General features: G+C 39.7%; 3 protein-coding genes across 6 annotated transcripts in view; all 3 read left to right on the top strand.

Annotated features, from left to right (window-relative positions):
- The first annotated feature begins 867 nt into the window (after positions 1-867).
- LOC118809633 (probable phosphatase phospho1) lies at positions 868-10,001 on the top strand. 4 transcript variants are annotated; one of them, XM_036573107.1, is made up of 3 exons: positions 868-978; positions 3,280-4,122; positions 9,871-10,001. In XM_036573107.1, exons 1-2 carry the CDS (start codon positions 913-915, stop codon positions 4,084-4,086), a joined length of 873 nt encoding a protein of 290 aa, XP_036429000.1. In that variant the 5' UTR covers positions 868-912; the 3' UTR covers positions 4,087-4,122; positions 9,871-10,001. The 4 variants fall into 4 exon arrangements, with proteins under 4 accessions (XP_036429000.1, XP_036428999.1, XP_036428998.1 ...); XM_036573106.1 differs by lacking the exon at positions 9,871-10,001 and adding an exon at positions 4,350-6,143; XM_036573105.1 differs by lacking the exon at positions 9,871-10,001 and having other exon boundaries at positions 3,280-6,143.
- Positions 10,002-26,554: 16,553 nt separating this feature from the next.
- LOC118809632 (gap junction gamma-1 protein-like) lies at positions 26,555-62,041 on the top strand. The gene is given in 5 exon segments (XM_036573104.1): positions 26,555-26,983; positions 29,176-29,274; positions 59,753-59,854; positions 59,856-59,978; positions 59,980-62,041. Coding segments are annotated over 3 exon segments (1,359 nt in total). The 5' UTR covers positions 26,555-26,983; positions 29,176-29,274; positions 59,753-59,794; the 3' UTR covers positions 61,156-62,041.
- Positions 62,042-66,311: 4,270 nt separating this feature from the next.
- dbf4b (DBF4 zinc finger B) overlaps positions 66,312-72,089 on the top strand; it is a 16,707-nt gene continuing 10,929 nt past the window's right edge. The window contains exons 1-3 of the mRNA XM_036571771.1: positions 66,312-66,449; positions 69,994-70,145; positions 71,096-71,284. Coding sequence (XP_036427664.1) covers positions 70,002-70,145; positions 71,096-71,284 — 333 coding nt within the window. The 5' untranslated portion in view covers positions 66,312-66,449; positions 69,994-70,001. The remainder of the gene's footprint in view (positions 66,450-69,993; positions 70,146-71,095; positions 71,285-72,089) is intronic.

Genomic DNA, 72,089 nt, shown 5'->3' with positions numbered 1-72,089 from the left:
ACCTGCTGTGTAAACATAGCCTTAGATATTCTTTATATTAGTCTTGTCTATTGACTCTCGCTCTCATTTTAACCACTAGACCACATCCCCTGTGACGTCACTGTGTCGTCACACTCAGCGATTTGTGACAGGGGGTTAGTTTCATCCCCGTAATGAATGTCCAAAAATGTCCAGCATCCTATCATGAGATTGGCTAATTTCTTGTGTCCTGTGATATGATTGATCAGTGTTTGCAATTACGCCTTGGGATTGGACCAGCCTCCAGGGCTCCATAGGCTAATACCATTCGGCATTCAACGTTAGGAGTGGCCAGTATCCTCCAGCCTCCGGTGCAACTGGCTAGTAGGTCATCCCCACAAGCAGAACTACTGCCCGGCTTCAGTGCAGGAGCAGTTCTGAGTCAGAGGCCTGATCTTTTTCTTTTTTTAATAACATAATAACGTAATTACAAACATAGACATTGTAATTACAGTGTTCATATAAAGGATTAAAACAGCAGATTTAGCACATAATCACAGTTTAAACATGGAAAGCACACGCTAACTGGTCTGACTACATGTAGTAGAGATAATCCAACAGTGGACTGATCTCACATCAGAGTCCTCTGTGGGTGTGACGTCAGAACAGCTGACTCCAGATCAGCTCTGCTGCTCCTGAGAGGGTCTGTGAACACAGAGCCCGGATGACAGATGACAGCCAAGCTGCGTCCAAAAGCACGTACTACTATACTACGCACACTACACCAGTGACCGGACGCGTATTGGTGGTGTCCTATTTTCTGCATACTATTTAGTACGGTAGTATGCGGCTTTGGCCAGTGGTAGCGCAGTGGGCGGGGCTTTCCCGAATACGGGTGTGAAATAAACACATCTCTTTCCGAAGTGACGTTAAACCCGCCCGTCCTTGCAGTAAATGTCCCATTACCGGCGAGCGGGACGGAGGGACGGCGACCGACACCAAGCAAAACCGAGACGAACGGTGACCGGTATTTTTCACTCATATTTTCTTTTATTTATCCGTCCGGTTCGTTTTTTTGTAGTCTCTTCCCGTCGCAAGTGTTTCGTCCGTGTCTCTTCTCGCTTATCGTAAACATATCAGCCCAGCCGCCGCGCTAACCCAGCACCAGTGAGCCGTAATTAGCAGCCGGCTAGCCGGTTTGTGTCACGGTGTGTGTAACGGAGCCGAAATCCGCCGTTCAGGACGGCTAATGTGGCCGTGCGTGTTCGTGTGTGGAAAAACAGCGGTCATTTCAGTCAGAGAGCCCAGAGGAACAGCTGAAGGAGCGGCGGAGTGATAGTGGAAATTTCTTCATGTGGAAGAATCCGATGGCTTTTTGAATTGGAGCCGAGTCAAGCTTAAAGGGGAGCTCCACCGATTTTTCAAAATTTCAAATGGTTAACGCCAACAGTCCTTCAGCGTGGTTTGGTGTGAAATGCTCCGTTCTAGCGAAACTGGCAGAGTCCGAATCGGTCACAGTGGTGGTGATAGGAACCAGACGTCCACCTCTGAAAGCTCCCTCACTGAAAGTTTTCAGCCTGATGTCTGAGACGTTGTTTTATGATAGTTTTGTGGTTGACGTTTGGCTTAAAATGTGTTTGAATCCATTTATTTTCGTCCATTCATGGTGAAGGGGTACATTCAGGGTGTTGTGAGGCAATTTTTTTTTCAGATTTAAAAAGAGAAAACGTGGGAATTCCGTTATTTTTTAAACCTGTATAATTCAATCACTGGTCATTCAGTGTGGTTTGATGTGAAATGGTGCATTGTAAAGAAACTTGACCCATTTTATTTACAATGGTGGTGAATGGAACCAGGGGTCACAATGCCTTCACCCCAAATATAGCCATTTTATTTACTATCCAAAATCACCAGTGAACCTACGCGTGTCTTCTGAGTTTATTATATAATATTTATGTAATGTTGATGATGGTCAAATAGTGACAGATCTGAAAAATAAGGGACTGTTTTGCATTTCAGATGTCAGGCACCATATTCATAACTGTTTCATGAAATATTTTTTTGTGAAGTAGATTTTGAAGACACTAAGTTTTTCAGATGTCTGGTTCCCATCATCAACACTGTGAACAATTCTGAACCAGAATATTTTTCTAGAATGGCATGTTTCACATCAAACCACTCCTAAATGAAACCTTCAGTGAGGTTTATAGGGGTGAGTTTGGAGTAGGAGACAGTGAAGCTTGCAGGACTTGAGGATCAGGGTCAGGAAATACTGATGCAGAAGGGATTTTTGGTTAATCAACAAAACTCTCACGAATCAACAAAACTGTCTCACAGTCATATCACTATATGCAAATCTTGTGGTTTTAGAGGCATGCATAGTTTTGTTTTTTTTTTCAAAATTCCATCCTTGCTTAACTGGAATAGTCAGCTGGCAGCTTCATTGTTTTCACAATGGAACCATCTTAGTGCTTTTGTGTTCAATATTTCATTGGATTGTGTTAATCGACTAGAATACAGGTAGGCATTTAGTAGAAAATCCCATTCAACCTAATAAGAAATGGCAGAATGCTACCATATGTACTTTTTACATTTTGGAATTATATGTATTTTGTATGTGACAGGATATAAGGGTGGGTCAGCTAAATGTAATCTTTTTTACAGGCTAAGCAGAACATTCACTGCAGCTGTTTTAATGTTGCTCACTATTCAACATTGTAGCCTACGCCAATAACTGCTGTAGCTTGGCTGAATTTATTCGTATGGATTTGCCAACATTTTCCTCATTGTACCTACCATGGGCTATGTATAGACATAAAGCAGAAAGTTGCATCAGCAAAACATTTGCATCTTTCACGCATAACATCAGCTCTCTGAGTGGCAAAGACATATAAAGAGAACTAAAGCACTATTTTACCATATTGTATAGGCTGTGCATAGTTCAACTATATGAAAAAAATAATCCTAGTCTATCCTAACCCTGACTTTTAATGTGCATACAAAATATATATCATTTGAAATGAATAATGCTCTCAGAATTTGGGTACTTTGGCAAATACCGAGCTGTCTGGTACAGTTTTTCATTAGGCTGAATGGGATTTTTACCAGCATTCTGGAAAGCTTGTACAACTTTGCAACAGTAGCTGTGGAAGTATACACTGCGGGACAGAGCATGGCTCGGTCAACTGGGGAGTCATCCCCAAGAAGGATCTTTTTGTCTTTTATTCGTAAAGCGAGTATACTTCAGATTTTACTGTGTTAAAGAATTTCAAGGTGCATGTCCATCCAGCATCATTCTTGCACTGCATTCCTTTTTGGCAGGTAGAGGAAAACCCACTAGAACCTTTGCCAGTCAGCTCCTCAAGCATGGCTTCCCCCTCTGTTCCTGCGACCAGTCGCTTCCTGATTTTCTTTGACTTTGACGAGACCATGATCGCAGAAAGCAGTGATGATGCCATGGTCCGTGTTGCCCCTGGCCAGACTGTCCCCGACTGGCTGAAGGACAGCTTCCGTCCTGGCCGGTACAACGAACACATGCAGCGTGTCCTGGCCTACTTGGCCCAACAGGGAGTGAGCGAGGAGGTCATCCGGGATGCCATCGAGGACATCCCACCCACTCCAGGCCTGCCGGTGCTCCTTGGCTTCTTGCGCTCCCACCGTCAGGATTTTGAGTGTGTTGTGCTCTCGGACGCTAACACCTACTTCATCGAGACTTGGCTGCGCAAGGCCGGATCAAGGCAACTCTTCTCCGAGATCTTCACCAATCCTGCCAGCTTCAACAAGGATGGACATCTGGTGCTTCTGCCCTACCATGCCCATGGGTGCACACGGTGCCCAGAGAACATGTGCAAGCAGGTGATCCTCAGGGACTACCTGGCAAGAAGGGCCAGAGAAAGAGGGAAGCCCTTCCAGAAGGTTTTCTACATTGGGGATGGGGCTAATGACATTTGCCCCACTCTAGCTCTGGGACAGAAGGACACAGCTTTTCCTAGGAGAGATTTCCCCATGCACCGGATCATCCAGGACATGCAGAGAGGTCAGCCTGGGATTTACAAACCCACGGTGGTGCCTTGGGCGCGGGGAGAAGATGTGGTAGACTGCCTCAAGAAAGCAGTGGAGGAGAGATGAGCGATGGAGTGGAGCACCAGGGAAGGACCAAGCAAGGTCCAAAACTTCAGAGCTGTTCACCTACACACAAGATTTACTAATAATGGACAGAACAAACTTATCTGAAGCATGGTTACATTATTTTTGGCATAATAATAAACAGGACCCAATAAGAGAACCAGTAAGATCTCATAAGAAGTATTAATAATAGTAGGGTTGATAAAATCCTTATGATATCTGTCCCTAGGTATGTGTACCACATGTCATTCGTCCCTTTTTGGCAGGTAGAGGGAAACTCTCTGGAGCCCTTGCTTCTTGTCACACACTTCCTCAGACATGCCTTCCCTGCAAGCCTTCCAGGGGGTTTTCTACATCTACCAACATTTGCCCCACTCAGACTCTAAAACAAACGGATATTACTTTTCCTAGTTCCCCCCTGCATGGCAATACTCCGATTATGCAGAGAGGGGAGCCTGGGATTTACAAGACCACTGTGGTGCCCTGGACACAGAGACGACTGCCTGAAGAAATCTGTGGAGGAGAGATGAGCAAAGAAGGAAAAGGGCAACAAGTTGGGAGTCTGACTTTGGGGCTCATGACAAAGACAGGAACGGGGCCCTCCGCAAGCACCCCATCAACTAATACACAAAATGCACTTATAACACATAAGCTAATTCGTTTTTTAGCCAGGGCAGAGTGGCAGAGAGTATTACTAGCATCTGGTGTCAGGTTGCATTGACAGTCCTGAATTTATTACTAACAGTAATTTTGGTATGCCATATTTTTTGGTCATCTGTACACGTCTAACTTGAGGGGACCTTTGATGGTGGCATCCTTTGCCTAGTTGTCCCCTAAAGAGCAGGGTGTGAAAGACTGAAAAAAGGAAAGAGCTTTGAAAGCTCAGATTACAGACACGCACGGACACCCAATACACAAGCCGGCCGGCAACTGAGACGAGGTTTGACTTACACGAGGACTGACAGACGGCAGACACGAGAACACCTCACTGGAATAAAGGGTGCTGGCATCAATTCAATGAAACAGCAAGTGTGTGGAGTGCCACTCCTGGGAGTCCATGCATGAGACCTACAGGAATAGTTTGTCGAAAGATCAACCCTTACCCCAAATGTAGTCGACCAGCCAAGATATGTTTGGCGTCTGAAGTTTGCTTCTTAGTTTTGGAGCTACAGGCTAATTAAGGCTTCCTTTACTTGTTAGCTAGACTTGCTTGTGTGATGTCTAACACTATATGACATGCTGTTATTTATACAAACGGACAAACGCACAGACAAAATTCAGGCCTTAACACTTAACATGTGTTGGCTGATGTTTGGGGTAAGGGGGAAATTTGAAACTGTTGCTTCAAACGAGAAGAAAGTCATGTTGCGTTATAAGTGTGTTATCTGTGGGGTAAAGCTGGAGCAACAATACATTGCAACCTTGCAACTGTGCTGTACTTGACACCCTCATATCAGAGAAGAACACTGGCACTTCACCAATGCTGCGTTTACACACTTCAAAAAGAAAGCTGGTCTGTAATGCTAATACTCAGGCTAGTCTTTCTTGAATGTCCTTTAAAATATAGGCTTATCCAGTAACTAGTATACATTAGTCAGTAACTACTATGTATTATTCAGTAATTACTATGAAACTAATCTGTAAGTTGTATAGTTATTAGTAGGAAGAACAGTGTGGACCCACATATAGACCCTTCGAGTTTAAGGGGTTGATACACCCATGGATACTCATCTCTAACACATGCAGTACTGGGTTAAAGTCAGAGACACTATTTATTTAATTTCCAGTCAAAATGGCCACTAACTCTCCTGAGTGGCATAACCGTCTTAAGTGTTAGCCTGTCATGAGGAGATCGCGAGTTCAGTCCCTGGTAATGCTACAGCCATACATGGCTGGGAGTCCAAGAGAGCACAATTAGCCTCGCTCTCTGGGTGGGTAGGATGCCCACCACCATCACTAAGTGTGAGGCTAGTCAGCGCAGGTGTCTGTTAGCTGACGTAACAGATCTGGTGGTTGGCGCTTTCCTCCGAGCGCGTTCGGCTGTCCGATGACGTTGTGCGAGCGGCAGTTCGAAAAGATGTAGTGGCGCTTTACAGGTCTCGGAGGAAGCCTGTGTTAGCCTTCACCCTCCTAGCGCTGGTGGTATCGTGTGATTGGGGGAGTCCTAACTAGCGGGTGGAATTGGAAACGACTAAATTGGAGAGAAAACTGGGGGGGGGTAATTACAAGCTAATTTTTCAGTGTCAGAAAAGGAAGCAGAAAATATTTAACAGAAAATTACTCAGAAGCATCAAGAAGTAATCATAAAAACATTTAAACATTTATTTTGTCCACGCTTTACCTTTCTTACAGTGTCTATTCTTTTCAGTAGACTTGCTTTCCGTTTTTCAGAGAAATCTGCAGGGATGAAAGCTTTAAGTGCTGTTTATCTGATGGGGGCAGTTTGGGTGATCTAGGTCTTCCAGGTGGTTGTTAGTAGTCCCATTTTCTCTGTAGCTTTTAATTATTTTTTGAAGTCCACTTTTGGAAACTCCTGTTTATTTTCACTCTCTGACATTTGCACAGTACTGTAAGCCTATATATAGAGGCCAGATTCTATTACTAACACTTGCTCACACACACACACACGCACACACACACACACAGCCACACACACACGCACACACACACACACAGCCACACACACAGCCTCTACTCCTGCCTTAAAAGACACAGTGACATTCTGACAGTCTGACTGCTGCTCAGACACTGATAACATGTACACTCACAGTGGCTAATCTTTCTACCTCGTACACACACACACACAGACACACACACACACACACAGACACACACACACACACACACACTCTGTAGTGGAGGAAATACTCAAGGAGAAATAATGAGATGCAATATTACCGTTGAAAGGTCTGGCTTTCGGGAAGAGATAAAGTACCAAAGCACAGTATAGGCCTGTCATCATTATTAGATGTTAGCTGACGAATAATTACCATATAAATTATTGTGATAAACTATTTAAATGTCTTTTTTTGTTCATTGTTTAAACTATTAAAGCACATCTCTAAAGTGACTAAATGAGCTGATTAGCTATTTTGCTACCTAGTTGGTGAAACTTGGTCGCACCAAACCAACAACAGAAACAACTCAAGTTTCTCATCGCTGTCCTCTAAAGGTGTTATTAACAAACATCAAATAAACGTTACTCACCGCCGCCCTCTAAAGGTGTTATTAACAAACATCAAATAAATGTTACTCACCGCCGCCCTCTAAAGGTGTTATTAACAAACATCAAATAAACGTTACTCACCGCTGCCCTCTAAAGGTGTTATTAACAAACATCAAATAAACAAATGTTACTCACTGCCGCCCTCTAAAGGTGTTATTAACAAACATCAAATAAACGTTACTCACCGCTGCCCTCTAAAGGTGTTATTAACAAACATCAAATAAATGTTACTCACCGCCGCCCTCTAAAGGTGTTATTAACAAACATCAAATAAACGTTACTCACCGCCGCCCTCTAAAGGTGTTATTAACAAACATCAAATAAATGTTACTCACCGCCGCCCTCTAAAGGTGTTATTAACAAACATCAAATAAACGTTACTCACCGCTGCCCTCTAAAGGTGTTATTAACAAACATCAAATAAACAAATGTTACTCACCGCCGCCCTCTAAAGGTGTTATTAACAAACATCAAATAAACGTTACTCACCGCTGCCCTCTAAAGGTGTTATTAACAAACATCAAATAAACAAACATTACTCACCGCTGCCCTCTAAAGGTGTTATTAACAAACATCAAATAAACAAACATTACTCACCGCCGCCCTCTAAAGGTGTTATTAACAAACATCAAATAAACAAACATTACTCACCGCCGCCCTCTAAAGGTGTTATTAACAAACATCAAATAAACAAACATTACTCACCGCCGCCCTCTAAAGGTGTTATTAACAAACATCAAATAAACAAACATTACTCACCGCCGCCCTCTAAAGGTGTTATTAACAAACATCAATTAAACAAATGTTACTCACTGCCGCCCTCTAAAGGTGTTATTAACAAACTATATACATTACCTCCAACTTACCCTACTGTATTTGATCAGCCAAGACATGTGGAGTCTAAAAAGGTTGGCTGTTTTAGTTTTGCAGTGTTGCTAAGAGACTAATGTAGTGAACAAATAAAAAAAAGAAAGTCCATTATAGTCCATTAATTAGCATGCTGTAAATCACCACCCCGATGTGCTATGATGTACTGTCATGTAAAAATAGACAAAAGTACAGACAAAATTCAGGCTTGGGGATGAATGCTATGACTGTTTATATACAACATACATTTATCCAGACTTGTCTTGGCTGATTGACTGCAGACACACACACACACAGACAGACACGCACACACACACTGTATCTGTGCTGTAGCACTGGCACTTTCTGCTGATAATGACTCGCAGTACTTGCAGTTCCTTTATCTGCAAGCCTTAGTGCTCTATCCACCTCCATCTGCTGGACCAGCTCCACCCAGCACCAAGCACACAAGCCAGCACACAACCCAGCCAAACACAGCCGAACTATACATATTCATATACATATTGTCTCTGCTGGGACAAATCTTTGTATCTACAAAATGATAACTTTACAGAGGAAGGAAAAACATTCTTAACTTTGAATGCAGGTTAATGGAACAAGACCTTCACCCATGTAATTTTGGACTGTCTGTTTGTTGTGCCATTTGAACACATTGTAAAGGGCAGCTGGCATTTTTAAATTTGTTAAAATGCAGACGTCCTGCCATCCACAGTATACATATACATACATACAAGCCTTGACTGGGTTACTCTCATTAATGCTCCTCACAAGCATATACCCTCAAGTAGGGGGGGGTGCAATTTGACGTTAATTTATCATTATCATGATAAATTATGACGCAGTACGTTTTTTTCTGAGAATATCGTGGCTACCATCAGTACTTAAAGTACACCAACTGCATGTTTCATTACAAAGTGAGCAGAATTAGGCCTGTTTAACTGGACTCAGTGCAGTGCAGCTTGTAAAACACTGAAGTCATTGTAAGTGTAAGTTTATTATTATCATTATAGTGTTTTTATGTGTGGTACAACAGGTTCTGTTTTGTCTGTTTTAACTTATTAACCCTCCTGTTATCTTCAGATTTACTAACATCTTCTCCTTGAAGTCAGTTTGACCCAAAGTGTGAACTATCAGTGGTTCTCGCACTACAAGTGTGGTTATGCTAGGTTAGGGATCTAAAGCAGTGGGAAGTGTTTTGACGACTGTAAAACTGCATGTTATAGTGACCTCAATATCACCCAAAACACCCAAAACAAGTGTGAGTAAATGTTGATTTTTCTCACGTTTTATACATTTTAAACAGTCTGGGGTCAAACTGACCCCAAAGAACACAGATGCATACAAAATGCATACAGGACAATGTAAATATATCATGTTATTTTAATTTATGTTTACCCAGTTTTCCCCATAGAATTAAGAAAAATCATTGAATATTAAGCAAGTAAATGATGTCAATCCTTTATCTGGAGATGGGTCTTTCCACAGAAACATCCACTTCTTTATCTGTCCATAGGAGTCACTGGTGTTACTGATCGTCATTGGTGTTACACGTAAGGAAGGAAACACCAGAGACATTTTTAATGAAAAATGCATTTTACAAAATGTCTGCTACAGAGCATCAAACCCATGTTTTCAGTTATGGAATATCCACTAAAATATGTAATTTAATCCATTTGTGTTCTGTTTTTTCACAGTTACCTAAGAACAAAGTAGGTCACATCAGTGACCCCAACTAAAAGCTTCATATGAAATCATGAGCTAAATGAGAAAATCTCTGATAACTGAAAGACACAGTGGACTCACCATGAGCTTTTCTTCATTGATCTTCAGAAACCAGGTAAAAGGAAGTCAAGTGATGTCATCAATGTGATTTTATTTCAAAATAAGAGTTTTTTGTCACACAGTAACACCAGTGACTCGACTCCTGGGGAACTTTCATTATATATTTTATAATATTTATTTGTTTTCTTTATGTTATTCAAATCATATATTTCATAGTCATTTATAGATTATTGCAGTTAAAATTGCAGAAAAAACATGTTTTTGACCTCAAAATATGGCCTCAGCCTTCACACACGACTGTGAGGACGAGCTCCTCTGTGGTGCTTGGAATTCTAGATAACTGATTTAAAAACCAATATTGCTAAATTGATGATTCTAGAAGGTGTAATTGTTAAAGTAACTTATTGTTTTATTTTAAAATATTAAAAAAATTGTGACCCTAACATGTTTTTCAAGTTTAATATATATGTAAAAGCTAGAGACACAAAAAAGGTTGTTTCCATAAAAAAATCTAACTCAGAAGTTAAACACCGATTGGGGTCAAATTGACCCCAAAGACAATAGAAAGGTTAAATCTCAGAAAAATGATATACAGTGATGCATATTGTGTATTGTAAAAATGCAGGGAAGTATCGTGATATAATTTTTTTTGCTGTATCGCCAACACCTACCGTGTAGCCAAAATCCACCTATTTTCCACTGTTTTTCAGCATAATTCACTCACTGAGAAGAAAACTAAGTAATGCTTAGTATTTTAAAGAACCGGGTTTATTCTAGGGACATTTACAGCCTTGGATATTTGATGTTCATGATACTTTCCTGGGGGAAATTGGGGGCATTGTAAGGAAAAAAAAATATTCAAAGAATATTTAGATAGAAACTAAAACAACCATATTGGTGGTCAGTACAAAACCTCATATCTCCAACATTAAAAAAAAAAAAAAAAACTTAATATACATTATTGCAAAAAAAAAAATTATTTATTTATTTTTATCATATCTGTTCATTCATCATGAAATGTTCACAGAAAATAAATCACATCTGGTATTTTCAAATTATGTCAAAATGTATTTATACACCTAATGTTTTCAAACATTAGGTTATAAAACTCATATATACAAGCTCAAGCAACTTGTAGCTTCATTAGTTGAGTGGATAACAAACAGAAAGGCTTTGACGTCATTGCTCCTATTACCAAAGTGTAAACAAATCCAAACCTCTACAATGAACCGTTTTTCCTCTAAACACTCTGCATCACGTTGCATCTTCTAAAGGGGTAAATTATGCTGAAATATTTAAAAAATGACCCTTTAAGACTCAAATAAATCAGCATCGTGTAATCAGTCATTACCTTCCGTGACTATAGTATTATACACATAGCGAATGAATGAATTATTATAAGTATTCCAAATGTGTTATTTGTTTCTGGGCTTTGCTTTTTAATCCGGGACACATGGCACATTATGTAACACCGTTTATAAGTTGAAGCAACACAAAGCCAGTGCATGTTTGCATTAGTCATGCGTCTAACCTTGAGCTCAGCGCTCAGTGTTCTCGTATTTCTCTCGGCTTGTTGGCCTTCGCAAACTGAGAGGACTTTTAAGACATGAGAGCAGAGCCAAACTACTGAGCCACACTGAGTATGCGGTCAGTGCAAGGTCACTGTATACTGTTTGTTAAAGTGAGCCGTGCTGCGTTTAGCTGGTTTTGCTAAACTGCTAAATTCAGACTTAATAATAATATGCACTATACATATTGTACACTGTCAGAAATAAAGGTATGACATTTTCACTGGGGTAGTACCCCTCTTGTCACTGGGGTGGGACCCTCAAGGGGTCATCTCAGTACCTTTAGTCAGGGAACATAACTGTACCATAATCCATTGAAATGATATGTTCTAAGCTGTACTGACTCCACACACCCCGTCTCGTCTCCAGGACTTTATTTTATTGTTCTGTTTTAAAACATTCGGTTATGAAAAGATACAAATACGAACTTTTCACCTGGAAAAACTTATTTAAGGTTCACAATCAGACCTTAAAACCACTGCTGAACCTTTGAGGGAACATTTACATTGTTTGTACCTTGATGAATGGAAAATGTACTTCACAGAACCTTTATTTCTACCAGTGTACAATTTATGGACTATAGGCCAAAAAAATGGGAAGCAGCACCAACCTTGTACAAACTAAACATGAACACTTCACTTTTAAGTGGTGATAAACAGTAAAATGCTACCACAAAATAAAAGAGTTTGACTAAATGTTGTATAGAAAGGAACATACAAAGCCAAATTTTCCCCACATTTTTGAAATAACAGACTTTGCTGTAGCATGTAGACATCGTGAACGTTTTCCCCAGTCCATACAGTCCATATATGAAAAGAAAACTGCAAAAAAGGCTGAACTTTGAACTTGTTTTTAAAATATTAAGTAAATTTTTCAGTCTAGCACAGTTTATACTATAAAGAGTGTTTCGGCTTGTTCTGCTTTTTAAATGAAGGCTAGCCAATCAGAACAGAGATCATATATTTACATATCTCAGTCTTAAAAGCCTGTTAGATAGATAGATAGATAGATAGACAGACAGACAGATATATAGATAGATAGATAGACTGACAGATAGACAGACAGACAGATAGATAGATAGATAGATAGATAGACAGACAGATAGATAGATAGACAGACAGACAGATATATAGATAGATAGATAGACTGACAGATAGACAGATAGATAGATAGATAGATAGATAGATAGATAGATAGACAGACAGATAGATAGATAGAGAGATAGATAGACAGACAGATAGAAAGATAGACAGACAGACAGATAGATAGATAGACAGACAGACTGACAGATAGATAGACAGACAGACAGATAGATAGATAGACAGACAGATAGACAGACAGATAGACAGATAGTTCAGCTCTTGAAGTTTTATTGCAGTTCTAATGAGATCCACCTGAGCTCCCCATTCAGACGCTCCTGAAGACTCGATCAACTCAATCAGGCCTGCTACATCGGGAATTAAAAACTGCTCACACACTGCTCAGTGTCAACAAACAGGCTTTTTCTATAGATTATGCTAAGAGTTCAGCGCCACAGACTAATAGAATTTACTGCAATACGCTTCTTTGGTTAAACTGCCAATAAACGTGTTGTGTCAGTAAGTTGACTTAATTTCTTAAAAACACTGACTGCTTCCATAATTGTGGTCTGTAGTGTGGGTTTGATTTTGTGTAGGAATATTTAAGGCTGTTTGGAAGCATTAAACTTATCTTTACATTAATGATGAAAATCACCTGTACCTGAGATTATGAATGAACAGAAGCACCATTGACCCAAGAGGGTGTTATAGTGCCATCTTGTGGTGGCATATATTATCTTGAGTTTAATATTGAATTATTATATTTCTTGATTCTGTGATACATTCATACATATATATATATATATATATATATATATATATATATATATATATATATATATATATATATATATATATATATATGGCTGTTGAACAAAACCTTGTATCTCCAAAATGGTAACTTTACAGGAGATTGAAAAAAAAAAACTTCAGTTTCAATGCAAGTCAATTGAATGACATCTTTCCAAGTCATTTTGGACTGTTTCTTTTGATCTATTCATCATGATTTACACACAGTGCAGTACTGCAAGAAAGCATGTACATTGACTTTATTAGGCCTGGTAGCAAATGCAACAGTTCAGTCTCACTTTCTAAAGCTTACACTCTTACTCTTGTGCATCGTAACCATTGTTACTGGAAACTACTGATTAATACTCAAGCATAAAGCTGGTGTTATTTGTTCTAATTTGACCCATTTGTGGTTGTCGATGCCTCAGAGTTTAAGAATCGCCAGGTTTGAACCTTCTGTACATGAAAAATGTGAAACTTCTTGGGAAGTTCTTCTTTCTTCCACAATTGTTGAAGAAATCATGCAAAGTTCCAGTATTTTTTCCAAAATTCTGCATGATTAAATGGTTCTGATGTGAACAAAGTCATTCAGATTGGTTTGGTGTGAAATGCTCAGTTCCAGAGAATCTTACAATAACAATTGTTCACAGTGGCGGTGATAGGAACCAGACGTCTGAAGAATTTAAGCTCATTCAGAGAAAGCTATTACATGAAATGGTTATGAATATGCTACCTAAGACATTGTTCTATGATAGTTGAAGGTTTTGGCCTAAAACGTGTTTTTGAAAAAATTTTAATGGTGGAGAGATACAGGCAAAGTGTTGTAAGGCAAAATAGTTCCCAGAGAAAACCTCCTTTTTTTGATTTAGCATTTTACAGACATCAGCATTACATAGTATAAGTTCTCTGATGGTTTTTAACAGTAAGAGTCAGTAAATTTCACTGTAAACAAGCCACTCTGACTTTACTCCTCTAAATGAACTATGCAGAATATGTGAAAAACAGTGGAATGCTATGCATGTCAGTAACGAAGGGAAAAGAGCCATCAGTCTAGGAGAAGCTAAGAGGATATGTTATGTTTGTAATAAAATAGTTTGGCGAAACCAAAAATCTAATTTTGCTTATGCACACCAATTAGCAATATGTGAACTGCTTACCTAAATCAAAGACTTTAAGGGTGCTTTCACACCTACCTTGGTCCGGGCCTTTGGAACTTTCAGTTTGGTCGGAGCCAAAATAGCAGGTGTGAAAGGTGCATCGGATCATGGTCTGGACCAGATTTGGTCAGTTCGTTTGCAGTGTGAAAACAGTTTTTGGACAGTTCGGACTTTCAGACCAAATACAGGAAGTTGAGGCAGGCTATCGTCAGCCATTAAACAATAAAAGAAAGAAATGAACCAGAAAGGAAGTAAAATTAGCCGCAGCAGCACACGGGGAGAGAAGGAGGCGAAATATTGAACTGTAACTTGGTCCGACAAAAAAGTCAAAAGTCAACATTTTTCTCCGTTCAAACAGAAAAGGCTGCCGAACTGACAACACGTCAAGATGCGCGCTCCTCTACAAACTATTCAATATTAAGTGTAGGGAGACGCAGCCCACGTGGGTGATGACGACAGATGACCACTTTAGCACGCTCACTAAATTGCAATGTGAAACCAAAACCAGCGGATCAAATGTATTAAGTGTAACAAAACCATAAACCCTGGTTCGGGCCTTGGTCTGGACTCTCAGGAATGAAAACACCCTTAAACCGCGTCATGTTGCTAAGTAATCCAAGGCATGTCTGGTATCTGAAGTTTCTTTAGTTGTGCACTGGAGCTACAAGGCTAATGCGGCTAGCAAGTAACATAGCTAACTAATTAGCATTGTGTAAACTGCATGTTTAAATCATCACAACACGCTACAAACTGTTTGAGTTGTTCAGTAATCTCAAACACACTTGCATATGTGGGTTTTAACCCTGTTAGATAAAAGTATGTAGCATAGCTAAAAACAGTAGCTAGCTTTCTCCATGTTTATAGATAACAGTATCTCATACAGTGTCAGAAACCACATAAGCAAGTCTATTTGAGATTATTTAACAATTCAACACAGTTTGAGGCAACTATGTGATGATTTGAGGCAACTATGTGATGATTTAGATGCGTTTTCCACGATGCTAATTAGTTTGCTACATGACTTGTTAGCTACATTAGCCCTGTAGCTCCAGTGCACAACTATAGAAACAACTTCAGACACCAACATGTCTTGGCTGTTTGCTCTCATTTGACGTAAAGGGAAGATGGGGATGATGTACATTGGATTTTTTTTTCATGAATGACGGTTTTATTTCCTAAATCCTGTTTATGTCATGTTTCTGTATTTCCACAAGGTGGAGACAAAGCATAATAAAGACTCTGAAGTGCATTTACATACTATTAGAAATGGTAAGAGTTTTTTGTATGTCGTCGTCTCCCTCCTTTCTTTTCCATCCACACACAAACACTGTCTCTACTTGGCGCTATGGGCGATATCGTGTCTGCGCTGGTTGCTAGTGTCCATTCCTCGCTGTCAGAGTGTCAGCTGCGGTGATACTGAGTGGGAGCTGAGTGGACACAATGCTATGTTGGAGCACACACACACCACACACATTGACTTTGCCCCTGGTCCACTTCTTCTCAATCCTATGGCAAGTTTAACTTGGGTCAGCAGTAGCTTCTGAATGCTCTGGGCAAGACGTGAAGAAGGGCAGCTCACACACACACACTTGTTTTCATACCTTGGGAAGACATGGGGTTATATGTGTCCACCAAGTATATATATCTGGTAAAAGCATGTCCCATATGTACTGTACATTTACAAATTGACCCATGTGTATGTATATATATATATATATATATATATATATATATTATATATATATATAAATAAATTTATACATGTGTGTGTATGTATACATATATCGCTGTTGTCGGAAGAAAACCTCATATCTCCAAAATTATATCTTTACAGGAGAAGGAAAAAAACCTACTTTATTTTGAATGTAAGGCAGTGGAACCAGACATTTTTCTAAGTCATTTTGGGTCAGTTTTTTAGTCCATTCTTCATGAAATTTACATACAATGTAAAGGGTAACAGGTATTTTCAATTTACGTCAAAAACTGAAAACGTCAAAAATTATGATACAAGGTTTTCTTCCCACAACAGCGATATGTAGGTACTGTACCTCTATGCAACAACATGCCCCATATATATTACGTACACACTTACATAGCAAGGCCCACATGTATTATATATAAGTACCTAAATGTAACGTGTCCCATATGCATTATATATACATGTAATTGTTTATATGTAGTTAGAAATTTCAAAGCCTAGCCACAAACCGAACCTCACACACAAACACACACACACATATAGAGTAGACCTGCACTATTGATTTTCACTGCTCTTGTTTTCATTCGTTACAAATTGCTTGGAAAATGACTTCCAAGCACACACAATAGTTTTGGCACACTGCACAAATCAATCGTGCATGACCCAAGAGTCATCGATGGCAACTGATTAGTGGCAAGCGCTCATCCAAAAAAAACTGAAACGTCCACTAATCGCCTCTTGAGGTCAATTAAAGACTGGACACAGCTGTAAAGCAATCTGGACTCAAAGACTCAAATTGGTCCACCCCCAAACCTGGTTATGGTAACAGATAGCTTGCGGTTAGTAATTAAGGACTCTACCAGGTATAAAGTTGTTGTGCAGTCTCTTACATCTGCATGTCATAATGCATTCTCTTAGGCCCAATCCCTTTTCAACCCTCGCCCCTACCTCTGAGCCCTTAGCCCTCCGTTTAGCACAATCACGTTTAGGGGTAGGGTGTCCCAATTTTTGTTGAGATAGAGGGGTAGGGTGAAGTGTTAGGGCTACATGACCCTCCAAACGGAGGATTTTCAGAGGCACACTCCAAACAGAGTGTTATGAGAAAAAAAGAAAAAACGGCAAGATGGCTGAACAAGAGACCAAAGAAACCCACAAATGTGAGAATTTTCTTCATTAAAATTTACAATAATCATTGTATTATTTTTTAATGATGTTCCAATATATTATTGTGCTTTTCTTCATAACAATCATAAAAATTGCTATTAGTATGCTGATGTCTCGGTAGCTAGCTAGCTAAATTTCCTGTTCCACATTAAATAGTCCAGCAGTTCGGATGCTTGAAGCGCCAGAATGTAACTGCTGCTCCATTTAAGGTGGAACAGAAAAAAATGAACAAGAAGCTGGCGAATAGCTGACTTCATCTTCGTATCACTGAAGAATTAGGGGTGGGCAATAATAAATAATTATGAAGGCATATGATGCCCTAAATGTAACTAAAGCCCAGCAGTGAGGAGCTAAACTTTACCCTCTGCTATCACTGCAGACTGGCAGGGTCGCCTACAGAGCAGCGCTAGTAAGTAGTAGTAAGTAATGTTCCTTTTTATTTTAGGGTCCCATTTCATAGGGATGATTTCAATGACTACCCTCTTGTAATTCAGTTCCAAGGGGCAAAGTGACTCTCATAAACAAAGGGTAGGGATAAAAATAAGAAATGGGATTGGTCCCTTGTCTTTATTTATTTAATTCAGATGACATCGTCCTCCACTTTAAAATCCACCACTATCACACTTTGGGGCTTTGTTTTAAAGTTGAGGCTTTAACTTCAAGCAAGAGTTGAAACCTAAGAATTAAACCCGGTTCAAAATGACCAGGCTGATTTCAGAAAACATTCACAGTTCTTTTTGGTATATCAGTGGTTCTTTAGGCCTCGAGGTAAATTCAAACCTGCTTTCTTCCATGTAAATATTCTGCTTTTGGTGGGTGCTTGGCCCCCTAACTAGAGCACCTTATCATTTCACATACCAACATAACAGAGATGTATGAAGCAATTGTTTATAACAAAATTTGCATATAGGTGAATTAGAAACAAAAAATGATCTTTGGCAATGTCAGCCTGGCCAATTAGTGCATAGTTTCAGTCTTCTCAATGGTGCTCAATTATTAGCCCAAGTGTTGCAAAAAGCCCTGAAGTGTAATACGGGTGGATTTCGGAGTGGAGTGCGATATCATCAGATTGAAACAAATCAGAAATACGTAAATCTGCTATTACTTGCAGGTGTGACTTATTGCATCATGGATATTTATAGCTCTCAGCATCCTGAATCGCTAACCGCAAGCCAACTTTATCACGGTCCAAAACCCCCACTTGTCTAAGGCCATATGGCGATTGGGGCTACACATAACCTCATTGATTTGCCTCAATTCAATTAGAGGAGCGGAGGGATAGAGGGGAGTTGAAGATAAGTGCAGTAGGGGACGTGGAGCCGGGAGGAGGTCACTTTGAATTAGCGAGCCCTGGATACTACTGCCAGAACACTATCAAACTGATTAGCCTGTAAGTGTTCCCTACTGCAGCTGTTGATCGCTCCGACTTCACATTCACATACTTACACACCCATACAAGCGTAAGGTCACTGACGCTAATGAAGTGGAGGAGGTTTCCCAGAGGAAGAAGATGAGCTGGAGATATTGGTGCTTGATAGATTTGATAGATGCAGATAAACAAAACAAACCGAGCTGTCACGTCCATTTGAGCGTGAGGTTGGTAACAAAGTCACTGAGGATACCCTCGTGTGTGCCGTTCTGGCACAACTCTACTTTTGAAGGAACATTTCCACAGTTTCCCTTTTGCTCAAAATGCAGTTGATCAGGCCAGACATTGGTGTCTGAAGTGGTCTTTAGTTTCACACTGGAGCTGTGAGGCTAATGTAGCGAACAAGTAATGGAAGCTTATGCTGCGTTTGAATTTCTGACCTCTGAGAAAAATCAAGGAAATTCTTCCACAATTACTTGGAAAATTGAAATGGTGTTTTCAGCTCTAAGGGTGTGATGTGATATAGCTGCTCACACCATGGTAAGAAAGAATTCCCTTCTAAAAATAATAGAAACCATTATAAAGTTCTAGGGAATGGTGGTCTTGAAATAGTCAGTAATGGTATTTTATGTTTAAAGATAAAGGTTTCTGAAGGTTTAACAGGTGTTCTGGGACTGATGCCAGATGCATGTGATGGTTTCCTAATGGGATGTAATGATGTCCTACAGGAAACTAGTGGTCTCAATTCCCAATTCCCAAAGCAAAACCAACAGGTTTTAATCCTAATGGTCTTTTTTTGAGCAGAAAGATTAAACAGAACTGTTCAGCGTTCGCATTTGTCATCAAAATGTGTGTAAAGAGTAATACACATGATATTCTGAGTATTGTTTCATTAAAATGTACTAAAAGAACTCAGAAACGACTAGCTTTTCAATGTCTAACATAGCTCTGACTAACTCCAGCACTAGCTTTAGCATTAGGTCAGCTAAACGAGTAGCTTCCATAAAAGATTTCCCTGGTCTGATTGATGTAAACATGGTTTCCAGAATCCTGTTTTTGTTTGCTTTAAATCGGCCTAATGAAAAAAAAAAACATAAAAAAAAACAAGTTATCACTCATATCACTAAGGTTAGCTTGTGGCTAACTATACTCATTTTCATGGAGGCGTCCAACAGTATTGATTCACAGCTCAACCAGTGTTGGCTGCCTCATAGCTAGCAAGTAAGGTGGCTAATCTGCGTACGTAGGCACTTTAGGCTTGTATTTTAGTAGGGGCAAACAATGAACAAGAATAGATTATTAAATTTTACATGTTAAACACGTATAAATTTCATTTATATGACAATTATTTGTCAGCTAACACTTCATGATCCTGAGTAGCCTATAACAATGGACAAAGGTGTGTCACAAATAGCTAAAAAAGTAGCCACTATTTTAAACCATAATTTTGCCTGTTTTATAAAATAAAAGTCTCTGTGCATTTAAAATCTGTTTAAGGGGATTAAAAACTAGTTAGAGCTTGTATGCAGGACAATAATCTGGGTGGTCCGAGGGGGACCAGCAGTGGCAAACAGTCAGTGGGGTGCTGACCTTTTCAAACCAGCGGACTGATATTTGCTTGCTGTCTGGGGCTAATTGGTAGGGAATTAGCTTCCATTAACTGTTAGCTACATTAGCCTTGTAGCTCCAGTGCAACAACAACTTCAGACACCAAACGTGTCTTGACTGACTAAATATGAGGTAAAATTTGGTTTTGTTTTTTCACCAAACTCTTCCCATGGGCTCTTTCGCTCCCTCTCTCTATGTATCCCCCATGCTCACGCTGTTTTCTCTGTTTCAAGTGACCCTGTCCTCAAAATCCCCTTAAGCTACAGCTAACCCTGTGTAACCCAGGTGTGCGCCCTCCCTATCAAAAACCAAAGGCTCTGAAGGCATGAATGTGTTTGCCTGTGAATGTGAAGAATCAGTGCGCATTCATTGCATATAAAAATTACTATAAAAAAGGGGAAAAAAACGGTTTTCATCCACATTTGTGGTGAAATATGGCCTGAGATGGAACATCCACCACTCACCAACACACACAGGTGAACTTGGGCGATTTAGTGCTGTATGTGTTCAAACAGCTGCGTACATTAGAAGTCCACTTTTAAAGAAATACCTACGTGGCTAACAATGATTAGAACCACCAGTTAGCTTTGCCTTATACTAATTGATGATGATTTGCTTTCATTCATTGTTAGCTATGTTAGCATTTTCATAACCACTTGTCTCCATAGGTAATGCTGTATAGTGCGACAGTAGAGACCTCTGAGGTTGTGCGACGTCATGCCCACATTAGCGACTAGATTTCTCTAAGGGAAAAGTGAATGGGATGCTATCGTGCTCTGTGGTACAAAAAAAAAGTTCCAAACCTGTTTTTTGTGTGCATTTTTCCATTAAATGTTACTGGATCCTCTGACTTCGGGGCTTGTTAAGAAGTTGCAATATGAACATTGCTACATAATAGCATGCTAACAGTCCTGTGCATTGAAATGATGTCACAGAAAAGTAGGCCTACTAATAAACTTCAACACTATTATAAAATAAAAGTAGCTACTCCTGATGTTCTCTACTACTGCCAAAGCAACTTAACTACAACACTGGACAAAGCTTGTTGGTTTGTTTTGGGGGTGTTAGACTTCTATTAGCCTGTCAGTTCAGTGTGCAACAGTGTTAACTTCCATGAAGCTAAATTCATATTTCGGCCTTGGAAGGATCCAGTAACGTGGCTAATCAGCCAATGTAGGCTTTTTTAGGCTTGTATTTTAGTAGTTGTAAACAATGAACAAGAATAGATGATTGTATCTTACGACGCCATTTCCAAAAAAGTTGGGACACTGTGGAAAATGTAAATAAAAACAAAATGCAATGATGTGCAAATCATTTAAACCCTTAATTTAATTGAAAATAGTACAAAGACAACATATCCAATGTCGAAACTGAGACATTTTATTGTTTCTTGAAAAATATTTGCCCATTTTGAATTTGATGCCAACAACACATTCCAAAAAAGTTGGGACGGGGCAACAAAAGGCTGGTAAAGTTGTGTAATGCTAAAAACACCTGATGTGGGTATAAAAAAGCATCCCAGAGAGGCTGAGTCTTTCAGAATTTAAGATGAGGAGGGATTCACCACTCTGTGAAAGACTGCAATTTTCATCATCTACGTTACATAATAACATTAAAAGATTCAGAGAATCTGGAGAAATCTCTGTCTGCAAGGAACAAGGCCAAAAAACAGTATTTGCTGGCTGTGATCTTTGGACCCTCAGGCGGCACTGCATTAAAAACAGACATGATTCTGTAGTGGAAATCACTGCATGGGTTCAGAAACACTTTTGAAAAACACTGTCTGTGAAAACAGCTCACTGCATCCACAAATGCAAGTTAAAACTCTAAAACGCAAAAAAGCAAGCATATATAAACAGGATCCAGAAACGCTGCCACCTTCTCTGGGCCTGAGCTCATTTAAAATGGACTGAGGGAAAGTGGAAAATTGTCCTGTGGGCCAACAAGTCAAAATTTGAAATTCTTTTTGGAAATCATGGACGTTGTGTCTTCCAGGCTAAAGACCACTTGGCTTGTTATCAGTGTGCAGTTCAAAAGCCAGTATTCATGAAGGTATAGGGGCATTAGTGCACAGGGCATGGGTGACGTGCACATCTGTGAAGGCACCTTTAATCCTGAATGACATATACAGGTTTTGTATGTATATAAACATGTATGTAGGGTTAATCATATCATGTTCAGAACCATTTTGTTAACCACAGGGCACAACAGTGGTGGTTTTCAAAAATCCCATTTATTGTTCACTTAGAGAAATCCAGCTTAGGCCCGGAGTGTCTAATACGAGCATGACACCAACTACAGAATGACAACATGACTTCGGTGGTTTATTGTTGCACATGGTAGAAGTAATTAATCCTTTGTGAATAAAAAAAAGATCATAGCATGTTTGCGAAAGACCTTTGTATGTGTGTGCCTATGTAATTTGACTATTCCCACAATTTGGCATGTGCAATATCCTACAATATTTTCCAACTGTCTGAACCATCCCTTCAAGCATAGTCAGGTGAACAGTGAAGCAAGTTATATTTCAGTGTTTATGGTAGTTGTAGTCCATCAGGTAGCTCCAACGAAAGATTTTGCATCATACAGAATGCCCAAACGTTGTTTATATTGTAGCATCAGCTCAGAAGAAGATGTAAACAACTTGGCACGTACAGGGAAATGCTCTCTAATTTTCAAACAGGCACTTCAGCTGGCAGCAAAAAAATGCCTAGCTGAGTGCTCTCCCAACATGAAACACAGGGAGGGGGTAAGGTGGGAGGATGCAACATATGAGGACACTTATAACCAACTGTAACATTACAAAGCCCACCCTCCTCGGACACAGTTACTCTAATGAAAGCAACTACACACTAATAACAGCGACAGCATAAACAACAACAACAGATGTCTCTTTTTTACGCTGGGAGTGTGCCACCTTCCAAGAACCACTTTGCATGGCCACATCCGCTAAGCTTCTTACAGCAGCGTAACCCATGGTGGACACCAGAACATAATATAAATCCAGCAACGATTTAGGATCAAAAAACCACTGGGAGTCCGTTTGGAGGCCAAGACATCAAGAATCAGTTTGCAAAACCATTATGAGCTATTTACAAGGCCAAAAAGGCCTCAAGAACCTCAATTTGAGAGGCCCAGTCAAAGAGGAACCACTGAGGTCCAATCTGTGAAGCATTAAGAGGAGACCTGAGAGGTTCAGCCTGTAAAGAACCATTGGGAGCCTTTCAGGAGGTCAAAAGGCATCAAGAAGCCCAAACTAAGAGAGATTTTAAAAATCTTGGGCTGGTGTTTGAAATGGTGTGGTGGTTCCTCTACATTGGACCCACAGCAACACTACGTGACCAGCACATGTTAAAGGCTGTCCTGTTCTCGCTCTGTCTTTTCTCTCATTGCCCTGCAGCATTGCAATGACGAGATTCAGATGTGCCGACCTTGGCTCTCTCACTCTCTCTGTTTCATTCTCTCTCTGTCTCGTTCTCTCTCCTTTAGAAAGCGGTGGATGGGGAATGCACAATGTAACAGGAAAACACCTCTTTCTCACATGATAGATGGGAGACGTCAGTTCTACAGATTGTAAGTACACCATTTTATTCTGTCAGCAGTGCCACCGTGTTCAGGCATCCATCCTTCCACACCCAGTAATGCCTTTTATTCTGTATTGTAAAGTATTTAAACAGTATAGTCCTGTGAACAGTGTAATAACTAAGGTAATGTACTACTTAAAGGGGAATTCCACTGATTTTTAAAAAGGTCTGCCTTATTACATGGTTATAGTGTAAAGTCATTCAGAGTGATTTGGTGTGAAACGCTCTGTTCTAGAGAAACTTACCGAGTCAGAGTTGTTCACAGTGGTGGTGATAGGAACCAGATGTCTGAGGCGTTTAATGATGCTAAAAGCTCCCTAACAGAACATTATTACACAAAATGTTGGCCTCAGGCGTCAGACAAGGTATTGTTTACAGTGGTTTTGAGTAGGTTTTGCATAAAATGTATTTTCATAATGTATTCATTGCTGAGATGTAAACAGAAAGAAGAAATCTGAGTTGTTAAGTTTCTGTATTATGAACCATTAACAACAACAGAGCCTTAAACCACTCCGAATGACTTCAGTGCATCACAGTGACTGAATTTTGCAGGAATTTTTTGGGAAAAAAACATGTAGGAAGTCTTTAATGTAAGAAGCCTTGAAAAAGTTATCACTTAGACATTAAGTTAGAGTTAATAAGCTAGACTCAAACAACAGTGACTTAATTGAGGCCTCTGCTTTTATAAAAATGAATGAACAAAATCTGAACAAAATAAAAAATTATTATTAAGGTATGTTGAAATTCTAATCATTTCAGGCTAGCTAATGATGTGTATGAAGGCCTGCCAGAATTTTTTGTTTTTCCTGTTTTTCGCAGTATTATGTAAAATATTTGACTTAGCATCTTGAAATAAAATACAAAAATAAGTAATTATTTGGCAGTGCTAATTAAAAATAATCAGATATGTTCCCCCTCTTCTGTTTTTGGGAGTATTAGATACATTTTTTGATTTAGCATCTCAAAATAATGACTTACTATGTTCAAATAATGACTCGTTTATTGTTTTACTAAATTATTCTAAATTACTTACTTATTATCTTAAAATAATGACTCATTTTCTCACAATTATGACTTATCATCTTGAAATAATCATGTATCAACGTTTAAAAAATAAGTAATTGTTTCAAGACACTAGGGTGACAAATTTGACATAATACTGCAAAAACAGTAGAGGAAAAAACATTCAGGCTAGCTGTATGGAAGCCCAGCAGAATTGTTTTTCCTCCTCTGTTTTTGACAGTATCATGTCAATTTTTTGACTTAACGTCTCTAATAAATGACTTACTATGTCGAAATAATGACCTATTTATTGTTCTTATAAATTACTTACTGTTACTTACTTAATGTCTTGATATTTTCTATGGCGCCCCCTAAGGTGACCTGGTGATTATGTTTAATAAAGCGTGGCCAAGAATTAATATGCTGAGGCCAGGAATTACTATATTGAGCCCACAAATGAATATATTGAGGCAGCAAGTTAAATTGTTTAAATTTCATGGTCACAATATATAACTTGTGGTTTCAATATAGTAATTTTTGGCCTTAATATAGTGAATTGTGGCCTCAATACAGTAATTCTTGGACTCAATATAGTAATTTGTGGCCTCAATATAGTAATTTGTGGCCTTAATATAGAAACTTGTGGCATCGATATATTCATTTGTGGCCTCAATATAGTAATTTGTGACCTTAATATAGTAAATTGTGGCCTCAATACAATAATTCATACAGTCAATATAGTAATTTGTGGCCTCAGTGCAGCAAATTGTGCCCTCAATATAGTAACTGATGGCTGCAATATATTAATTTGTGGTCTCAATATACTAAACTGTGGCCTCAATATAGTGATGTGTGGCCTTAATGTAGAAGATTGTGGCTTCAGTATAGTAACTGGTGGCCTCAATATAGTAATTTGTGGCCTCAGTGTAGTAAATTGTGGCCTCAGTATAGTAACTGGTGGCCTTAACATAGTAATTTGTGGCCTTAATATAGTAAATTGTGGCCTCAATGTAATAATTCTTGGACTCAGCATAGTAATTTGTGGCCTCAGTGGAGTATATTGTGGTCTCAATATATTAATTTGTGCCCTCGATATACTAATTTATGACCACGACCATGTCACCTTAGGGGCTCCTTAATTTTCGCATAATGGTGCCAGAAATAACAGAAGAAAAGAAAAAAAACGGGCGATTTTTTTTGTCCTAAGCAGGAGAAGGAGGTGGAGGAGGTGTGTGTTTGGTGTGTGAGTGGTGTGAGTGGTGTGTGTGTGTGTGTGTGTGTGTGTGTGTGTGTGTGTGTGGTGGCTTCCCCAGATGTGCGCGTAGTGAGAGATGTTGTGTCAGTGTGAGTAGATTAGCCTGTGTAGCATAGCCGCGTTTCTGAACCCACAGCCGCTCACACAGCCACTCTCTCTCTCCCCTCCGTCCGCACTCGCTCAGGAAAGCGTCTCTCTCCCGTTTCCAGACATATTCTTAGGCTTTTTCGCACTTTTTAGTGACATTTTCTCAGTCTTGCGTTTGTCTTCAGGCGGCGTCCTTCGCTTTTTTACTGTACTGATACAAACTGTGAGAGGCGGCGATGTCGTCCGATTAACTTTGGACTCGGCTCGACGTCTCGGTGGAGACTTCGAAGAAAGGAGAGTCACACTCTGACAGAAGATGAAGAAATTATTTCTGGGACTCTTTTAACGCGTATATCTCTTCCTCATATCATCCCCGAGCCCCTGAGATGGGCTACACAGGGATGCTGATGATATCCATCTTCATGCGGGGCCACCGTGAAGGCATCTGTGACCGTACCGAGTCCGGCTCCGGTTTAGCTCGTTAGCAAGCGCGTAAAATCAGTTTTTTTTTCTCTTGAAGTTTACAACTAAAACTGTTTCTGTGTGTTTTCTAAGTCAAACGAACAAGATGTGGAGAGCAGTAAGACGCCGTGGAAAGCTTTCCCGAGAAGAAGTAGCGTTAAGTAGCAGGCTAGTCGCCAAACTGTCGGGAAATGTGGACGAGGTAAGTTAAACACTGAGAATTTGCATTTGACGAGGAAAATGCTAGCTAACGCTAACGGCTCAAACTAGCGATAAATCTTCATAAACCTCATTTTTAGTGTTGAAATCAAGCCGAGAGCTATCCTACATTTTCCACGTCGTGATATTTGACTGAAGTTTATTAAAATAACGAACATATGAAGCTGAAGTCAGCTGCTTGTTCGAATTTGCCCGTTCCACCTTAAATGGTGCAGCAGTTACATTCTGGCGCCTGAGGCGCCAGAATGTAACTGCTGCACCATTTAAGGTGGAACGGGCAAATTCGAACAAGCAGCTGACGAATAAGAAGCCAACTTCAGCTTCGTAAATAACATTAACGTTGAAGAAATATTACATGTTTATTTTGTTTCCCCTGACATATTAATATTCTTTATTTATTCGTGGCTTTGTAAAGCTGCCAATGCTTTAGATTCAACGTATTTGACTCGTCTGCATACTGGTTATTATTAAAGGGAAATACCACAGATTTTTCAAATTTTCAATATAATTTGACCGTTGAGGTGTAAACAAAGTCATTCGGAGTGGTTTGATGTGAAATGATTCGTTGTAGAGAAACTTACTGACTCAGGATTCTCTACAGTGGTGGTGATGGGAACCAGGAGTGGTGAAGTCTACAGCACGAATAAAGCCATTTTATTTCCTATCCAAAACCACCAGCTGGGATGCACCGATATGGGAATTGTAGGCTGATGCCAGTGTCTGATATTTTCCTTGTATAAATATATGCTGATGTCGATACAGAAACATTGAAAAAATATAGAAATTGCAGCTAAATCTGCTTGAGCGTAAAACATTTCTATTGGGTTACAAATGGAAAATGAATAAAAAATTAATAAAATGTGGACATTTTAGCATAGTATTCCAGCGTTCTGCTGTTCCAGAGTACAATAAATATGTCATGGTCTTAAGTGTTAGACGTGTCTAAATATCCGTCTGATGCTGATGATTCTTTTAAAGGTGCAGTGTGTAAGATTTAGTGGGCGCTATTAGCAGAAATGGAATATAGTGTGCAACACCATGTGTTTTATTAGTGTATAATCAGCTGTAACAGCGAATCTTTGGGTTTTCATTGACTTAGAATAAACATTTAATGTCTACATAGGGAGCGGCTCCTCTTCCAACAGATGTCGGCATCTTGCACTGTCGTGGTTCTACAGTAGCCCAGGACGGACAAACCAAACACCAGCTCTAGGGAGTGCCTTTCACGTTTCTACCTTGAAGTGGCAGCTTGAATTTGGTGGCGCTGTAGCACCAGTTAGAAGATGCAGTGGTTGCTGTCGGTGCTGGCTGACCATTTTGTGCTGTGAAAAGTTTGAGACCCCAAATTTTGACAAATGAGGAATCATACTTATTATTTAGCACAAGAAAAATGCAAAGGAGTTTGAATCCTCATCCTCAAAGAAGCAAAAACATGAAGAAGCAAAACGAAATTGGTGCAAGTGATGGCAAAAAATCTGGCGGCTGCCGTAGGTTCTACTACACGCTTGGAAAACAAAGGGTGAGGGAGGGTGATTTACTTGGTTGCAATCTGCAAATCCACCACTAGATGCCACTAAATCTTACACACTGCACCTTTCGGCAACTATCTGCTGATACTGATATGATTTTGTTACTACCATGCATCCCTAGTCGACCAGTGAATGTGTTGATAAAATAGAGATAAAGGAACTGTTTTGCTTTATAACACTGTACTTGTACTTTAATAAATATGTATGGGCCACAACCTTATTTTAAAAGTTTGACTGTTGTACAACAATGTTCGAGGCATCAGGCAGTGTATTCATAACCATTGCATGTAATCACTTGATGTGAGGCAGCTGCCAGATGTCTAGTTCCTATAACCACCACTGTGAACAGAACCAAACGACTCCCAATGACTTTGTTTGTTTGTAGACTTAATTATAATTGAACTATGTTGGAATTAAATGAAGAAAAATCTGTGGGATTCTCCTTTAATGTGAGGATCAACAGTAGCTCCATCTGTGCATTCTTAACAGACAGCACTGTTGTTTTGTGGCTTCATCTTTGCTAATCTAAATCTTAAAGTCAGATATATTTACAGCAAGATTTTTTTTTTATGTTCTACACAATACCAAGCATAAAACCATCCTTGAGAGTATTTAAACATGCTTCTGTTCTGATTCTGTGTTTAAGGTTCCCTTCTTCCAAGTGACAAGCTGATTTATAGAGCGCGAGAGAGAGAGAGAGAGAGAACGAGAGAGAGAGCGAGAGAACGAGAGAACGCCTCCAAAGGTACAGTTGCCAAAATTCTACTGTGTTTTTTTCTCTTTGGAGATGTTCAACTTCTGACAAATCCAACATTCCTTTGTAGTCGTCTCTTTTCCATTTCTCTCCATCTTAATCTCTCTTTTTGACTTGTGCTAAAAACACCAGTGGTGCCGTTTAAAGGCTGTGTAAACAGTAATGCTACAGTCATCTCCACACGCACAGCACATCCCAGACTGAGGCTCTAGACTGTATCAGTGCTCCTCTTGAGGAATCGGACTCATACAGCGTGTGGCTATTAACTCTCTGGTCCCAAGAGAACTATCCCTAATACAGACAGTCCCTTTCCATTATTGATTTCTAAATCAGTTAGTGGACCACATCACCTGGTCAATAAAGCAGTAACGATAATCAATAAAATCAAACATGCCGCTCAGATGGCCCCTTCCTGTCAAAGTAGGAAGGTTGTGTGACAAAATCTACCAGTCATGACTTTACTATTAATACCTGTTGCCTAATGTCAAACAGCCTTAAATAAAACTCTGTTTTTGTCTACAGTACTTTATTTTATTGCTGCTGAAATGTATCTAAATGGTCTTTAGGTACATGTAGTTATTGTAAACTTACACCGATCAGGCCTTGTTTCTACACTCATTGTCCATTTTATCAGCTCCACTTACTATATAGGTGCACTTTGTAGTTCTACAGTTACAGACTGTAGTCCATCTGTTTCTCTGTATACTTTGTTAGCCCCCTTTTACCCTGTTCTTCAGTGGTCAGGACCCCCATGGACCCTCACAGAGCAGGTACTATTTGGGTGGTGGATCATTCTCAGCACTGCAGTAACACTGACGTGGTGGTGGTGTGTTAGTGTGTGTTGTGCTGGTCTGAGTGGATCAGATACAGCAGTGCTCACTGTCCACTCTATTAGACATACTTGCCTTGTCAGTCCACCTTGTAGATGTAAAGTCAGAGACGATAGCTCATCTGCTGCTGCACAGTTTGTGTTGGTCATCCTCTAGTCCTTCATCAGTGGTCACAGGACGCTGCCCACAGGACGCTGTTGGCTAGATATTCTTGGTTGGTGGACTATTCTCAGTCCAGCAGTGACACTGAGGTGTTTAAAAAACTCCAGCAGCACTGTTGTGTCTGATCCACTCAGACCAGCGCAACACATACTAACACTCCACCACCACGTCAGTGTTACTGCAGTGCTGAGAATGATCCACCACCCAAAGAGTACCTGCTCTGTGGTGGTCCTGATCATTGAAGAACAGGGTGATAAAGTATGCAGAGAAACAGATGGACTACAGTCTGTAACTGTAGAACTACAAAGTGCACCTATATAGTAAGTGGAGCTGATAAAATGGACAGTGAGTGTAGATACAAGGAGGTGTACTGAAGTGGCTGATTGGTGTATATTGAAGATGTTTGTTTTCATGATATATGTTGTTGAGAGTGAGCTTTATACAAGAAATATCAATGCTATATTCTAATTAATACCACCTTTTTTAGAAAAACAAATATGTGTTTTCTATTAACTACAGCTGAAGCGCTTTTAAAATGCATATACAGCATTTTGAAATGAAACCCTATATCCTCTTTTTTGGATTTCAAAAATGCTATTCAGACTTAAAATTAGCATTAAGGAATACATATAATAATCACTGATACTGATATTTAATGATATGGAACAATATCAAATGATCATATTGGTCATATCGCCCAACCCTAATCTATACCTACCAGTTTAATGCGTATGTGTGTTGGACTTTCTTTACATAACTTAAAAATTCCAGAGGCCCTTTATACTTTGCACAAATTCAATGATGGGTGGCCCAATAGGAACTCTCTAAAATTACTTACAGAAAAATCTTGTTACACTGACTTACATTATAAACAAAGAATGTTTTTGCTTTCTCCTCTGAAGTTACCATTTCAGGGGTATGAAGTTTTGTTCCGACAGTAATGATTTGTTTGTAAATGGCTTTTTCTGTATTTACACATCTTGTAGAGAAAAAATATGGCAACCTCCAGCAATATCTGGTTCCCATTACTCTTCCACCAGCTTCCCACCCTGTTCGTCTATCGCTCCTTTTACTTTCTCCATCCATCCTGCCTTTCTCTTATTTGTGCGGCTGCAGACAACAAGACAGAAGGGTTCTTTATGGCCGTGGTTGTGTCCAGCAGCAGTCTGCCCCCCAGCTGCCCACCGGCTCCTCAATCCCGGCCTTGTTTAGTTCATGAACCTGGATGTCAGCTGCAGCATCTACTTACACGCTCCAGATTAATGCTGTTCTGTCTTCCTGGGGACGATAAAAATAGCGTAATGATGATAGAATCTGTTTGGGGACGCTTGTGGGACAATGAAGTTGCTAGTGGTAACACTGAGAGGGGCTCATATAATCGAAAACTGAACTTGACTCACTCAACTGAACTTGAGTCTGATGTACTGTGTGAACAATGGGGCTGATTCACCAAGTATTCTTAAGAAGAAATTTCTTCTGAAATCCCACTTACACAGTTTTCACGAAGATTCTGACATTCACCGTTCATCTTTTCTTATATGGGATTTGTTCTTGGGTAAGAACAGAATCTACACACACTCAAGAGCACAAAGGTATGAACAGTTCTGTGGTTTAAGAACACGTCATGAATCTGACGTAGACTTTTTCTTAGGACCTTTCTCAAGAAAACATTTAAGAAAAAACTTTAAAAGCTTTTGGAGAATCAGGCCCATTGTTAATGTTTCAAAATGTACTGTTTACACTCTGGATGATACAGTATGAACGCATAAGCTGTGTTCCAAAGCCTAGGCTGCAGCCTCGGGAGGGCAGGTATTGGTAGGACTGTCCTACGAAGACTCCTCCTTAGTAGGCTATTGGTCACTCAAATAAAGCAGTCCTAGCGAGGATGCATGGTGACGTCACCAGAAAGGTCCCGCCTCTTGCAATGGCGGCACAAAACTCGTGAGGTAACTGGTGAGAGAAAATGGAGCCCGTTGCATTGAGTTTGTTGCTTTTTCTTTTTTTCACGGAAATGGAGGAGATGTTCTGATGTAGTATGATAAACCACGTACTTACACAAATACTTCTGAATAAAATCCGATTTATGTACGGTATATGATATATGGACGAACACCTTAATTAATCAGTCATTTTACACTTTATAAAGTAACAAAGGCAAATTCGAGTATGAGAACAACTTATATTTTAAAACAAGCTCTGCTCTGACGGCTTTGTTTTCCATCATTTTGGTGGTGGTTTTCCTTTGCGGTGTTTGTGCGCAGAGAACTGTGGGTAACCAAAGGCCTGGAAGGACACATCTGATGCATCCTTTAGAAAAGCACTCAGAACATAGGCTGTGTCCTTCACTTTGGAATAGCCAAGAAATGCAGCCTACCTCGACTGCAGCCTAGGCTTTGGAACGCAGCTATAGTACACCTATTCAGCCTACGGCAGTTTAACCCCACCCCTTTAAACTGAAGTTGTAAGGAGGGCTTCTTTTAGAGTCACACCAACAACTCGGAACAGATTCATTAACATCTACCAGTCTAAAAAAAAACAGAAAAGTAACAGAAATGCCTGCGCAATTGTAAGGGATAAACAGAGGTTTGAAAACAGTTTTATAAAGTGAATTATGAACAGATTTGGAACATAATTTCACACAAATGTTAAAAGTAGACCTTATAAGGAAAACAATAATATCAGATATAGGATATGGGCCCTTATATGTCTGTAAATCATACAGTCAAATGAACGAATACACATTTTAATTATGAAGACTGTATATTTCCATATATCCAATCCAGTGAAACCCAAATAAATTAAACTGAAATGTTTCATTTCAGCAACTGAACTTTATGCTGAGGTTACAAAGTCTGTGTGTGCTGACTCTGTTTAATTGAATGGAAATGTGTGGCATAATTGAATTGAGTGTATGATAACGCTAATTTATGTTTCCACTCCCACATTAGAAGAAATATTCTTGCATGATTTTAATTGAAGTATGCCACGTATTTCCATTCAGTCAGAGTAGAGTCAGCATACATCGAGCCAGAGCTTCTTTTTGAACCTGTGCATGTGACTCAGTAATTCAATTTCTTTTAGTTTTAACAAAAAAATCTTACGTAGTGCTGCAATACAGAATATATTCAAAACTTTGTACGTTTCAGTTTTACAGTGACAGTGCAGCTTTCATATTTTTTCACGTCTATTAGTAATGTTAGTTAGGTATATCATAGTTATATTCAGATTTTTTTATTAATCCAGATGATGGCAGTTGTCATTTCTGGGATTCCATAGTATGACTATTAAATTTAACAGCTGACTTGATGTTTCAGGATGCTTCTGGGAGGCTTTGTGAGATAGGGAGAGAGACAGAAGGATAGAGAGAGAGCGAGGGGGGGATGGAGGGTGACACTAGAGAGAGGAGGAGGGAGAGAGAGAGAGACAGAGAAAGACAGAGCGTGAACTGGCCTGCCGCTCCATTAAACCCACCTCCTTGTTTCTACACTCATTGTCCATTTTATCAGCTCCACTGACCATACAGGAGCACTTTGTAGTTCTACAGTTACAGACTGTAGTCCATCTGTTTGTCTGCATACTTTGTCACCCTGTTCTCCAATGGTCAGGACCCCCACAGGACCACCACAGAGCAGGTACTATTTGGGTGGTGGATCATTCTCAGCACCGCAGTGACACTGATGGTGGTGTGTTAGTATGTGTTGTGCTGGTCTGAGTGGATCAGACACAGCAGTGCTGCTGGAGTTTTTAAACACTGTGTCCACTCACTGTCCACTCTATTAGACACTCCTACCTTGTCAGTCCACCTTGTAGATGTAAAGCCAGAGAGGTTGCTACACAGTTTGTGTTGGTCATCCTCTAGTGCTTCATCAGTGGTCACAGGACGCTGTTGGCCGTGTGCTGTGTCTGATTCACTCGTTCCAACGCAACACACACTAACACACCACCACCACGTCAGTGTCACTGCGGTGCTGAGAATGATCCGCCACCTAAATAGTACCTGCTCTGTGGTGGTCCTGTGGGGGTCCTGACCAGTGAAGAACAGGGTAAAAGGGGCCAATAAAGTATGCAGAGAAGCAGATGGACTACAGTCTGTAATTGTAGAGCTACAAAGTGCTTCTACATGGTAAGTGGAGCTGATAAAATGGACAGTAAGTGCAGAATACAAAGAGGTGGACCTAATGAAGTGGCCAGTTTAGTTTTAGGAAAGAAGTGGTCTTTAATAGAGCAGCAATCACTCCTCTACCCCAAACACAGCATAACAGCAGTTCAGTTTTTATTGGCCAGTCAGAACTGAGATAACATTACTAAAAAGTTTCATGAGCAGTAAAGTTGGTTTCATTTTCACTTCTTTTTCTTTAAAAGCTCATTATCAGTGAAACAAGGTTAACATGTAAATGATCGTTGTTAGCAACCAAAGCAATCTGATACCACTTAGTTTGCATTTAAACTTGATGTAGACCGAAGTGATTTCTGTGGACTGTCGTAACTGCTGTGAAAGCCAAGCAGCCGTCTACACATTACATCACAAATGGCGATCATCGCCGGTCCAGGCACAATGCGACTCATGGAGCCAGTAGAACACAACAAAGTGGGCAAAGCTTTTTGGACTGGCCTCAATTTATCATAGATGTAGGGTCTCAAAAGAAGCTGTCTGCCAAATTTTGTATGCACTGGTCTTTTGAAACTGGTATGGTAAGCCACAAAATAAAAAAAAACAGTATTGTGTTGTATTATTTGACACAGACTTACATAAAGCAGTTATTCTTGTATTTTAGTCTCAGGTGGCACCAGAATTTCTTGTTTCTGAACTTGTCTCATTTTCACTGCTCATGCGATTTCACTTCTCCATGCATATCATATATTCAGTCAATGGTTTCAACTCCTCTGTGATTGTAGCCTCTCGCTCTCGTTCATACAGCATGTGGATTCTTGTTATAGTGGACGCTCTCAAGGGGAACTTGAGCTTTCCATTTTAGTTTGCTGTTTGTTGATTTAGCTGTAGTTCTCCTGCGAGCTCTGTCCAACGTATGACATGTAATTTTGTGAGAATGTGTGATGTGCGTGTGATGTGCGTGTGTGTGTGTGTGTGTGTGTGTGTGTGTGTGTGTGGACTAAGAAAAGGTAAAAAAGAACACAGCAAGAGAAACTGCATTGGAGATAAGCCTGCTGCTCATGAAAACGTAAAGGACATATATAGCTTTTTCGTAGACTGTGGTTCCCCATGTGGTCAAATCCTCTGAGAACTCTTTCTGCTCAGTGCTGACACTCCTTGTTCAAGTTGCCTGGGATGTAGAAAGAGAAATATAGATAAGACATTGATGAGAATGAAGGGCTTTGATAACTATCCCCATAGCATATTCTCACTCGGAGATCCATGATCCAGAGTCATGTACACGTTCTGCTGCTCACACATCCAGCATAGTAGTCTTCATTGCACCGCTGGCTTTGAACAACACTTCTCTGCCAGCTTGAGTCATTTGTTCATTAATGTGGCAGCGTACACTCAGCTTATGTCGCATGGTGTCAGGTGGTATTGGATGTTGGTATCGGTGCATCGTTTGCAAGTATGAGTAGAAGAGCATGGTTTATTGCCAGTACCAGTATCAGTGTCAATCAGTGCATTCTTTGAAATCTAGAGTCATTGTTGTGTTATGCTATATATGTTATTTGTTTACATAATTATTTATAGGTTTACATAACTACATGATGCATTACTAGTCATGTCCCAGTCCGGTCTATCCAGTGAATCAGGATTGGGGCCAGTTTAGGCATGTTTTCATGTATTGAGTACTGGCTAAACTAAGTCTGATTCACTTCTAATGTCTTTTTTGTGCTGAAATTATGCCATTGTTTTAGTGATGATGTGAGAGGACACTATCCACAACCTGCAGCAACCATAAACACGCGACTAGTATGTATGTAATGGCAAAACAAGATTGTACAATAACAATAACTCGTCAAATTCACTTTTATAAAATATCTCCTCTTCTACTTACTTTTGTTTCAATGATCTACTAATGAGAAATAGTTCATATAAAATAACAGTCTGCTTTTGTTATCTCTACCATAACTGAGAATTCAGAGGGCTGTCCCTGTGATGCAGCCAGTTCATCTTTTTTCTGAAGTGCAGATCCTTCTGTCTCTCAATGAAACCAGGCCTGTTTAGCTAATGAACCGCTGACGTATGTCCTTGGAGGATCAAGCTCACTGTTAGCTTGTATTGTTCACACTTGAGTCATTGCCATCATTGAGTAGAACATGAACTACTCCTGACTCACGCCATCATTGCTGTCTTGACAGTGCATCAGTCTCTTTCGAAGGGTTCTCTCTCTTCCTCTCTCCCTCTCTCTCTCTCCCTGACTAGTTGTTGACCCTACAGGTGGTTACAGATGCTGGTCTCAGCTTACATGAACAAAATTGGCTCCATACAGACAGTTCAGAAGGCACTAGGGGCTGTGGCTTCTCTGTCCATCTAACTTTGCCTTTTTGTTTCTCTCCAAGTTTGACCTGATATTGTGTGCTTTGTACAATTCTGTATCTTCAAGGATTCTTTCGCTAAATTTTGGGCCTCTTGCCATTTCTACCAAAATAGCTCAATATCTTACTCATTTAACTCTTTCAGACCCTTCACATTTAGGCCTTTCTGCTTATGCATATCACAATTTTGGTAGTAATAACAGCATAGATTAAGCAAAACGTCAGCAGTGTTAACCACACAAAGGCTATGCTTAGGTGGCCCCACTAAGTATGCTGACACCCCATTATATTTTTGTCATATTTTATAAATGACCTCAATAATCTACTGTGTGCCAGGAAATATTATTTCATAAATGACCTCATCAAAGACTGCTTTACACTAAGAGGTATTAGTACATAAACAACCTCAATAAACACTGCTGTACACTATGAGGTGTTAGTCCAAAAATTACATCAATAAACTTGCTAGGAGATATTAGTCCATGTACGACCTCAATAAACATGACTATATGGTAGGAGGTATTATATACGGTACTATCCAGTAGGAGAGATTAATCCATAAATGTTCTCAGTGAATATTATAATACACTTTTTATTGAGTTAAAGTGTTTCAGCAGTTGCCAACAGGTGGATAAAATTAAGCACATAGCCTTACAATCTCAATAGACAAACATTGGCAGTAGAATGGGTCGTACTGAAGAGCTCTGTGACTTTAAACATGGCACTGACATGCCACCAGTCAGATTGTGAAATTTCTGTCCTGCTATATCTGCCTCAGTCAAGAGCTATGATTGTAAATTGGAAGTAGCAGTGACAGCCATGGAGCGGTAAACCATGCAAACTCACACAGTGGGGTTGCCAAGTGCTGAAGCGCACAGCGCCTATCCTCTGTTGAATCACTCACTACAGAGCTCCAAACTGCCTTTGGAAGCTTCAGCATCTGGCAGTCTGATGGACAGTTCTGGTTTGGCGGATGCCAGGAGAACCAGAATGCATAGTGCCAACAGTAAAGTTGGGTGGAGGAGGGATAATGGTCTGGGGCTCTTTTCAGGGTTTACGCTGAGTGCCTTAATGAAGTGAAGGGTAATGTCAATGCTACAGCGTGCAAAGCCATTTTGGACAATTATATGCTTCCAACTTTGTGGCAGTGGTTTGGGGAAGACCCTTTCCTGTTCCAGCATGACTGAGCCCCAGTGCACAAAGTGAGCTCCACAAAGACATGGTTAGATGAGTTTGGTGGGGAGGAGCTCTAGCGGCCTGCACAGGGACCCGACATCAACCCCACTGAACACCTTTGGGATGAATCGCGATGTTGATTGTGAGCTGAATCTTCTCTTCCAACATCAGTGCCTGACCTCACAAATTCCCACAGACATGCTCCAAAATGTTGCGGAAAGCCTTCCCAGAAGAGTGGAGGCTGTTATAGCCAGAAAGGGGGGGGTATTAATCTCCCAGGGTTTTGGAATGGGATGTCCAGCAAGCTCATATGGGTGAGATGTATAGGTATCCACATACTTTTGGCCACATTAATAAACCTCAATAAACTCTCATCGCTTGGAGATATTGGTCCATATATGACCTCAGTAAACATTATACTATACGCTAGGAGATATTACGAACACTACTATGCAGTAGGAGATATTAGTCCATATATATGACCTCAGTGAGTATTATTATACGGTAGGATATATTAGTCCATAAGCAACCTAAACATACATTGATATATGCTAGGGGACATCTTAAACACTACTGTACATTAGGGGATATTAGGCCATAATTGACCTCAATAAACGTTACGATATACTAGAAAGCATTGTTCCTCAAAAACAATCTCAATAAACACTCCAGAGAATTTCCTTTAGCTGTGTGTTCTTCAGACTTGTTGTAACACAGCAGGGAACAGGGTATTTGGTAAATGCTTTGCTGCCCAGTGGAATTTTGGATCCAGTTTTTGTTTGGGAACTAGTTAAATTTACTCAGGTCTGTCTGTAGTTGGCATTTGCAAATGGCTCATTTGAAGTTATTGGAATACAGAGGAAATGTAGTTGTTTTATCTGAGGGAGAATTGGCAGTCTGACCCATGTTTACCTCGGCTTTCCACTAAAAGGGGGAGATTTTTGCATCTTCTATCGCATTCTGGGACCATGCGCTGTGTTTCTGACATGCTGTTGACTGTCAGTGATTCTTTTGTAGCATTTACTGATGGACTTCAGCCAGAACCTCAACATGATGTGGAGACATCGCTGAGTTGATGTTTATAGAAAATAAATAGTGGATTAATTTCATACCTCTTTAGAAGTCTTTCGCTTTTATCTGCTGATCTTACTCCCTAATACGTGTGTTGATGTGACTGTTAAGCAATGGGTTGTTGCTTAACGTCAGGAGTTTGCGATGTGGTGACCAGCAAACAAGTGTGTTTTTGAATTTATCTATTAATGTTGTTTTTAACTAGCTGGTATCATTCCTTCTAGCAGCTTAGAGCACTAAATATCCGTCTTTCAGTCCTAGCTTTTTTTTTTGTTCGAATACCAGGAATCAAGCACCACACCATAAAAGGAATGTTGATGGTTTACCATATATTAGCCCAAGTTAATGAGCATACATGGTCTGACCGGGACTAGCTTAAAGCTCATATGCATAAATTAAACAACAGTGAACACAAAGTCAGTAGCTTGCAGCTTTAAAGCTTTTTTCTCGTTGAACTGATAAGTTTTCTACGTAGGCTAGCCGTTAGCTAACAGACACATTTGTAGACTGTAACTTAAGGCTGCGCTCAACAGAAGCAACCAGACATCTAAAAGGAAACGAGTCAGTTTTAGCCGTCCTCAGCACTGTGCCGTGTGCTAAATATCCTAGCCAGTTTTTTGTTGAGAAACAGCCAACATATCCACAATAATCACTCTGCTATGCAGTCTGTTGGCCCTACTGTTGGTCATTGACATCCCTACTGGAGAACATTGATTGGGATGACAGAAAGTGGATGGAGACTAGGGAGTAGACGGGGTAAAGTCAGGACTGGGAATCCCTGACAATTACAGAAACCTCCTTACTTACCGCAATTTCCTGAATAATGTCCTAAATTTAGGACAACTCCAGTGGTGTCGTATCTTCTGTTTGAAGGAACTTTTTGTATTGTTAGTTTTTCTATTGAAAATAGAATGTTATTATTTTTAAGCAACAGTGACAGGTAGCAAAAAATTGTCACTAGGATAAGGTCCAATCCAGCGATCCGATCTGTTGATCTAGTATTCCAGGTCTGCCTTTTGCTGTTTAATAGGAGAAACAGCATGGTGCACAGGGATGGCTGGCTACTGGAGATTCCAGTTCATCACACCTTGGTTTTTACTACAGTGGTAGCTGTCTAGCTAACCATGACTTTGATTTTTTTCACATAATTTTGATTTGTCTGGAAGTCCAAGATGGCCATCACCCTGCCGCCAACCCCCAATCACTCAGCATGATGGTGATGGCGGCTGTTAGTTGACGTAACTGAATTGGCAGTTAGAGTTCTCCTCCAAGCATGTTGAGCTTTCGGTAGTGGCACTTTAAAAAGATGCGCTGTCTGGCTTCACGTGTTTCGGATGAAGCAGTGGAGGAACTTCATGTTTTAAAACGCCCATTTTCTGCACCTTTCTTGTATTTTATAACGTTTATGTGGTTTTATACTCGAAAACCAGTTACAATTCACTTTGACTTGGACGTTTTCCAAGCTTTTTGTTACTGTACCTTTAAGACTGATATATGTAAATTAGCTCTGTTTGATTGGTTGCCCTGTATTGTGCCTCATTCTAATAGCAGTCCAGGCTGAAACACTCCTTATAATGTCAGTGTGAATTGCGGAGGCTAAACTGCTGTAGGCTGAATAGGTGGCCCAATGTAAATGTGTTGGTTTTTGTCCATCACATCACAAATATAGTGAATTCAAAATTAGCTCTTTTACTTAGTTAGGACTGTATAGACTGAGGAGTGAACTGTGTGTTGTGAAGCTTACAACAGTGTTTACATGATATATTATTCGCTTACATTTCAACAAAAGTGAGGAATTTTCAGTTCGCTGATCAGGTTGGGTTTCAAAGTCGTGGGAACGGGTCGGACTGGACTTCAGTTTCATGCTCTTGCAGACAGACCTCTAGTGAGCTCATAGAAATGTATAGTAGCGCCCGTTTGGTGCTAACTTGAATCAACCCCCCACTCACTTAAACCCAAATAGTGCACACATGCCCTTCTCTGCTGGTTTAAGCCTGGAATCCCTAACAGCCCTTTTACTGGCACAGTAAGTGGTGGAGGCTGCTGGTCTGGACCTCACAAACATCCGGCAATGAGAGAGAGAGGAGAAGAAACAGGGCGACGCAGACAGGAAGAGGTTTTAAACTGCTAGCGAAAAAACAAACAAGTTAACATGATTAAGAACAGAAGAAAGTGGGCAAAAAGAGAGAGAGACAAGAGGCCGTGGGAGGGGAAATTAGAGTTTAGAGATCAAGTAAGAAGACGAGGCCTAGCCCCAGTAGGCTTGTGCGTTTTCTGGGAAATATGGGGTCAAAAGTGAGACCATGGTGTTCTGGAAGCCTTTTTGTTGTCTTTTTTGAAAAGAAAGCTTTAAGAATGTTTTAAAAAGATGCATCCCATGCGATTCTTTTTCCACTCATATCTAAAATGTATTTTTGTGTGTGTTTCTTTGCTTCTTTAACAAGGATGTGCTTAAAATCTGCTGTTTCACATGTTTGTGCAGTGTAGAATTAGAGATGCTGTGATACTTTGTTTTCTTTTCTGGTGCTGATACTGAAACCTTGAGTATTGACTGACCAGTGAACAGTGATCTATCCATTTTTTTTTCCTTAAAAACTTAAGTATCCTGAGTGCCGCAGCTATCCCAGAGTTGGCTCTGTTGTCAGGAGGCTGCAAGTTCGAATCTGGTGATGCCACAGTCTTGTGTGACTGGGAGTCCCAGAGAGCATAATCGTCTTCACTCTCTCTAGGTGGGTAGGATGGTCCTCCCTCTCCTGAATCACTCAGCATGATTATAGCCAAAGCGGGCATCTGTTACAACTGGCAGGTAGTGTTCTCCTTTAAGTGTGTTGACCAGTTCAGTTACCTTGTTTGAAAAGCTGCAGTTGTGCTTCACATGTCTCTGAGGAAGGTGTTCTGCCCTCATCCTCCTAGCTTGGTATAATTGTGTGATATGAGGAAGGCTACATTGGGGAGAAAATGGAGTAAATCCTTCCATGCCCCAATAAAAATGACTAAAATTAGACTTTTTAAGGTTGTATAGAGGTAACGTAATTATTGTGTAATACTTAGATTTCTTCTCATTTTTCATATGTTAACTCTAGGCTATGTGTAGCTTCTGTTGTTATTATGTGAACTACTTCACTTCATTTCATGTTATGTTGTTCAGTTTTGAAATGTATTTGTTTCAGATTCGGATGAAACGCTTAAAAGAGTTCATCTCCTGCTCCAGCCTTCAGCTGCAGCACTTTTTTTGGCCATTTTGGTATTTTTAATTAATACCATTAATTGTGTGACAGGTACAAAAACCACCAAAACCATTTGACCACATGCCACCAAAACCATGTAGAAAAACAACCTTTCTCACTTGTGGGTCCCAACAGATTGTTAGCCAAACGTTCTGCTTTACCAGCCGTGCCAGGCGCTTCCCATTTAGCAGAAACAGTGTGTTTAAATTCGCTCATTAACTCTTGCGGATACTCAAATATCAAAAATAGTGGGAATGCACCTCCGTGGTTTGTATGAGGATTGTCATGATGGGGTTGCTAAAATATAGAAAGAATAAAATAAAAGGCAGTTGTTCTTTAGCCCTGCACTAATATTTGAACATTTTTCTCTCCCCAGAATACAATAAGATTTTAGAAGTGCTTTAAACCTGGAACGCTGCAGTGGTGGGTTCGTTCTTGTAGTTGTTGTGAGACAGCGTTCCATGTTGCCATCTCTCTCACCCCTTTGGGGTTCCCCATAGTAACCCGTCTGCAGCCCGAGCGCAGGAGAGGCTGGTTACACAACCCTGGCAGATGGTGCGTGCTTGTGTATATGTGGGAGTTTGTGTATGTGTGTCTGTGGTAGTTTGCTAATGAGAGCGCCTATTAAAACACACAGACAGGCCTCATTCAAATTTACTCAGGAAAAAAACACAGCATAGTGAATTGGTGTTCATCAGTAAATGTGTATTGCATATCAGAAAGCGTTAGTCAGTAGGGATGTTTCAATCTGATCCACTTTAGTAGGATCAGAACCAATCCAGACATACTGGAATGTATTCGGTATCGGCCAGTTCTGATCCTTTGTCTCTTTTTTTGTTCTGTATTTACGTCACCGTCATAGAGATGATGAAAACAGCCTTTATCGACAATCTGTGAGTGAAAGCTGCGGTATGAAGTTTGAGTTTTACCTTACGTTTACGTCACGTCTTCTTCTGTGAATTTATTGGCTGGTTTGCAAAGTAGAAATCTGATTACTGTCTGACTCATGTAGACACGGAATTTTCACATTATCTGATTACTCAAGTGCATGTAAACGCGTTGATCGGATTCCTGACAAAATCTGATTTTCTGCAGTTATCGGATTATTAAGTGCATGTAAACACACTCAATGAGGAATGTTTTTAGATGCTTTCAGACGGGTGTCTGCAGTGTGGATGATGAGAACCCGGAATATCTGAATATCTGCAGTGCCAGTATTTAGTCAAAACATGGGCATGTAAAAGTGAGCACAGCTGTCATGCCACCAAAACCCCAAAACCATGTAGCGACATGCCAGTAAAACCAAGGTGTGATAAACAGGGGCTCCTAGGGGGTCTGGGAGCCCCAAATTAAACTCTTTGACCTGCTGAAAGTCTCAAAATCAACACTGTGTATTGTGCCTGGTTCAGAAAGCAATCAAAAAGGGCCAAAATCCTCTTTATGATGTACACTCACTTAAACTGTGAGCAAATGTCTCTCCCATTGAAAGCTATTGTAATTAAGTGCCTCAGCCTACAGTAAACTCATACAGTGTGAACTCCTCTAATTCTTTGCTATTTTTCTGTCACTTTTTGTCTTCTACCCTGCTTCCACACACACAGAGCTGTGGCTGCTTTCAAAGGAATTACGTAAAATAAATTCTCCCATACAAAAACAGGGTTAGAGTGGACTGGTCATATGTTAATTGACTTGCTCCTGTGCTCATTTACATGAATATGTTTAGTGAATAACCCACTAAATTGGCCATCTCTACCAGTAAAATTGCCTGTAGGCAATTTTGATATGTGCACAGTCGTATACACACATTTTTAACTATTTATGTGAAATAACTATTTTATAATTTTGTGAATGAACCATGAATTCATATTTCTCAAACGCGCGTGCAGTCGCTGCTCAGGTTTGAACGCACTGTTTCTGCTAAACCAGAAGCAGCTGGAACAGCTGGTTAAGCAGAATTTCCATGAGACAGTTTAATTTTGTCTCACCCAAGTTGGTGCTTTAATGCAGACCAGTGGTAGAGGCTGCTGTCAGAATCAAACCTTATACCTCCAAAATGTTAACTGCGCAGGAGAAGAAAAAAATATTCGTAACGTGTAGTGTAAGCTAATGGAACAAGATTTTTTCAGAGTAATTTCGGATCATTTCTGTTGGTCTATTCACCAAGAAATCTGAACACAGTGCAAAGGGTAGCTGGAGTGCAAATTATGCAGAAATGCAAAAAACAAAATAGGATGTATAAGTTGTGGCAGCATGTCTTAATTTTATTATGCAAAACTGCTGAAGTGGCAATAGTAGGGATTCAGTAAAGATGATAGGGGGCTCAGTCACTGCAGGCCTCTCTAAGCTACAGGATGGATACTGTTTTCAGGCACAGCAGTGGGGAGTGTTGTTATTGTTAGTGAGTGTTACACTTGTCGTGTAACAGTGACCAGACAATCAGGGCTATCTGTGATTATTTGGGGTCATTTGTCCCCTACAAACCGGACAGTCACATCCCTTACAAATTACATTACAGGAATATTCCAGCTCCAGTAGTGCTTCAGTTAGAATCACAGGCACTCTGGGATGTAAAGCTGGTTTACAGAGGGTCCAGTAATAAGAGTGAGTGTGGAAGGAGTTTGAGCATTTCGCTAACAATGAGTTTCGCTATCAAACGTTTGGGACTCGTGAGTGAGGTTGTTTTACTACATGGTTTTGGTGGCATGTCTACATTTCTACATGGTTTTGGTCAGTGTGCGAAATACACCCTGGTATTTGGGGGGTCCTATGTTGGCTGGCTTCTTTAGTGTTGACAGGCTGCTGACTCTCTAACCATAGCGGCGCTGATTGGTTTAATAATAATTCTTCTTAAAATGCTCTTTTCTCTCATGTGGAAAAAAAATATATATGGACACACGTTTTTGTATTTTCTCAAAATAGATGTCAAATACATCAATGCTGAAATACATTCCAAACAATAAAATGTATATATTGCTATATTAATCAAATATATTTTAAAATACATTTACTTTTAAATGTATGGGAAAATATTACATCTAGAAATGTACCATGTAGAAATGTATGTAAATGTATTTATGGAATACATTTGAAAATGTATGAAAATTCACTGTTTGGAACAGATTTTAAAATAAATTTGTATTTCACTGTGTTAATTTTAAATATTAGCCACTGAACCTTTAATATGGCAGAAGCAGGAGTTGTAGAAATTGGTACACTGTGAAAAGGCAGTTTGGTGATTTGATATCATGTTTATTTAAATTCCATTTTGTGTCAGTGCTGTTTTACCACATAGGTACAATGCAAAACACCAAAGTCAGTACAGTTTGCCTACATCTGTAACTTTTATCAGAACGACATACAATAGAAAAAAGTATTATATACAAATAAATGCATTTTAAAAATAGATTTATAGAATTTTTGGCCAATTTCATACATTGCAAAAATATATTTGATAAATACATTCTGAATATTTTTTTTCATATGGGCTAGGTTCGTAATGTGCTTTTCCACACATGAGATCCACAAAAGAGATTTTAAACATCTCTTTTGTCTTTGGTTTGAGAAATGAGTAACAGTTCACTCTTCCCACCAAACTCTTGGGAATCTGGGCCAGTTTTGAGATTTACAAATGTGCATATTGTAAAGTTTTTCATAGATATTGCAGGCATAGTTACAGGCCAGCCAAACAGAACAGAGCTAATTTACATACATCACTCTTAAAGGCACAGTGCCAAAAACAGCCTGTTTAACTCTGGGCGATAAAGAGAGGTTGGAAAATGGTCATATAAAATAATTCAAGCCTGTTTTCGGTACATAAATCCACACAAACCTCAGAAGTGTAAAAACGTAGGATATGAGCCCTTTTTTTCCACAGTGAAGGAACTGAGATGTACTCCTGCACAGACAGCTCACGCTAAGTTTCTCCTGCTGTCTGAGGACCCCGAGGGTCCACTTCTCCACTTCCTCACCTCTTAAACCAGGTGTGTCGGCAGAGTGATGCAGTCACACTCTCTGCTGTTTCTAATAGAAGTGTTTTGATGAAAACCGCTGCACGCGCCAGCCTGAGGCCTCTCTTCACCCTGAATCACCCACTCGCTTCGGCTAATTACTCTAGCACAAACGAGCAGCTCTATATTTAAGACCAAGCCGACTCACTGTGTGTTTTCTTTTTAATTTAGTGATCATTGAAGGAAGATAAATTCTCATTTTTCTTTGCCTTTTTTTGCTTCAGCAAGCAGTCGTTAAGATGATAATGCTGTTTTAAAAGATTTCGAAGATTAATAAATCATTTAAACTGGTACTTTAAAGGGCCCATATAGTGGAAAACCATTTTTTTCTCACATTTCTTTAGAGATATTTGAGAATTTTATGTAGTATGTGAACATATACACCAATCAGGCATAACATTATGACCACCTCCTTGTTTCTACGCTCTTTGTCCATTTTATCAGCTCCACTTACTATATAGGTGAACTTTGTAGTTCTACAGTTACAGACTGTAGTCTGTCTGTTTCTCTGCATACTTTGTTAGCCCCCTTTTACCCTGTTCTTCAGTGGTCAGGACCCCCATGGACCCTCACAGAGCAGGTACTATTTGAATGGTGGATCATTCTCAGCACTGCAGCAACACTGACATGGTGGTGGTGTGTTAGTGTGTGTTGTGCTGGTCTGAGTGGATCAGACACGACAGTGCTGCTGGAGTTTTTCAATACCTTAGTGTATATCCAGCGTCCTGTGACCACTGATGAAGGACTGGAGGACGACCAACACAAACTGTGCAGCAGCAGATGAGCTATAGTCTCTGACTTTACATCTACAAGGTGGACTGACAAGGTAGGAGTGTCTAATAGAGTGGACAGTGAGTGGACACAGTGTTTAAAAACTCCAGCAGCACTGCTGTGTCTGATCCACTCACACCAGCACAACACACACTAACACACCACCACGTCAGTGTCACTGCAGTGCTGAGAATGATCCACCACCCAAATAGTACCTGCTCTGTGAGGGTCCATGAGGGTCCTGACCACTGAAGAACAGGGTAAAAGGGGGCTAACAAAGTATGCAGAGAAACAGATGGACTACAGTCTGTAACTGTAGAACTACAAAGTGCACCTATATAGTAAGTGGAAACTAAGCTGCCTGTTTTGAATTTGTTGTTTTTGTGATGTCACAAAAACCAGAACATTTACATATACCCACCTATTCTGTCTACAGCAGTTTAGCCCTCCCCGTTCACTTATGTATAACACGTGTTATAAGGAGTTTTTTAGCCAGTACTGCTTTTTAAAACAGCCTGTTGAATTCTTAAAGGATAAAGAGAGGTTGAAAAATGGTCATGTAAAGATGAATTATGACCGGGCTCTGTACAGAAAAACACACAGATGTCATAAGTTAATCTCTGGGAAAAGAAATAAAGTGTAAAAATGTAGAATATGCCCTTTAAAAGCTCTTTGAGGATCCGAGTCTGTGTCTATACCTTTAAATTCATAGAAAAACAGAAAAGCGGAGAAATGGAGAAGAATGCTGTTGAAAGGTGGTGTTTTAGTGTCTGCTAAAGCAGCATATGCGGCCCCAGAAACGAGCTTCTGCAGTAGTGAGTGGGCTGAAGAACTGCATCAGAACACATTAGAGCTCCTTTAATGTGTTTACAGACCTTTATTAGAGCATTTATTAGTGCATGCTTTGCCAGCGGCCTGTAATTATCACCGCCCCTCGCGCCTGGAGCTCACTCCAAACAAACACACAACATATATTACACTCTAAAAAAGATGGTTCTTCAAGGGTTCTTTAGTAAAGGGAATGGTTCTGTGTTCCATGAACACTCAAAAGAACCATTTGAATGTTTAAATGGTTCTTTGCAAGGTGAAATTCTTCTTCAGATTGATGGAGAATGTGTTGATTATAGTTCTGCGAAGGAAGGTTCTTTAGTAAAGAAAATGGTTCTATATAAAACCATGAACACTCAAAGAACCCTTTGCATGATTAACGGGTTCTTTGCATCATGAAAGGGTTTGATGGAGAATGTGATGTAGATGGTTCTACATGGAACCTTTTTAAAAAGGGTTCTATATAGCACTAAAAAGAGTTCTTCTATTGTTACGATGTTAAACTTGTAACAATAGAAGAACCTTTTTTGGTGCTATATAGAACCCTTCTTAAAAAGGTTCTAAATAGAACCACTGTCTTTACTAAAGAACCCTTGAAGAACCTAGCTCTTTTTTAAGAGTGTACAACTGCATTAAAAACAGAACTTTTCCAAAGTATTTATATGCAAATCCCATGTATTTCCATCCATAAAGGATGTTTAATTATTAATCATGTTTAACTATCATTTAGGTTTTAATAAAGTTGTTCTAAAATATACTAATTATTATATTTGTAGGCTGAAATCTGTATTATTTATTATTCCGCATTATTTGTTGTTAACCATGGCACATTTATTGGCCTGCCGTGGCATTTTCTTAAAAGGGCACGTCACCCAAAACCCAATTTTCTTTGTTTTGTTTTTTTTTTATTAAAAAGTTTGACATAGTCTGAAAACATTTTAAAAGTTTCACAAGCATAGTATTCACTCCCCAGGCTATGTATGGATATATATTCACTGTGTATGTGATGTCACAAAAACTAGCAAATTTACATACATATACCTGTTCAGCCTACATCAGTTTAGCCCCACCTATTTATGTTAAAGTTGTGAGAGAGTTGCAGCCCACATTGCTTTTTGAACAAGGTACAATACAGACCAGCCAATCAGAACAGAGATCATTTACATATATGGAGACCATTCTACTGAATTAGTTCAAACTGCAATCCTACAATAAAAAATATTTAAAAAAACATTGTTTTTTTAAAAAAAATGTACAAGAAATGAAGTATTCAGACCTCAGTAATTTACACGGATTATTTTATCATCTGTTTAAACCCAAGACGTTAATAGATACAGTAATAATTTAAATATATACAATGTCATCCTTTATAGGGTACTTTCCATCCCTAAATTTCAACTTTTTTTTCCAATGTTTTTTAAAGATCCTTTAAAGAGTTAATTTTTTTAATGAAAAACTTTGTTCAGTAAACACTGTCCCACGTTTTCTGAGTTTTAGTCCATAGGTGGAGCCTTATTTTAGCCACACCCCTGTATTTTAGAGCAGGAAGTGAGACTGCATTCCTGTCCCTCATGGCCACATGGTGAGCAGTTAGATCCCATTGTTTTAAAGTTAAAATGTGTCCCAAAGTCTGAATATTCAGTGTGTAACGTTAAGAATTGTCATTACCGAAACGTATTTTCTGCAATTAGGTAAAAATTGTGATTTTACTTGTGTACAACTGTTCAAAACTAGTCATGTTAGTGTTTTTGAGTTCTGCTAAAATTGTCACTATCGAAACAGTCACTACTGAAACATTTGGTAAAGTTTCTGTAGTGTTATGATTGTTTTCTTAGTGAGAAAATTAAACGTTCAATCATTTAATTTAGGTACCGGGTCACTCAAAGCGAAACGAAATTCTCGAGGGTTGTGTGAAGCCTAAAGTGCCTTCGTTAGCTTACAAGCTTGCATGCTTTCTGTGGTTTCGTTTGCCTGTCGCGGATGCTACACGTGACGCTATGACATTTAATGATATGTTTCATGACTGCTGGAAAACGATTCTTTCACAGTTCTAACTATGACGACGTTTGAGTTCAGAATACTGACACCATTTAAGGTGGAGCGGGAAAATTCAAACAAGAAGCTGATGAATAGAAAGCCAACTTCAGCCTCGTCCTCTTGTGAACCTAAACATAAGATAACCTGTATGTTGGTGCTCAGTACTAGTTATTACTACCGAATAACAGACTTAACATCTTACATTTAGGAAGTATTCATTGTTTACTTAACAAATGCCCGTTTACAGTGAAATATTAGTGTGTCTGCCAAAGCTGAAGCTCCTCAAAGTTGTCCATCTTTGTTTTCATGGCACGCCTCTTTTTACTGACCAATCACAGGCTTTGTCACTTAGTGTCGTCGTCCGTGGAGCTCGCCCTGCTGCCATGTGCGCGACACAGCAAGCGAAGCCTCTGCGCGACGTCTGCAGTGGTTCGTTTTCTCCACAATTACATCATATTGTCTGCTGAAGACAGGCGAACGTGGTCTCCGCAGGAAGTATACTGAGGCCTTTATAGTCACCACAGAACATTTGACACACTGCAACACACCGAACAAGATGCGAATAAATGACACGAAAATGTGAAATACAGAAACGATTTTTCGCATCAAAACTATACACACCAGACGCAATGTGATGTAGGTGGAGTTTCACTGTGTTCACACGGCGAAAAAAAAAAAAACAGAACACCTATCAAAAAGATCTCCATTTCTTCTCACGAAACGGGCAAACTGTGACTTTGTGCAGGACGCCTTCCACTTTGGAAATGAGAACAGAGATAAGAAATAACATCCAGGCTAGAACACCTCGTAGCCAGACTGTGCCGTCGGAATTACCTGTTAAATTATCAGCGCTGTGTGGATTCTGTGTAGACTCAGTAGAGCATGACGGCTCTGAGAACATTTTAAAAGAAAAAAAAATCAAAGTAAATTTTTACTAATCGAATTTCCTCGTGGACTCGGGCGTTTGATGTGATCGTGTGTGTGGGGGGGGATTTTATCTGCATATTTCAGAGAGATTCCTTTGTAAACTGTATCTGGCCCTGTTTATGAGTCTGTGTGTGTTTTATTATGACTGCTCACAGAAACACATGTTCAGCTCTTCTGGCTGCCAGCAGTCAGCTCAGTGTGCCAGCGCGCTCAGGACCACACCACTCTTACGTCTTCATTAAGGCTAAGTGTATGTTTGTGTTTGTGCTGCTCCACTCTTTTGTTTTTGGCAGTATTAAAGGGCCCATATCATTAAAAAAATACGTTTTTTAATTAAAAGAGTTTTATGTACAAATTTTGGGGGTCCCTGAAAATAAACATATTATGACGTTATGCTGTTCATTAGGGTAAAATAGATGCCAGGTGGTCTTTCATTTTCTCTTTTGTCCCGAGCTTGTTGATGGCTCCACAAACAGGCAGTGCGCTGTGGTATGTTGCTGTATGTTTCGAGCGCATATTGCGGTCAGATAAGGTACATCTTGTGCTGTGTCTGGACTCATAACCTACATCAGACCCTGTGTGTGCTTTATTACCTCAATCAGAGTTTAATTATCTTAATTGAGGTCATTACTTAGACAAGCTGGCAGTAGATTGACAAACTGTTGTACAGCTCACTCTGGAAGAAGAAGAGGGAGGCTGAGATGGATAGTTGATGGACGAATTGGTCAAAAGCCAGAGAAAAGTGGATAAAGTGAGGGAAGAGAAATACAGGCCTAGTCAGAGCTGGGAACAACTGTTAACCCTTTAATGTTATAGCAAAAAGCAGCTGTTTCTGCTGTATAACCTACTTTTCACTGGTAGTAACATGGTTTCTCAGTGCTTTTGTCACACACACACACACACATTATCTAAGCCGCTTATCTTCCTGGGTAGCGGGGGGTGCTGGACCCTATTCCAGCGCTCATTGTGCGGAAGGTTGCTTTTGTCTCATTTATTGCAAAATAAATCCATAAATCCTACCAAACTGGTCCAAAATCAAGACTTCAAAAGACATTTTGGACCTTTTGGACATTCCGACATTTTCGTACCTGGACTTTAGATAAAATCTTATTTTTATTTGAATGACTCTATATGTTAGTTATGTTTATTTTATTACAATAAATGATTGAACATTCAATTTTGTCACTATCAGAACATTCATAACACCAAAACTTCACAAAATTTTAGCAAATTTTGAGCAGAACTTAAAATGCAAGTCAGTAAATGACTAGCAAACACAGCCTTGAACAGTTTTACACACATAAAATCATAGTTTTTTTTTTCAATAAAACACAAAGTTTACTTAATTGCAGAAAGTATGTCAATCAGTTGTGACAGTTCTTAAGGTTCCACACTGATTTTCACACTGGGACATATTAACTTCAAAACAATGTGATCTAACTGCTCACCATGTGGCCATGAGGGACAGGGCTGCAGTCTCACTTCCTGCTCTAAAATACAGGGGTGTGGCTAAAATAAGTCTCCACCTATGGACTGAATCTCTGTGTGTTCTGGGATGGACATGAAAACATGAGACAGAATTTTTGGAATAACTTTTTTTTTAATAAACTGATGATAAATCTAGATCTTTCAGCTTCACTCAAAAGCAGTCAAAAATATCTTTTTTTTTATAAAAAAAAGCACATTAGAAGAAAAATGTAATTTGTGGGGTTAGGGTTTGGGACAGATAGAGGTCCCAGTAGAAACTACCCTAGGTGGTTGTTAGGAGTCCCTTTTTTTCTGTATCGTTTTATAATTCTTTAAGCTCCAGTTTTGGAAACTCCTGTTTTTTCACCTAATTTTCTTTGACTTTCTCCTTCCTTATGCAAGTGGACTATCTTATATCAGATCTCAGAAATACCACCCAAAAAATGAATAACTTGTACTAGATAGCCATTTCTAAACAAATGAAGGGTGGTCACTTACTTTTGCACAGAACTGTAGCTCAGTTAAACCAAAACAGAGCTCAGTTAAACACTCACCGTTTACACATTTTGACTGTTTTGACTCATTTTCAAACAGTAAAATTTTATCATGATTTGTGTTGTAAACTGTGCCAACTTTCTGCAGAAGATCATACAAGTCGTGGATTCAGACGTTCTCTGCCATGCCAAACGAAGGCGTTGGTGAAAAGAAACGTTTTCATCTGTCATTCTCACTAAACTCCAACTGCGGCTGTATATCTCACTTTCACCAGCAGTTTTGCCAAATCATCTTGTCTATTGCCCATCCATCTTTACTCCTGTACAATCGTCCAGTCTTTCTGCTGATAGGAGAGAAATATCTTTCAGCCGATTTTCATTTTCCACTGAAAAAGCCAAATCACAGAGCAGCACGGGTCGTACACTCTCTATACATGTTCTGTCTGAAACACACACACACACACACATTTATGCTATCCCTGTGTCCTCACAGTAATAAGACAACATGACAGTTTTGCACAAGTGAGGACATTTTGCTGGTCCTCACTAAAACGTGCTGTTTCACCACAAATTCAACTTTTTGGAAAAGCTAAAAGAGCAGAAAGATTGACTTTGAGTTATTGAGGTTAGGGTTAGTTTTTGGTTTTTAGGTTTACTTGGCTACAGTAATACAGAAATCAGTGGAAGTCCTCAAAAATAACATAAGACAAACTTACACACACACAAAATTTGTTCTCATTATCCATGTGAGGACTTGCGTAGACTCCTGCATTACTGTAATCTACACATACACCAAAACCTAAACCTAACCTCTGTAACTGAAAGGCTGTCTTTCTTCTCTTTTAGTTTTTCCAAAAAAAAAAAAGAATTTGTAGTGAGAAACAGCACATTTTAAAGTGCAGAACCTCATGTTGGCCCATCATTGTGAGGACATTTGGTCCTCAAAGAGGTAGCAAGACAGGTACATACACACACACTCACACATGCAAATCAATCTGTCACATTCTTTCCAGACTCACCTGAGATGAATAGAGCTTGAACACTAACTGTGATTCTTGGAAAAGTCCACTTTTAGTGTGTGTGTGTGTGTGTGTGTGTGTGTGTGTGTGTGTGTGTGTGTGTGTGTGCTTGTTAGAGTGCATGTTAGAGTTGGGATGCAGATAAACTTCCTTCCTTACAGATGAAGTAGTACTGGCCAATATTTCATGTACCGGTATTAGGGCTGAAAGATCATTTTTATATTTGGTAGAATTTTAATTATAGTTTAATTTTAAAATTTTAAATTACATGTTTAAATTACATTACATGTGAAATTACAATTTTAAAATTACAATTTGAAAAATGTATCATTAAATTATCTTTTTTGTTTATCACAAAAATGAAAAAAAAAAAAAACGTTGCTGCAACATCAGCTTCACTTACCATATAGGTTCACTTTGTAGTTCTACAGTTACAGACTGTAGTCCATCTGTTTCTCTGCATACTTTGTTACCCCCCTTTTACCCTGTTATTCAATGGTCAGGACCCCCATAGGACCACCACAGAGCAGGTATTATTTGGGTAGTGGATCATTCTCAGCCCTGCAGTGTCACTAACATGGTAGAGATGTGTTTTTGAGGTGCAGAGACACCTTACAGCCAGAAACTGACCACTGATGAAGGACTACATGGTGGCTAACTAAACTGTGCAACAACAAATGAACTATCATCTCAAATAGTAAAGTACCATCATCTACTGCTTACAAACACCAACATATGGAACAAAAGAACTATTAGAACTATTAGAATTAGAGAAGTGAAGTAATTCAACAACATGTAAGACGAGGCACTTCAAGGTATGAACACCACGTCCAAGAAGCTAAATTAATTCAGATAGTAATAATCATAACTTGATATACTTGATAAGACTTGAAATCAGAACGCTGTGAGAGAATGATTTTAATGCATTTTTCATGAGACAGTTATGCTGGCTTTAAACAGTGTGGCTAGATGCATGTTGCTTGCAAGCTCATTTTATTTTGACAGTTACAAGAATCATAATTGCACACTTTCAGTTACTCCACCGGCCAAATTTGCAGCTTATAGTTTTTGATTCACTGCATTTTTCTCACTATATGGTCATCCTTGAAGTGTAAATACATATTTGCATTTTTGTCATTTTAATATATTTTATAATATATATTCCAGCTGATATTACAGTTTTTTTCTCCTCATTTTCAACCACCCAGTAGTCAGTCTTCTGTTGTATTTTCTTGTCCGCTGATCTGGTGAAATCAGTAATTTTTAAGTATGTTGTTCAACGTGATCACATGATATGTTACTGCTGTTTTGATTAGCTGTTTCGTGAAACTTCTTTCATAAAGTTGAGATGCTTGCAACTCTTCCAGCTGAGTTTCAAATGAGTTGCAGCACACTTTACATCATGCAAATCGAGTGCAATTTAGTTTCATGTAGGTTTCAAGCAACTAAAGTTGCATGAAAATGTCACTGTGTAAAGCCAGCATTAGATTAAAATTGAAATTATCATCTGCGTCATTTGTTCAAAATGATAAATAGCTTCTTTCACATAGTGGCAGTGTTAGGGGCAAAGTTGCATTTCTTGGTGGTCCACACAGTTATGTATGTGTGCATGTCTGTGTGTTCACTCTCTGATATGTATGTTTCACATTAAGTTTTGGCTGCGTCTTCAACAAACATCAAATAGTAAAATATGGAATTCCATGACCTGCTGCTTTTATGAAAATGCAGAGTTATGTGTTTTTCTTTTTTTTTCTTTCACATCTATATTTTTCAGCCCATAAAACTCTTGTTGCTCTGGCAAGCTGCAAGTGTCTGAGCGCCTGCTTTTCTTGCAGATTCCACCGTAGCATAAAAGCTTGCAATAAAGGTCATAATAAAGGATCTAGCCAAAGAAAAACCTAAATGTATCCCCTTCTAATTTCTGAAATTTCCCCCTTTTCAGTCACTCTTTGTTATGGGGGAATTAAATGGCAGTTTTACGAGTGTTTAGCCCAGCCAGTTAAGTTAAGTTGCATGTATTGGCCAATTGATTTTTAAAGATAAATAAAACTCATTTTATGGTTTTGGATTGCTTCAAGCTTTCATATGTGAAGAACATCCATGTCCATTTGTGCTTGCTGAACATCTCATTTCAAAACCTAGGCTTTAATAGGTCGCAGACTGTCTCTTCCCTGGAACTAAGGAACCCACTATGCACTATGCATTCAGGCTGGTGGCATTCTTCTGGCAAATCCTGGCAAGCCCAGATTCGTCCGTCAGACTGCCCGATAGTTAAGTGTGATTTATCACACAAGAGAACCCGTTTCCACAGCTTCAGTGTCTTTGTCCTGTGACTCATTTGAAGCTCCACCATAACCACTGTATGCATCTTAACCTGATGGGGCAAGTTTTGTGGACCAGACATTCAGAATCATTTCAAACAACATTCTTTCGAACTATTTCACCAAAACAAATCGACTAGAAAATAAACCAGGTTTTTGATTGGTGACTGAAAAGGCTTATGACACACACAACAGATAAAAAAATAAATATAGAAAAAAAAGAATGGCGATGACAGCTGAAAAAATATATGTTGATGATAATATGTAAATTACGTAATATGTAAATTACACCATGCAGACTTTATATCAAGAACGACAGTGTATCAAAAATACAAGCTGCTAATTTGGCCAGTGGAGTAATTGAACGTGTTGCGTCTAACATTGTGTTTGAATTGCTTGGTGTTACTGTCAAGTTGCATGGAATTACGCTGCAGGCAACTCACAACATGCAACTAGTTGCGTTGTGTTTCACTGTGTAAAGCCAGCCTTAGGCTTGTGTGCAGTTGCTTGGCTGCCGTGTCACCATGGAAACCCAATCCACGAAGCTCTCAACGAACAATCCTGATGTTGCTACAAGAGGTAGTCTAGAGGTCTATTGCACCTTCCAATATACAATTTAAAAACATTTATCTTCTAGGATGATAAACCTGCCTATTGATTGGAAATAAAATTTAATGATAGCATTGGTTGAGCCAATGTTTTTTTGTTGGCTTACAGTTAATTAGGTTAATCATTCACATCCCTAATGGAGTTCCATGACAGTGGCACGCTGATTGAATTAGAAGGTCCACATACTCTTGTCCATGTATTGTACCTCCATTATGAAGCATGTCATGGTGTATACTGTTATTGGAAGTGTATTCGGAGGTACGATAACTTTATTTGTCCATTTACTTTCGTAATTGTTTCCTGTTTGAATATTAGACAACTATTTTGTTTGATATTTGATTTTTAGTTTTCTATTGCTTTTCCATTTCCAACTACACATTGAATACAGCTGTGTATTCACTGTGTAACATTGTGCCCTCAAGTGCTACTGTAATTATAATTAATTACATCAGATATGGTGTGGAATTGTTTCACATTACTATGATGTATAAGCATATCGCTGCTGTCGGAAGAAAACCTCGTATCTCCATTTTTGTCGTTTTCCAGTTTTTGACATAATTTGTCAAATGTGCCTGTTGTCCTTTACATTGTGTGTAAATTTCATGAAGAATGGACCAAAAGAAACGGCCCAAAACAACTTGGAAAAAAGTCTGGTTCCATTGACTTACATTGAAAGTAAAGTATGTTTTTTCCTGCTCATGTAAAGTTACCATTTTGCAGTTACAAGGTTTTCTTCGACAACAGCGATATGAAGCAATAAGTATGGCACTGTGGACCCACAAGGTAACTGAAAGCATCTGTGTACTGTGCTGTGTGAGTTTAAATAGCGATGAGAATTGAAGAGGAAGAGTAAAAGGTTGATGATGAGTATCTTTGGAGCAGGTACAAACACTTGCTTGTCTTTGCCTCCCTCTCATTACATGCCCTTATTTGTCATGGAATGCTCTCCTTATCTGACAAGACTGGCAGCTTCACTCACATTCCATGGATTGACCACTTTTGGGGTTGAGTGTGTGTATGTGTGGGTGGGTATATATGTATGTGGGTGTGAGCAGGCAAACCACTAACATAAAGAATGAGTCTAAACCAGTCAGTCAATCACCTTGCAGCATTTTTGTTTGTCTTAGGAATGCGTGTTATATTGTGTTATGTATCTTTGCCAAAATTGAATTAGTCTCATGGATTTTTCATTGTCTCCATCGTATCCCGAGAGCAGTAGAGACTACAGCCTCCAGACTCTTGTATCTTGTTACTATGGGCATTTCTCTGGCTTTGCAGTTTCTCTTAAATGCATTTGAAATTAATACATTTGGATGTTACACAATATATGTCCAATATTATGTAGATACAAGCTTTTCTGGAATCAAAGGTGTTAATAGTCAGTTGGTCTTCCTTTGCTGCAACAACTCTCTCTGCTCTTCTGAGCAGGCTTTAGGCTGGCTTTACACAGTGAAATGTTCATGCGGCTTGTTGCATTTTGTCGCATGCAACTCCTTCAATTACTATTTAGACAAATTAGCAGCTCATACCTTTGATATTGCATCATGGGTTATTTGCAGACTTTATAAATGTATTATATATGTATTTGCGTACTTTTTATATGTAGTACAGAGTGATTCAAAAAGATTAATCCGATTTCAAAATGATTGATTTCACTTGTAAATCATTACAGAACAATACAGTAAACTGTAAATGGTTTAAATGAGCATAAAGTTGATTATGTAATTTTACAAGTGCTCAATATGAACCTCCTTCAACTGTACGGACAACATCACCGCCATAGTCAGATTCATCCTATACTCCATTGAGCTTGTCGGGTGTTGCTGCACTCACGGCTCTTTCAATGTGATTTCGGAGATCATCCAGTGTTGTGGAACCAACGATGAACGCTCTGAGCTGTTTGGAGGTTCACTGCCGAAAATCACGTTGCACAGTTATGACAGATTCACTCTTACTGAAGTGGAGAACGCAAAATGCCTTCTGCTCAAGGGTCTCATCTCCTCACAGACTGAAGGGAGCCATGTTCCGGTGACAGTCAAAAACTCTATCACCCCCTCTTTTAATTGGTATGTGATTGGTTCCTAGACGCCTCACGGTTGTAAAAATATGGCGCTTTGAAATCGGATGATTCTTTGGAATCGCCCTGTATTTTTGGCATCCAATTATATACACAACAAAAAATAAACTGTGGCACAAGCAACCCTTTAAACAACTGTTAGCAATACTTAAACCAGCTGGTTGTTGTCGTGGCTCAGGTAAATGAGAAAAATGAAATACTACCGATCTTACATAACCTCGATCAGGAGGATCTCCTTTTCAGCTACCTTCTGTTTTATTTTCTTGTCCATGAATTTAGTGAAATCAATGTGATCATGTGATGCTTAATCAGTGTTTTGATTGGCTTGTAGCAGCTTAGTTAAACAGGTTGTAGGATGCTTTTACTTTTGTGACATTTGGTTTCATACATGTTTCAAACAAAAAAAGTTTTACTGTACAAAAGCCAGCCTTGCTCTTGATCAGTGGTTCCCGATCCTGGTCCAAGTAATCAGTTAATTACGAAGCCCTTACTGAGATGAATTGAGTGTTCTAGAACAAGAAAACACAAGAATGTGCAGGGCAAGGGATACTTCAGGTACCAGGATTGGAAAGCTGTGCGCTAGATGATGGAATAGTGCTGCCATAAGAACATTAGTGAGGTCAGGTACTGATGTTTGCTGAATAGGTGTGGATCACAAATAGATTTAGGCAAACTCATGAAAAAAGAATTCAGTGGCACTTCATCAATCCAGTGAATGTGATTCCACTGCTCCACAGCCCAAAACTGACCGTTTTTCTTTGGAAATAACACAACTGTGTGCATGCAATTGGTGTGCCATAAATAACCCAAAAAAAAGAGTACAGATCCAAGTCTAGCATTGGGGAAAATCCGCTCTCCTCATCAAAAGTGCCTAGATTTTTAGACATATCGTAAAGGCGTAATTATTATTTTGATAATAGTGTGATTGTGTTTACTTACTGGCCTCCTGCTGTCTTGTTTGTTTTCTAGAGATCAGAGTGAGACTGGCAGAGACGGTGGGCTGGGGACACCATGAGCTGGAGCTTCTTAACACGACTGCTGGAGGAGATCCACAACCATTCCACCTTTGTTGGGCAAGATCTGGCTAACTGTGCTCATCGTCTTCCGCATCGTTCTGACGGCCGTGGGTGGAGAGTCCATCTATTATGACGAACAGAGTAAATTTGTGTGTAACACGGCCCAGCCGGGCTGTGAGAAACGTCTGCTACGACACGTTTGCGCCACTATCGCATGTCCGCTTCTGGGTCTTCCAGATCATACTGGTGGCGACCCCTTCATTGATGTACCTCGGCTACGCTGTCAACAAGATTGCACGGCTAGAGGAGGGTAAGGAGAGTGGGATTGCGTCTCAGTGCAAGAATCGCAAGCTGTACCCCAGGCGACAGCAACACCGCGGCTTAGAGGAGGTGGAAGAGGACCAGCAAGAAGATCCCATGATATACGAAGCTGCTGAGGTTGAAAGCCGGAGTGACGGCGCCCCCCAGGGGCGTGGAGGACCAAATGCTGGAGGAACCATCGGTAAGACACGGCATGATGGGCGGCAGCGGATTCAAAGAGATGGCTTGATGAGGGTGTACGTGCTTCAGCTTTTTGCCCGTTCTGCCTTGGAAGTGGGCTTCCTTGTTGGCCAGTATGCACTCTACGGCTTTGCAATGCCAGCACGCTATGTGTGTTCGGTCAAGCCTTGTCCACAAAAGGTAGACTGCTTTGTTTCCCGGCCAACTGAGAAGACCATCTTCTTGCTCATCATGTATGGAGTCACGGTGTTGTGCCTGTTGCTCAACATTTGGGAGATGCTCCACCTGGGAGTGGGAACCATGCTTGACCTTGTTTTCTCTCGAAGGGTCTCAGGCCAGGATGAGGACGAGAGCCAGCTAACGCCGCTTACCGGTCCACCTGGAATGCCTGTCAGTGAGGCTGGAGGAGGCAGCGCAGGATACGGGAGCTACCCTTTTTCCTGGAATTCAGTGCCCCCTTCAGCACCACCAGGGTACAACATCTTAATGAAGCCTGAATCCATACCTTTCACTGAGCTAAGCAGCAACGCTAAGACGGCCTGCAAGCAGAACCGCGCCAATATCGCCCAAGAAGAGGAGCTGCGGGGCCAGTACGGCAGCACCGAGAAGAATTTCCTCCAGAGCAGCACCAGCAGCGCGCTCCACAGGGAAATCCAGCATGCACAGGAGAGGCTAGAGGCGGCCATATTGGCCTACGGTCAGCAGCAGCAGAGCCAGTGCAGACATGCTAGCAAGCTGCAAGGCAATCGCAAACAGCAGGACCGCTCAAGAAGCAAGCGAGGAGGAAGCCGAGGGGACTTAAGGAGCAGCAGTAGTGGCAAGTCGGATGAGGGGAAACCGTCAGTGTGGATTTGATGCACGTCTTCCAGTATCTACTACAACATTCAAATGTGTAGTTCAGCCAGAAATCAAACACAGTTTTACCCCTTGTCCCACATGTAGTCAGTCAGCCAAGGCATCTGCTGTCTGAAGTTTGTTCCTTCACTTGCACTGGAGCTACAAGGCTAACAAGTAGGTCAGCGCTACATGCCTAAATCGCTACATGCCTAAACAATTTTTGTAGGTAACATTAGTAACACAAACCAGATAAGCTATAGGTCACTTTGAGATTTGAGACCATGGCCTGGCTGATCGACTACATTGAGGGTAAGACAGATTGCGTATATATGACTTCTGTGCTGAACAGAACTTCAAGCCAGTTTTGATAAACAAGCAAAGAGCCTGTTGGATGACTTTGACCTCTTTGGAAAATACAGGTTGTGTCACTGAAGAGGGCAAGAAGGACGTTCAGTCACAGTGGGATCAGAACCTCTCATTGTTGAGGAACTAAACTAAGCAAGACAAACCAGCCTTACTGCGAGGACGTGATAGTTACCTTCAAAGATACTTGCCTAATCACACATGATGCTTTCCATGCACAATCAATAAGCTGTATTTTCCACACTATTTGTGGGTACTGCTGGCGTCAGTGGCAATAAATCTGTATCCACAGGGTCTCAGACAAAGCAGCCATTGGCCTTTTTTAGGTTGTTTTGCCATTTTGAGCTAAGGTTGTTATTATTCCTGTGGAACCCACCAACTACCAAAGGGAAACGAAAGAACAAAGTGGACATACATGTTTTGTTTTTACTTTTGGACATGGGTTATCACTCTTTGGCTGTGTTTCCTAGAGAACAGCTGTGTCTCCTCAGGCTGTATTGGAAGATTGTTTTTCTTTAATTTTGAGCCCAATCACGAAAAAGAAAAAAAAAGGACAGCTTTGAGGAAAATCTGCTCTCCTCACCAAACATTTTGGTGCTACTATTACGAGAAGTGCCTTTAACCCCTACGTTTGGACAGGACAGCCATTCTAGCTACGACCTTAACTGTGATTTTTTTGTTTTTACCACTGTGTCCACAAGCAATCCTCAGCATGTCCTCATTACTCCTTTCACTGTGAAACAGGGACAGTGAAAGCTGGGAAAATGCATATCTTGATTTCGAAAAAGAACATTTTTCTGTTCTACATTTTAGAGTCTGATTTAAGGCATTTGTTAAGCAGTTGTTTGTGGTTCCAGTTTCTTGTTTTCTTCCTCTGTGCTGTTGTTGCCCTCTAGTGGTCAACACCACAAGCACCACTGGGCATTTAAAACATTGTACTGTATAGCTTTTCTTGTGCATCACTGGATGCATTTCTACCTGGCAAATATAGCGAATTATACATGACCTACAGTAAGCTAAATCGTTGTGTTATCATAAGCTATGTAAGTTTATACATGTGGTTCATACATAAGCTATCTGTTGTCTACTGAGTGTTTCAAAGTCTGTTCACCAGCAGTTACAGGTGTTCCAGTATGTTTGCGAAGGTTTTACATTCAGATTCTTTATAAATGTATTTGGAAAAGTTCTGTCATTTTTTCACCATTATTAAGTTAAATCCACAGTCAGGGATTTCAGAGCAGTGTTTAAGCCCCATCACTGAGTTTTGCCAAATAAAAACTGAGTTCTGAACTAAGCAGTAGCCAGTAGTAAAAAGAACTGTTTGGTTTTTTTTTGTTGCTGTCTCGTAAAAACCTCCATTCTTTTTTCTTTTTGGCATAATTTTAAAATCTACAGTTACCCTTTGCATAGTGTTAACATTTGATGATGAACAGACCAATAGAAATGGTCCAAAATGACTTTGAAAAAAATTTTATTTTAAGTTTTTCCATCTCTTGTAAAATTATCATTTCATAGATACAAGATTTTGTCTCTGACAGCAACGATACTGTATAGAGTGCAGTCAGAGCCCATCATAATTCATCTCACAACTCAAACTTAAGATTTAGATATCTAAAAATTAAGGATGCACAACGATATCAGAATCGGACATATTCGATTTGATATTTTATATTTGATGACTTAAAGGTGGGCAATATAAGGATATTCTATCATTATTATGATCACAGTATGCTTATCTGTGCGTATCCTGGATATCTTCAATACATCAGAAACACTGAACAGCTGCACAAAGAGGGCAAAATTTAAGACCTGTTTAATTGAATCTAGTGCAACACAGTAAATTTATTCTTTAATTTTTGATAGTGTTTATTTATTATAAATGTGAGACTAATTTTTTTTCGTTTGTTTGTTCCATTTTATCAAACTAAATGTCGTGATACTCGTCACGTATCATGAAAATGTCTTTTAGTATCAGTATCGTGATATTTTCACTACATTGCCCACCCCTGATGACACACCTATAAGTAACCCTTTGCAAAAAAACACCATATTTATCTGTATTGCGACTCCAGGTGGATGCAGTTTCACTTTCCATATATACCAACAACGGTATCAGCTGATGTGCAAACGTCTTAGGCGTTTATCTGGACAATAACTGTCTTTAACTTTGTTTATTAAAGACACCATATAATACTAGAATGCAAACAAACTAACTTAGTAAAAGTAACACAATTTTCTTGTTTTTTAAAAAGTTGTATGACGTTATAGTCGATATGCTTTGAGCTGCTGTAGTCGATGCCCCCAGCCATCATGTGGAATTAATTTAGCATTGATTCACCAAACCAGGGAATGAATAATAACTACAGATGTCACTGAGCTTCTCTGAGGAGAAGTTTGGAAACCGTTAAACCAATACATTGACACAAGATACATAAAATCAATACTTACTGTATTAATGTTATTCTTATTTATTCTAATATAAGTGTTTCCTGAGCAAATAAAGGAAGATAACTTTTTAAACAGCTTTCTCAGGTGCCTAAATCTTTTACACTGTGCTGTCTGCAGTTGTGTGCAAAAGTTTGGGCACCTTTGGTCAAATGACACGTTTGGTTGATTTTCACACGTCCTCTACAGAGAACACACCTCATTTTAATGCACAGTTAGTGTTAATTTGCTGAAGGTAACAAAAAAAAACATAACTTAAAATGTATATGTAAACAGAATTTAGCAAAAAATAGAAATTGTGCACCAAAATTTGCAGGGTAACACCCTGCGAACATTAGGCTACATGACACCTACATAAGGTTGTCATGACAACTGAGATAACCCTATATAACTGTTCATAAAGGCTTATTACAACAGGTATCAAAGTCCATTTTACCTGACTTTGATCAAAATTGGCCAGTTTAACCTTTATAGCAAATGATGCGTATTGGAGAAAGCATTTATAAACAGTTATGTAGGGTTATGTCAGTTATCATGACAAGCTTATACAGGTGTCGTGTAGCCTTATGAACAGCACCCTACAGTAAAGTGTTACCATTTGCAGAAAAGTGACGTATTCAAGTGTGTTCTTTGTAGAGGATGTGTTAACATATTTTCACTTAGAAAATCAATAAAAATGTATTTTGCCAAACAACTGTATGTGAAAAATACTGGATAACGACCCAGAATTCCTATATTGGTGCATCCTTTCTAAAAAGTGTGATAAGCCCTGAATTTGACATAAACAAATGCATCTTTACGAATCCCTGACTGTGGCTCCAAAAGGTGCTCGGTTCCATACAGTTTGCTGCTCATTGTAATCCTTAAATATTTGGCAGTATGGCTGTTGCGTGTTCAAGCCTTGCACTTGTTCAAGGCTCATATTCCAGGCCCCAGTTGTGTACAGATGTTTTTTTGGTTTGTTACTCTGTCAGATTCGCTCAGATTCAGTCCTTTGTGTTTGCCAGTCTGACAGTATGAAACTGGATTTGGCGTCGGCTTGAATTTTTACTTTTTCGTTTTTTGGAGGGACGGGTGGGACGATTTTGTATTCTGGAGGTTTAAAATGCATGATGTGCATTGGTTTTGAGAGGAAAAGATAATAAATATGCAGTTTTGATTTACCCTTGAACATATTACGGTTTGTCCATGTGTCGTGATTGTGCATTGCCAGGTTCCCACAAAGCGCTTTTCCCTTAATCTCAGCTGTATCTGACTTTAAAAGCACACATTTCACCCAAAAACACTTTTTTTTTCTTAAACAACCTCAAAAGTGGGAAAAAACGTGTGCTGAGAAAGACGTGGAACTTTAAAGGGCCCATATATTGGAACATCTCATTTTCATTGCTTTGTCGGAGTTGAATGTCGTATGTCAACGTTGTTAAAGTTTCATAGTGTGCTGTTCGCTCTTCATACAGTCCCAACTGCAAAAACAGCCTGTTTTGAATTGTTTTTGTGATGTCACAAAAAGCAACACATTTACATATATCTGCTTGTTCAGCCTACAGCAGTTCAGCCCCACCCATAAAAATGCTGCTTCTGTCAGGCCTGCTTTCGAAGCAACCGCTAGAGGGCGCTCCCGTGCAAGTCCAAAATGCATGTGTTAAGATGAGGCATTTGAGCAAAATCAGTTTGTAAATGCTTAAACATTTTTAATGTAAAAAAATACATTCATTTCAATACAGAGCAGCATAAAACATTACACATACATACAACACCCCTGTTATATTTTTAAGAGCTTTTAAACTCGAGTTATAGGAGTTCAAAACAATGCCTCATGTACATCCATGACGTCTGTGAGCACAAACAGCCATTGAGCTGCTCCGCTTGCCAGCCAATCAGCGCTTAGTAGCAGTAATGCCGCGTCCTAGGAAATATATAGGTGAGTTTTCTTTGCTTTTTTAGTGAAATACATCCTTCTACTTTCTAAAATTAAAGAAACGTTCTGGGCGAAAGATTAGAAACTATTTTAACTTTTCGTTTTTATCCGTTGAGCTCCATTCACTCCCATTCATTGAGGACCTATTTCCCTCTGGCATTTTGCAGTCATGTTTTTGATATAAGGGGGGAAATAGGAAGTGGCTGGGCTCTGATAAGGCACAGTACAAGGCAGCCAGTCAGAATAGAGGTCATTTACATAGATCAGTCATAAAGGCATGATGCTTTTGATACGTAAAACCACACAAATGTTGCAAATGGACCCCAGGAGGACAACAATAAATTGTAAGAAAAACTGTAGTGTATGGGCCCTTTAATGGTTCGTGTCCTCCGGGCCGCTGGATGGCGCTGCAGGCTGCTCGTCGCTGACAATCTTTGGAGGGGTTTTTGAAAAGGCTAGTGCGAAGGGAGAGTTACAATCATGGATTAATGTTAAGTTTACGCGCTTTTAACCCCTTAAAACAGCGTTTTCCCTTTTCAGCTGGACCCCCGACCACCTTCTCCTGTGAGGACGGCGTTTCCTGAAGGTAATGAGGAGTCCGGAGATGTTTTGAAGTAGTTTTGGGTGCGAAAACAAAGCGGGGTACCCGAGACTGTGAGCAGCTCCGAGCTGTGGACGCTTTTATTCAAAATACCCCGTTTGGACGCTGAATTAAGAGAGATTTATCACCCGTTATCGTACATGTGAGGCGTCTATTGATGCTGTTAATACTGATAAGAAGCTTCTAGCTTTAAAATGTTGATAATTTTCTGTATAAATTGTGTTTTTATCTAAAATTGGTGCCTATTGTGGAGCTCCTGTCCTGTTAGCTTAGTTAGCATTAGCTGTGGTCCCTGTAGGGCTGAAGGATTAATCGTTTCTGTATCGAAATCGCGGTTTGAAAGTGCAGTTTATTCACAGAATACAATATCAACAATGTTATCTTTGGAGTTTCTCACATGATTTCTCTCTCTCTCTCTCTCTCTCTCTCTCTCTCTCTCTCTCTCTCTCTCTCTCTCTCTATCTATCTATCTTTATTTCTCTTTCAATTCAGTCAAATTCAGAACAGCGTTATTAGCTTAAGTGCAGTATTGCTAAAGCATTGTAACAGTAGTAATGAACAGTGAAGATAAAATAGCCACATTAGGTGTTAAAAATAATGATATAATAATAACAATAATAATAATAATAATAATAATAATATAACATAAATATATATTATTATTATTATGGTTTCGTTATGATTGTTCTGTTCATAGACTAATGATATTTGTATTTTTTAACATAAATATGTTTTGTACTGTTGGAGTCAGTAGAGTCTCTTTCTGTCTCCCTCTCTCCTCCCTTTTTCTCTGTCTTTCTGTCTGTCTCCCTCTCTCCTCTCCCTTTTTCTCTGTCTTTCTTTCTGTCTGTCTCTCTCTCTCTCTCTCTCTCTCTCTCTCTCTCTCTATCTTCTCTCTTTCTCTCTCTCTGTCTGAGAATTTAACACACTGGGGGGGGAAAATGAGACATAAAATATAAAATGTGCGGTGGCGTTTGCACAGGCCACATTTCAAAGTTCAGGAAATAGTAAGTGTGTGCAGACGTGGGTTCTCTGTAGAGGGTGTGTTCAGTTATGTTCGCATGTGAGATCACAACAACAACATGGAATTTGACCAGGGGTGCCAAAACTTTTTGCACACGACTGTATGTACACATACGCACTAGTTGAGTTTATTCATATGGCCATAATCATCTCCACTGTGAATGTCTTTATTGAGTAGAAACCATAAAGAAACACCTTTAAGCTTTAACTCAACACAGATGAGACCAATCAGAAGCAACAAAACACCCATGTTTCTGTACATTTGACATCACAACAACTGGTAGTCTGATGCAGTCTGTGTGCAAGCTTCATGACAGGAAAAAGTGGATATTCTGGTCTTGGCCAAAAACAGGCCTGGAAATTAATTTATAGAAAATAATTGCATTTAAAACCCAATCACAGTATTAGTCAGAGGTAAGAAAAATCCCAATTAGATATTTCCCCCAAATCGTTCAGCCCTAGTTCCCATCAGCGAGAGCTGAGAGGTTTCTTTTTACTGAAGAACATGGGTTTAGCTCCTGTGTTTGTGTAGGGAGGTGAAACACCCTGGACAGCTCGCCAGTCCATAACAGTGCAGACACACAGATGTACACATTTACACACACACCTAGGGGCAGTTTAGCGTCTCCAGTTGGCCTGGCTGCACATGTTTAGACTGTGGGAGGAAACCCATGCAGACGCAAGGAGAACATGCAAACTCCACACAGACTCTGGTTGGGGAATCAAACCGAGGCCCTTCTTGCTGTGAGGCGGCATCGCTACCCACTGTGCACCCCTCTGTTTACGGCTGTACTTGTTATATAGTTGGAAAATTTAGTGTTAGTGCTAATTCTCGAGTTATAAACTCGTTTATATCCTACATTTAGTATGTTAAGGAAGATTACCAACTAGGGTTGGGCGATATGGCAAAAATATCATATCACAGTATTTAAAGACGTGTTCGATACAAATACTTACCACTATATTTTGACACACCGACAGGATGCAGTAGTGGTGCCACATTTTAAAACAGTCATCACGAATTCTGGGTACAGTGACCTGTTTAGCGTTTTACATGCTGCACTGCATTAAATGTTATTATTTTTATTATTTTTTTACTAAAGTGTATTTCTCGTATGATCCTTGTTACTGGAGCATAGTGAAAAGCAAACATATTGTTCAGTAAATAAAACTGACAGTGTATGTTTTCATACAAACTACTGTTTGAAGCCGGTAGCTATTTTTATATTGACCACGAGAGTGGATGTTTTATTAGGGGTGGGCAATGTGATACTATATATTGTGATAAATTACACACGTCATAACAGTTTTCTGAGCATAACATGGATATCATCAGTACTTACACTAATCATATGTGTAATTATATAGAGCGTAGTTAGGCCTGTTTAAATTTAGTGCAGTGAAGAATTTAAAACATTGAATGAAAATCATCACACAGGGTGATTCAGAAAGATTCATCCGATTTCAAAATGATTTATTTCACTTGTAAATCATTACAGAACAATGCAGTAAATGGTTTAAGTGAGCATGAAGTTTATTACGTAATTGTACAAGTGCTCAGTATGAACCTCCTCCAGCTGTACAGACATCAACGCCATAGTCAAATTAATCCCAGACTCGATTGAGTATGCCAGGTGTCGCTGCACTCACGGCTCTTTCAATGCAGATTTCGGAGATCATCCAGTGTTGTGGAACCAACGACAAACGCTCTGAGCTGTTGGAGCTTCACTGCCCATGAAAATCACACTGCACAGTTATGACAGATTCACTCTTATTGAAGTGGAGAACGCAAAACGCTTTCTGCTCAGGGGTCTCATCTCCTTGCAGATTTAAGAGAGTCATCTTCCAGTGACAGTTAGAAACTCTATGGCCCCCTCTTTCAATTGGTATGTGATTGGTTCCTAGACGCCTCACGGTTGAGAAAATATGGCGCTTTGAAATCGGATTAATCTTCCTGAATCCCCCTGTATTTATGGTCATTGATAGTATGTTTACATATGTTACTACTTGTTCTTGTACTTTTATTGGGGGGTTATATCAAACCTAAACAACCCCCAAAACTAGGTATTGCGATGCATATTGTGTATCCAGAGAAATGTCTCATGATGTTTTTAACCATGTTGCCCAGCCCTACATTTTATAAAGTAATGACATTAAAATTGATGAGGTTATTTCCACAGATCTGTGGCTGCTTGAGCATTTCAACAAGCAGGTCTCTTCTTGGCTCAGTGTTTGAAAGAGCGATGCTCAGATCAGGCTAAGCCACATATCTGTCATTATAGACTGGTACTGCTGTGTCCATAATAAAGACTCTAGAGAGGCTGGTACTTGTTCTTTTAGAGTGTGAAATAATTTCTAGACCCTCCCTCCAGCATTGGTGATCGTCTATGTGCTCTAGGCTTATTTTGACCTGGATCAAACTGGCTGAATGGTGAGCATTATGACTTCTCCAGTGCTCTGTGTGATGGACTTCTACACCTGTTACATTGTGGACTTCTTTTACCAGGTGAGGTAATGAAGCGCGGTCTGCGGGTTGGTGACCTGGTTGGTTCTTTAACCCCGGGACTCCGTCCACTGGAGGGAAAGTCATTCTATCTGGACGAGGTGAAGAGCCGCCCATCAGGCGTCATCACTGAGATCATTGGTCGCCTCGGAGGGGTAAGCTAAGTGATTAAAAATAATAGAAATTAGCCCGAATGGCATTTTGCATCCTTCAAATACTTGTTGGTGCTTTCAAGTACTTGAATGTTCATTCTAAAAACAACCCTTAAAGCTATTAAATATGTAAAAGATTCATCATTAAACATACTTTTTAAGCTTGTTTGTTACTGCAGCTCAAAATATTGTAGACATCAGTAGCGTTTTAATAGTCAGGCTGAAACCCAGCTGTTTTTGTGTGCTGTGTTGCTATGATAGAATCTGTAATTGATGCCCTTTCGTTTGGATACAGCTTTTTAGGTCACTTGACTTGAGTTTCAGTAGTTATTTTTATTTATCCAGTTATTTTATTTGGCTTCTTTGCCAATTTTTATGATGGAAAGCGGCACTGAGGATGACACCCACAGGCCGGGGTGAGTCCTCTCATAGCTGGGTTACACTAAAGAGTGCTGGGTAGAGTGGCTAAAGTTAACTTCACCCCTCCTCTGCTTGAGAGTGACCGGTGCTCTCCTTCTTTAGCACTGCCAGACTAAATTAATTTGTAAAACATAGAATAATATGTTGATTTAATGCAGCAGTGTTGCCTGTTGGCTGTCAAATCCCAAGCTAATGACAGTGCTAATGACACATTGACCTAAGGCAGGTAGGTAGATGGAAGTGTCTACAAAATTACAAATAAATGAAATGTTTGGACATATTTTCTACATTGTGAATGGAACAGAGTGGCTGCTTCCATCTCTGCCATTTATGCTAAGATTTGTATCCCTTACAAATCAGTTTGTAAACATTACAGAAGTGGTCAAATATGATAGCCCCACTCATGTAAATCTAATCCCATCTGAATAGTACTGCAGTGTGGTAATGTTGCTTCTACTTTGTAATATATAGTGTCATTTAAAGCCTTTATATTTGTAAAAAAAAAATCATTTCTGTCTTTTTTTTTAATCCAGAAAGTGGAAAGTTTCCTCCACAAAGATGTGAATGTAGTCATCACTGGCAACAGAGAGGCCCTCACTGACGGGCCATTGGAGCGCTCTCCAGCTGCATTAGGAAAGGCCAAAGTCGAAGCTGTTTCTTCTCCTCACCTTCAGAGAGAGAGTGGGAAAAATGCCCAGCGCCCAGGGACCCCAAGACCACCAGTAAATCACTTCTTCTTTTTTATAGACTTTCCTGGTTTATAGACGAAGCCAAAGGGATTCTTTGGCTCAGCCTGGCTAACAGCAAATGAAAGTTAACAGGCAGACTTTCAATTATTATTAGCAGTGGTAACATTTGGTCAGACTATTCCTTTAACCTTTAATCTGTAAATTACTATGAATGTAATTGATCAGGAGCTGCATAGCTCTCAAAATATCAATAAATTTACACGACTGGATTTTGTGCTGATGTTCGCACCCAATAGAGCATGTTAAAGGAATAGCTGAGCCACAGATACTAATTATGCTAACAGTGAGTGATAGCCACCAGTTCGCCTTATATTATTTAAAATCAGATTTAGATTTTTTTTTTAAAATATACATTTAGTAGTCCCGTGTTACTAAAACAATATGATAAATCAGAAGTCACTAATAGGCGCACCGCGGTCCGAGTCCGGACCCAGACGCTGTCCTATGCGGACCTGGATCTGTAACTGATAAACTACGGAGAATTATTTAATTTCGACGGGGTGGTCCTATTTTAATTGGTGTATTATTTCTAGCATTTACGGTACCGGTATAGCGGCCTGGGAAACTCCCAGACCAATCGCAACTTTTGCTTGAGGAAACTTGACTGGACCTTATTGAATTTTAATTAAAGACCTCTGTGATAAATGATGAACTCACTTTTCAGCCATGTGGCCAGCAATTTACCAGTAACGCTGTGTTAAATGGTGGTGGCACAAGCTTTTGTTTGCTGTTGGCCACGTCAACATGCAATTCAGCAAATGAACCAAAGGTTTCAAAG

This window comes from Colossoma macropomum, unplaced genomic scaffold, assembly GCF_904425465.1.
Source record: "Colossoma macropomum unplaced genomic scaffold, Colossoma_macropomum, whole genome shotgun sequence".
Taxonomy (NCBI): Eukaryota; Metazoa; Chordata; class Actinopteri; order Characiformes; family Serrasalmidae; genus Colossoma; species Colossoma macropomum.
This window is presented reverse-complemented; position numbering and strand designations above follow the sequence as displayed.

What these genes read in the sequence shown, in the direction of transcription:
- LOC118809633 (XM_036573107.1), top strand. Translation starts at nt 913, where the DNA reads ATGTCCCATTACCGGCGAGCGGGACGGAGGGACGGCGACCGACACCAA. An exon ending in AAGCAAAACCGAGACGAACG is followed by an intron (nt 979 to 3,279) that starts GTGACCGGTATT and finishes CCTTTTTGGCAG; the next exon opens with GTAGAGGAAAACCCACTAGA.